The sequence below is a fragment of the Oncorhynchus nerka genome, linkage group LG24 (assembly GCF_034236695.1).
Source record: "Oncorhynchus nerka isolate Pitt River linkage group LG24, Oner_Uvic_2.0, whole genome shotgun sequence".
In the NCBI taxonomy this organism is placed as follows: Eukaryota; Metazoa; Chordata; class Actinopteri; order Salmoniformes; family Salmonidae; genus Oncorhynchus; species Oncorhynchus nerka.
Window position 1 is genome coordinate 80181460 of NC_088419.1, and position 57382 is coordinate 80238841.

The following is a 57382-nucleotide window of genomic DNA, read 5'->3' on the forward strand; positions in this document are numbered from 1 at the left end:
TCCTGAACAGCTTCTATCCCGAAGCCAGAAGACTGCTAAATAGCTAACAAAATGGCTACACAGACTATCTGCATTGACCCTTCTATTTTATGTTTGCTCTCTCTCTATGCACACTCACTCTGCACATTCTACACCCTCACTCATACTGACACTCCAACACAAACACACATTTCATTTGCTCTCACACACACACAACGAGCTGCTACTCTGTTTATCATATATCTTGATGCCTAGTCATCTTACCCCTATATATATCTAACCCTACCACTCCAGTATCCTACACATTGTAAAGATGGTGCTGGAACTGACCCTGGACCCCCCACTCCCCTTATATAGCTCACTTAATTTATTGTGTTCTTTTTTTCTATTTCTTGTGTGTCTGGTTGTAATTTACTTTTTAATTACATTTTTTTATAGTACTACTGCATTGTTGGGAAAGAGTAAGCAAAAAGGCATTTCACTTTTTTAGTGCACGTGACAATAAAACTTGAAACTTGTTGGACTGCTTTTCACTGCAAAGCAAGCCAGGATAGACCCGATTCACTTTGAAAATCAGCGCCTGCTGAAACTGAACAGCAAGTTCTGAGAAGTGAAGGCATTTGAACAGAACTCCTTTGTTTTTGCACAAGGAACACTACATAACCTAATGTACTCTGTACATGTTCATCAATCTAATGCATCATCTATAGCCCTTTTTCTATTTTAAGTGGGTTTGCACATTCATTTTGTGTTTCCATGATGTTCATAGTACTTCTACTTGAGTCAGATAGTAGTTTCCACCCCTGCCCATATGTATAGCACCTCAGAGCGTTGATACAGGATCATTTTCACCTTTCATAATGAATAATATTATCCTGAGACGTTTCTTGAACACGGATCCTGTTCTCAGATCAGAAAAGACAACACGCAGTAGAACATCTCTCTTAAATTTCTATGATTCACCATCCTCTTATCACAATTCTGCTCTTTGGTTTTCTCAAGGTCACATCATGTGTTCACTAGTATTCATAATAGGAATAGTAACCATTTCTGAGTGCTTGGGGAGACTAAAACTTACGCATGTGTTATTGTGTTGAGTTATTAGTGTGACTGGGGGAGTCCATATACCATGTTAGAGAGATTTTATGAGATACAGTGATAGCGAGGTGATTGGTACTGACCGAGGCATCTCGAGATAGCCAATAATGAATGAGGACACACCGTATAATAACCCCTGGTCTGTTTCACACTTACCACAACTTTAATATCACATCTTTAATGGAGTGCTTACTTGCGAAGCTCTCAGTCAGACAGAATGTGGGGGGAAAAACTTTGTGAACTTCATAACTCCTAATCAATTGGTTGCAAATCCTTCTTTCCTGGAAGGTCCTAAGTGAAATTGGATCCAGTCTTAAAAATGGCTTTTTAACCAAAACATCCCAGATTGGCTATCGCGCCTGGTTTACACCCACACTGAAGCTGAACGGGGAGAGGCTCCAAGTTCCACCGCCTGTGTGTGTGTCTGTGTGAAGACACTTTTCAGCTGTGCTGCTGTACTTCATCTTATTCCTCCATGTTAAACCAATCTCCCACACAGCTCCCAGCACAGATAGGATACAAGTACGAGCCTATTTAAAAGTACCAGCCTATTAAACTGTTTGGCAGGGAGAAACCTACATTGGCTATGGTAGTGAATGACATCACCTGGCAGGGTAAATGAAAGGGCTGGCAAATGCTTAGAAAGATTAACATTATAAAGACAAAGGCATTTTTATAAAGTTATAGGCAAAATAAGATAATATTCTGTGTGTTGTTTATGCACCTTCAATGAATGGTGCAGCGGTCTAAGGCACTGCATCTCAGTGCAAGAGGCGTCACTACAGACCCTGGTTTGATTCCAGGCTGTATCACAACCAGCAGTGATTGGGAGTCTCATAGGGCGGCGAACAATTGGCCCATCGTCGTCCGGGTTAGGGCGTCATTGTAAATAAGAATTTGTTCTTAACTAGCTTGCCTAGTTAAATAAAGGCTACATTTAAATCAAAAATAATGATATTAAGATGATAATTAGGGGCAATCTGATAACCCCCTACAACAAATCTTAAAGAAGGCAATTTGGCTCAAAAATGTACCATCCATCTTTATGTTAAAAGGTGATTTCTCCTTTTTACATTCTACAAGCATATGTAACCTTTATTTAACTAGGCAAGTCAGTTAAAAACAAACTCTTATTTACAATGACGGCCTACGCCGACTAGACATAGCTAGCCTCTTTATTTATTGGTACGTTACAGGGAGAATTTACAATAAAAAAACACTTGAAAAGTAAAGTATGTGATTCAAGAGTGAACAAAGAGGTTGGAGCACAAAAAGGCCAGTTCATTCTTGTTAGTCTGTTTACATTTCACTCTTTCAAAGTCTCTCTATTCAAGACCACTGAATAGGCAAACTAGATGACTGAGAAATTACACCCTGCTTATTAAACACGTTTTATACATCTGTTAAATAAACATAATATAGGCACAATATCCTTTCTAATCTCATGGATATGAAACATTACATAGAATGGGACTGGTAGTCACGACTACCATAAATCTGAATAATAACCTTATACCACACACTATAATTGCTATAGAGGTCACACTCTACATACTTAACATTTCCTAATATTCACCTGTCCACACAGATTTACATTTTGGTGTGGGCATGAGTACAATTTCTGTAATTACTACATTTAAACAGTAAACAATATTAAAGTAGCATTGTTTATGCAAATACGATAATAGAAATGTTTGAGTACTTAAAAGTTGACATTTTAAATATTTAATTGTTGTCCAACACCACTTCACAACTTTTCTAAAATGAAAGAGCAAAGTAAGCTGTTTTTCATTTCATATTTTCCTAATCACTCAAACAAAATATCAAAACAATTTCAAAAACAGGTGGGTTATAGTTAACCCTGAAAAATCAATGTTACAAAACATTTTACACACTCCCTGCCAAGCCAGAAAGCCCAAGAAGGAACAAAAATGAATTATTTAGGCTATAGTATTATTTCAAGGCTATAGCCTGCCATTTAGGAAAATCAATTGTGAAGCATTTGTGACACTACAGGCTGGCAGAAGCGCTCAGCATTTCAACAACACAACAGCCCCTCAACAACACACCTATAAATTTCACATTTGCCCACTATAATATTTATAGATTTTTTAAATAGTTACTTCGAATTAAATAATAATGAAACAAAAACTGCCTTACAGTCATTATATAGTGCCTTTGAATTCACTTTTAGAAACACGAGTTTGGCCAGTCTAGCTTGAGGATCATGCGGTGAGCTATGCATGCCTAGTTTGTTCCTTTAGTCTAGCAGATGCTCTTATATTCCCATGCCCTTATCACAGTCAACACAAATGTATTTTGTAACAACAATATCATGGAATAACATACATTTGAAAATGATAGTTTCCCAATTTCAAAAAAGTTACAAGTGTATGTAGCCCTACCTGATGATATGCGGCTGCGGTGTTAAAACAACAAATGTCTTTTTCTCAAATTCAATGATGATCAGATGATTCAGTTGTCACGGGTTCTGTTGGGCTACATTTTTACAGTTGATAGACAACTTCAGCACTGTTCCAAACTTTGACTATCCTCTTTTTTAACAATAGCCTGTAAAAAATCTAAACATCTCCAGTGTTAATCTGTTGTGGTATTAAAAAAGATTCTGTTGTCTACAGTCATGTGAAATTATGTAGAATTGCATGAAATGCATTCATAAAATGCTAGTTTTTCACAGACCGCAAATAAGATGATAGATTCATGCACTGCTTTTATTAAAATGGATATAATTTCACCCCTACCCTTGTCCGCAGTAGTCGGCGAATCCACAACTTTCTGGCTACTTTGCCATGTAATGCTTCCAAAATGAAGAACAGTTTTTAAAATTGCATATCTAAGGCTCTGGTCTGTCTTAGGAGTGAGGGTAAACATTAGGCATGTTCTCCGCTCTCCACTTTATGTTTCAATTATTATTTGGGGTATAGGGGAGGGTCACGTTTTTTTCAAGCGTTCATGGAGGGTCGGGTAAAAAATAGATTTCCCTGAAGGGAGGTCAGATTCTCTGCAGGTATTCCTCATTATACATAATGTAGTCCCTTTAAAGGCAAAATACTTTACAAAACATGAAACATTTGACAGCCCTAAAAACAGTCATTGATTTGGTATCTATACTAAGTGAGTTTCGCAACTCTTTAGTCCAACTAGAGAGCTGGACCCAGAAGAGACCGGTGAGAGAAAATCAGGCCAGAGCCAGGTCAGTTCTGCAGTATGTAGTGGAATATGGGTCAAAGCTCGTTAACAGATTTTTTTTGTAATCACACTCTCGCACGCTCTCTCTTATGCTCTGTTGCTCACATTTACAAAAGAAAAACTAAAGTGTGGCAGTGTATAGAACCAGGAACCAGGTCAATGGGGTTTGTTAGAGAGAGCAGAACCCTCAGAGCAGTAGGGCAGGATGACCCCAATGATCAAGAACTGCCTGCCTCCTGGCTAGGTGACATCAGACGAAATTAAAGGAAACTGAACAAATGGTGTGAAAGCTCCTTCATACAATGCCTTTGTACATTTGAGTTTCAACCCTGACTGGCACAGGAGTCTATCTAGAAAACAAACTCTCAATAACCGGTGTTAAGCAGAAAGTAGACAGATACTTTAAATTACAATAGACATGGAATTTAGCTGATTTTCAGTGTTCCTGTACGACAAATATCTACAAACGTTTTGACTTTGGAGTCTGGCATGACAAACCTCCAGCCTGCACATCCTGAGACCAACTTCTGTCTATTTCCTGCCAACACATTGCCGCTGTTCACAAATTAAACCCGAGAGGTCGCCTTAAAGGAAAAATTCCCCCAAAACCACATTCCTATGATTTACAGTGTTACATAACACTAATATTTGAGAATAATATTTCTGTGAACAAATATTGGTAGCAACATGTGAAAATTGTTGTGGAAATCAGTTGCAGCTCAAATCGACCACAAATCCACAAAGCAATGCTCTCTCTATGGGCTGGCTGGTTGGCTGGCTCGCTAGCTACGTAGCTAACTAGCAAACAAGGCTACACACAATAATACCAAAGTCAATATCAGCATGTGAAGTAGTTAGTTGTAAAATCGCCAATCTCACCATGTTCAACCTGCTGATCGATGTTCTTCACAGAGTGGAGACTGACATTCGCAACACCACCACGCAATGCACCCTGGACTGAAGAGTCAGACAAATAGTTATACGTTAGACCCTCTGTTAAATCACACATTTCTCCAGGTAGGAATATTGCAAAAATATAATCAATGGCTCTCATTTGAGAGAAGACAACCTGCCGCGTTATGACATTAGCCAGTATTTAAATCTGACATGTATGATAGATGTTTTGGCGATCTAAAAGGCGTATCCCTATTAACTTCCAGTGTAGTGAGAGCGGCTTAATCTTAATGCTACGCCAGACAAATTTCACCCTGCTTCAACGGCATGAAAACATGAAAGGACCCAGGGAATCGATAGAACATCGCCCAGAGATGCACAAAAATAACATAACATTCAAACATTCAATTGGTGAATCTTTACTTTAAGACATCTGATCAATGTTTCCCCTTCCTTAACCTCTACCGCGTGCGTCCCCAACAACCGGATATTCCAGTTCAGGGGAAATGTAAAGAGCCTATGGATGTTTTGGACATTAACAAGGCGACACTCCATCTTAACTCCTCCTCCACATTTACTGGATTGGTTGAACAGTGTGGAAGAGGTCCTCCCCTGACAGTTTTTTCCCTTCTCGTCAAGACCAGTATGTAGGGGATCTAGTTTCAGGCGTTTATTTTACTCCTGCTACGTTAGGTTACCCCTTCCTCAACATAAATCTACCATGACCATGGAACCGTAAAAGAGAAAGACTGCCTCCCTCGGCCCCTAGAAAACAGGGTCAGCAGTAGTCCAAAAAGAGTCTCCGGACTATGCATGGCCCCAGTTGGTTGGTATTATGAAACTTTGTAATCAGTAGCTCCCTCTATCTATCTATCCCCCTCCAACCCTTCATGCCTATCTAGGAGTAAACCAATTCTAAAGAGGGAGAATCAAACCTATTTCAGTGTTTATTAGTAAGAGAGTTTATTTAGTAGAAATCACTTTAGCATCATCAGTGGGTCAGATGGTCAGAGTCATAACAACATGGCTGAAAGTAACACAGTAACAGAGTAGGGAAATGTATGCACTCACTACTTACTGTACGTCGCTCTGGATAAGAGTGTCTGCTAAATGACTAAATGTAACATTCAGTGGTCCAGCCATTCAGTCCTGTTTTAGATATTATGAAGCTGATATTATGAGACAGTATCAATGTTTTTACACTTGTTCATGACACCAGGGAATATTCCACACCTGAGAGGCACTTCACTGTTTTATCCATTCAACTCTCAAAGGCTGAATAGGGAGAAATGACTGTGTTGCACAGCTCTGAGACCATACAAGACATGATTCATCCTGTCCCAATTGTCAAGAGCAATTGTATTTCCATTACCAATACACACATGAAACTTAAGAGGAAAAAGGTCAGAAATCGCAGGAGGGGCATGATTCAATTAATGACATCATACAAACATATTCTGTGAGTCATAATAAATCAGTTTGAATAAATATAAAATTACACAGTTGGAAAGAGTAGACTACACCCCTATGGTATATCTCTAGTCTAATGTGTTCTGGTCCTTAATATATTAGAAAAAGACAGAGGGGGTCAGAGAAAGAGAGGTAGATGTTGAAAACAGTATTTCTCTCCTTCCATCATTCCATCTCTACTACCATTGTTTCCTCCTACAGTGCGTCCCCCCCCTCCTCCTCACACTACAAGTTGGATGGTGGGGGCTGCTGTTGAGCTACAGAAAATGTAGAAGTTACCCCTTAGTGCAGGTCTTGGACCAGGTTTGTTGTTGTAACCCCTAGTGGTTAAAGTTAGGATAGTGATATGAAGCACTGATCCTAGACCAGCGCTAGGGCGGTAACCTCTGCCTCACCCCAGGTTCTACCTCACAGCTTGGCTTTGCCTGGCTGGAGCTGCAGACTCTGGAGCTTCATGGCCATTCCCATGTTCCCTGTGATCTTCAGCTTGCCCTGGAAGAACGCCTGAGGATCAGAAGAGAGAGTCAGTCATTAGAACCAGAACAGAGAGAGTGAGAAACTTGCCCTGACAGTAAATCTCTAAGACAAAAATAATGGTGTTCCAAAAAAGGTCGTTGTCAGGACCACAAATACAAATTCCATTTAGACACAGTTGCCCTCGAGCACAGAAAAAAACTATAAAGTGCATTCAGAAAGTATTCTGACCCCTTAACTTTTTCACATTTTGTAACGTTACATCCTTATTCTAAAACGGATCAAATAGTTTTTTCCCCTTCATCAATACACACACACACAATACCCCATAATGACAAAGCAAAAAAAGGTTGAGACATTTTTGCAAATGTATAAAAAAAAACTGAAATATGACATTTACATAAGGATTCAGACCCTTTACTCAGTAATTTGTTGAAGCACCAGTGTGATGGCGATTGCATCGTCTGTGGACCGGTTGGGGCGGTATGCAAACTGAAGTGGGTCTAGGGTGGCAGGTAAGGTCGGGGTGATATGATCCTTGACTAGCCTCTCAAAGCACTTCATGATGACAGAAGTGAGTGCTACGGGGCAGTAGTAATTTAGTTCAGTTATCTTTGCCTTCTTGGGTACAGGAACAATGGTAGCCATCTCGAAGCATGTGGGGACGACAGACTAGGATAGGGAGCGATTGAATATGTGCGTAAACACACCAGCCAGCTGGTCTACGCATACTCTTAGGACATGGCTAGGGAGGCCGCCTTTCGAGGGTTAACACGTTTAAATGTCTTACGTCAGCCACGGAGAAGGAGAGGCCACAGTCCTTGTTAGCGGACTGCGACGGTGGCACTATATTATCCTCAAAGCGGACAAAGAAGGTGTTTAGTTTGTCTGGAAGCGTGACGTCGGTGTCCGTGACGAGGCTGGTTATCTTTTTGCAGTCTGTGATTTCCTGGAGACCCTGTATCAGAAATACAGCGCAGACATTGTTAATGTTGCAAATGACTATTGTAGCTGGAAACTGCTGATTTTTACAGAGGCCCATTTTACAGAGGCCCATTATCGGCAACCATCACTCCTGTGTTCCAATGGCACGTTGTGTTAGCTAATCCAAGATTATAATTTTAAAAGGCTAATTGATCATTAGAAAACCCTTTGTTCTGATTTAAGAAGCAATAAAACTGGCCTTCTTTAGAGTAGTTGAGTATCTGGAGCATCAGCATTTGTGGGTTCGATTACAGGCTCAAAATGGCCAGAAACAAAGGACTTTCTTCTGGAACTCGTCAGTCTATTCTTGTTCTGAGAAACTGAAGATCTCGTAAATCGATCTCGTAAATACACCCTTCACAGAACAGCGCCAACTGGCTCTAACCAGAAAAGAAACAGGAGTGGGAGGACCCGGTGCTCAACTAGTCAAAAGAAGGGCAGTTTTATTGCTTCTTTAATCAGAACTACAGTTTTCAGCTATGTCGGCCTTCCGCATCGGCGGTGGAAGTTGACCGAGCTACAGCGGTGTTTGTCAGATCATGAGACATCCTGAAAAATCGGTCTTCTCACGGAAATGTCTGCAGAGTCCGAACGGTTTGGCTTACAAACTAATATGAACACAATGGAAAGATGACTCTCACAAACCCGATGGTGTTCACCCACAAGTGGCACAGGACTCATCTGATGGTAACCCATACAAATTAATGGAAATACGGAGGTAGTTTTGTGGCAACAAAAATAAGCGGTTACATGTGTCCAAAAAAACAAGGATATTTCCTGAGCTTTCTTATATCGCCTACAGATTATGATTTCTTTTAATACTGTCTTTTTTGCTATTTATGAATGTGGTATTCAATGTATTTCTATGGGAACTTAAATACTTAAAAAACAAATATATATACAGTACCAGTCAACATTTTAGACACACTTACTCATTCAAGGGTTTTCCTTTATTTGTACTATTTTCTACATAGTAGAATAATAGTGAGGACATATCTATCAAATAACATATGGAATCAAGTAGTAACCAAAAAAAAAAAAAAAAAATTTAAGTTAAACAAATCAAAATATATTTTATATTTGAGAGTCCTCAAAGTAGCCAACCTTTGCCTTGATGACAGCCTTTGCATTATCTCAACCAGCTTCATGAGGTAGTTACCTGGAATGCTTTTCCAACAGTCTTGAAGGAGTACCCACATATGCTGAGCACTTGTTGGCTGCTTTTCCTTCACTCGGCGGTCCAACTCATCCCAAACCATCTCAATTGGGTTGAGGTGATTGTGGGGGCCAGGTCATCTGATGCAGCACCATCACCCTCCTTCTTGGTCAAATAGCCCTTACACAGGCTGGAGGTGTGTTTCGGTTCATTGTCCTGCTGAAAAACAAATGATAGTCCTACTAAGCGCAAACCAGATGGGGTGGCGTATCGCTGCAGAATGCATGCTGATTAAGTGTGCCTTGAATTCTAAATAAATCACAGTGTCACCAGCAAAGTACCCCCACACCCTCACACCTCCTCCTCCTCCATGCTTCACGGTGGGAACCACACATGCGGAGATCATCCGTTCACCTACTCTGCGTCTCACAAAGACACAGCGGTTGGAACTAAAAATCTCAAATTTGGACTCATCAGACCAAAGGACATATTTTCATTGGTCTAATGTCCATTGCTTGTGTTTCTTGGCCCGTGCATGTCTCTTCTTATTATTGGTGTCCTTTAACAGTAGTTTCTTTGCAGCAATTCGACCATGAAGGCCTGATTCACGCAGTTGATGTTGAGACGTGTCTGTTACTTGAACGCTGCAGCCCAAATAAATGCTTCACAATCTAAGGTAAAGTAATGAACAATTCCTCTGCAGTATATGTAACTCTGGGTCTTCCTTTCCTGTGGCGGTCCTCATGAGAGCCAGTTTCATTATAGCGCTTGATGGTTTTTGCGACTGCACTTGAAGAAACTTTCAAAAGATATTGAAATTTTCCAGATTGACTGACCTTCATGTCTTAAAGTGATGGACTGTTGTTTCTCTTTGCTTATTTGAGCCGTTCTTGTGATAATATGGACTTGGTCAATTACCAAATAGGGCTATCTTCTGTATACCACCTCTACACAACTGACTGGCTTAAACACATTAAGAAGGAAAGAAATGCCACAAATTAACTTTTAACAAGGCACACCTGTTAATTGAAATATATTCCAAGTGACTACCGCTATATACAGTTGAAGTCGGAAGTTTACATACACCTTAGCCAAATACATTTTCACTCAGTTTTCACAATTCCTGACATTTAATCCCAATAAAAATGTCCTGCCTTAGGTCAGTTAGCGTCACCACTTTATTTTAAGAATGTGAAATGTCAGAATAATAGTAGAGAGAATTATTTCAGCTTTTATTTCTTTCATTACATTCTCAGTGGGTCAGAAGTTTAAATACACTCAATTAGTATTTGGTTGCATTGCCTTTAAATTGTTTCACTTGGATCAAACGTTTCAGGTAGGCTTCCACAAGCTTCCCACAATAAGTTGGGTGAATTTTGGCCCATTCCTCCTGACAGAGCGGGTGTAACTGAGTCAGATTTGTAGGCCTCCTTGCTCGCAGACGCTTTTTCAGTTCTGCCCACAAATGTTCTATGTGTTTGAGGTCAGGGCTTTGTGATGGCCACTCCAATACCTTGACTTTGCAAGTATGCTTGGGGTCATTGTCCATTTGGAAGACCCATTTACAACCAAGCTTTAACTTCCTGACTGATGTCTTGAGATGTTGCTTCAATATATCCACATAATTTTCCCTCATCATGATGTCATCTATTTTGTGAAGTGCACCAGTCCCTCCTGCAGCAAAGCACCCAAACAACATGATGCTGCCACCCCCATGCTTCACGGTTGGGATGGTGTTCTTTGGCTTGCAAGCCTTCCCCTTTTTCCTCCAAACATAATGATAGTCATTACGGCCAAACAGTTCTATTTTTGTTTCATCAGACCAGAGGACATTTCTCAAACAACTACGATCTTTGTCTCCATGTGCAGTTGCAAACCACCTTTTTTATGGCGGTTTTGGAGCAGTGGTTTCTTCCTTGCTGAGCGGCCTTTCAGGTTATGTCGATATGGGACTCGTTTTACTGTGGATATAGATACCTTTGCACATGTTTCCTCCAGCATCTTCACAAGGTCCTCTGCTGTTGTTCTGGAATTGATTTGCACTTTTCCCACCAAAGTACCTTCACCTCTAGTAGACAGAACGCGTCTCCTTCCTGAGCGGTATGACGGCTGCGTGGTCCCATGGTGTTTATACTTGCGTACTATTGTTTGTACAGAGCAACGTGGTACCTTCAGGCATTTGGAAATTGCTCCCAAGGATGAACCAGACTTGTGGAGGTCTACAATTATCTTTCTGAGATCTTGGCTGATTTCTTTTGATTTTCCCATGATGTCAAGCAAAGAGGCACTGAGTTTAAAGGTAGGCCTTGAAATACATCCACAGGTACACCTACAATTGACTCAAATGATGTCAATCAGATTCTTCTAAAGCCATTTAGAAGCCAATTTTCCAAGCTGTTTAAAGGCACAGTCAACTTAGTGTATGTAAACTTCTGACCCACTGGAATTGCGACACAGTGAGTTAAGTGAAATAATCTGTCTGTAAACAATTGATTGAAAAATTACTAGTGTCATGCACAAAGTAGATGCCCTAACCGACTTGCCAAAACTATAGTTTGTTAACAAGAAATTTGTAGAGTGGTTGAAAAACAAGTTTTAATGACTCCAACCTAAGTGTATGTAAACTTCCGACTTCAACTGTATCTTGCACACACAATTCATCTCTCCGAACTATTCTTTGTCAAAGTGCAGCCCCTTCGTCAAAGTGCAGGGGGACTCCATTTTGTGGAAAGTAAATCCCCCTGCAGTCAACAAAGCAGGGAAATAGTTTTCTTGAGCTGGTTGGAAAACAACACGAATGGAAATGATTCCTGATTCTGCGTTTCACTCCAGTAGTGTGTGCTCCTGCCTGGTTTAAAGAGTTAAAGTGGAGATTAATGTCAGAGTGGAAAGTGGGACAGCAGGAGGAGGAGCAGGAAGAGGAGGCTCTACAGACCAGATGGGCTTAAAGGAGGGCTGAGGACTGACTGTGTCATGTGTGGCAGCCAGCAGTGGCACAGTGACTCTGTCCCCCACATTCCACTTGTAGGATGGAAATCATGACTGAGTCTTTAGATTTGTATGAAAAGAAACTAAATGGAGTACAGAACTCAACGGACACATGGTAACAGAAGCCTTGAAGGTGTCCTTAGTTCCAAAGACACATATCCTCTGTTATAAAAGAGGCTTTGTATAAACCGAGCATAGAAGAAGAAATAGACTCATGGTCAAAACAACCTTCTGGAAAATAATAATAGAGAATAGTAACAAGTATGACATCATTGTACAATGAAGGTCACTATGAACTGACCATACATACAGCGCAAGGCAACACAAAATAGGAGCTGAGTTTGCATACTACAACATGGTAAAAGAAATTCCACTCAATAACACATACCTACACGCCGAGAAAATGAAAAGTAAAATAACATGGACATTAACCAGACGTTGACCGCAGCCGTACTCATATTGAACCCATTATTTTTTATTACAGAACATGTCCCAATTACCGAAACAATAAGGGTAATAGGCTCTTTTAAGTTGAGCACTTGTCAGGAGGCTAATGCCCTGTCTGTTCCTCTGGGAACCCAGTAGAACAGAGGGTCTTCTTTTGTGTCTGTATGCGATGACTCAACACTATTCATGTCAGCTACTACAGCGACTGATATTACTGCAACACTTAAAGAGTTGCAGTTAGTTTCAGAGTGGACTGCAAGGAATAAGTTAGTCCTAAATATTTCTTAAACTGAAAGTATTGTATTTGGGACAAAACATTCACTAAACCATAAACCTCAACTAAATCTTCTAATAAATCATGTGGAAATTGAGCATGTTGAGATGACTAAACTGCTTAGAGTAACCCTGGATTGTAAACTGTCATGGCCAAAACATATTAATTTAACAGTAGCTAAGAATGTGGAGAAGTATGTCCATAATAAAGCGATGCTCAGCCTTCTTAACAACACTATCAACAAGGCAGGTCCTACAGGCCATAGTCTTGTCACACCTGGACTACTGTTGAGTTATGTGGTCAGGTGCCACAAAAAGGGACTTAGGAAAATTGCAATTGGCTCAGAACATGGCAGCGTGGCTGGCCCTTGGATGTACACAGAGAGCTAATAATAATATGCATGTCAATCTCTCCTGGCTGAAAGTGGAGGAGAGATTGACTTCATCACTGCTTGTATTTATGAGAGGTATTGACATGTTGAATGTACCGAGCTGTCTGTTTGAACTACTGGCGCACAGCTCGGGACACCCATGCATACCCCACAAGAGGTCTCTTCACAGTGCCCAACTCGATGACAGACTATGGGAGTTCTATGCACAGTACTACATAGAGCCATGACTACATGGAACTCTATTCCACATCAAGTAATCGATGCAATCAGTAAAATTAGATTTTTTAAAAACAGATAAAAATACACCTTATGGAACAGCAGGGACTGTGAAGCAACACAAACATAGGCACAGACATATGCATACACACACGATAACATACGCACACATGGATACTGTGGATATGTGGTAGTGGTGGAGTAGGGGCCTGAGGGCACACAGGGTGTTGTGAAATCTGTGAATGTAATGATTAAAAGAATTGTATAAACTGCCTTAATTTTGCTGGACCCCAGGAAGAGTAGCTGCTGCCTTGGCAGGAACTAATGGGGATCCATAATAAATACAAATACCTTTGCCTTTTCCCCCCCAGGTCCCTTTAATGGATGGACAAACAGGTGTGCATGGGGGCCAAGGAAGAAGGAAGCCACTTCTAAAGGAGCCATGAAGACTTAACCTGTTCCCAGATCTGTTTCTGCTGTCCGGCCAAGTCCTATATATGGTGGTTGTCATGACAAACAGCACAAACGGGTCTGGGACCAGGATAATAAAGATCTGCTGGGCCCCATAGCAAGAGTCTATGAAGTCAGTGAAGCTTGTTACCTAGCATACCTTATTTCACAATTAACCATTGACTGACCTATGGTGGACTCAGAGTACACGAGAGAAGAAAAGCAACATTTCAGCACAATCATCCTAAATTGTCATAAGAAATGACATGGTGTTTTTGGTCTAACAGTAGCCTGACATTATCTATGCTATTATAGTTGGTTTGCTGTGTAGAATACAAATTAATCATTAAGTGATCTTAAGAGACACCACACCATTCTGAGAAGTGGCAGAACGTCCCTCCGCTGCTCACCGGCAGCACTACACCCTTGTTTATAATGGTTGAATAACTTCGGGAGTTTCACGTTACCACAGCTCTACAAACTAAATGTTGCATTCAGTTGACAACCATTTTTTTCTTTTTTTACACCATCGCAGCAGAGCAAAAGTTTCGGGGCTGACCCAAAATCATTTGGGCTAAAGCCCCAAAAGTCAGGTCCTGGTGAGGTCCATGTGCAAGGTTATAACCATGAGACTGACTGAAATACAGAGTATTAACTCCCTCAAATCAAGGCCAATACTTACTGTCTGTGGGTTCATTTTCCCCGTCATCAAGGCCAGCAGGTCTGCATCTGACATGGAAATGGTGCAGTCTGCTTTCTTTGCTAGAAAGGGGTCAAAGGAGAGGAAGGGTAGATGAAGGAAGAGAGAATTACAGCGAGAGAAAAAAAACACTAGTTTATTGATCATAAAATACTGTACATTGAAAACCACAAAAATCATGATACAGCCTGTGAAAATACAACTAGATATTTCCCCTCCACACGTTTCTTTGTGAATTCAGCTCATTTACATTCTCACTCTCAATGTGGACCAAACCACTAATTCTGACCTGTCGTTGTGGATGCGGCCCTTGCTGTTCTTACCTGTGTCATTGTGAACGCAACCCTTGCCATTCTTCACGTCCACTATCCAGGTGGCTTCCTGACCATCCGGACCATCCTTCACCTTAAAGGAAAACACCCCTCCAATCTTCTTCACAAATGACTCCCCATCCTACAGAGAAATACAAGGTAGTCATAACAATTAGGATAATAAGTACTGTGTTCATCAATAACAAAAGCTGTTTATATTGTCATGTCCAAAGACAAAGGACACAAAATATTTTTCTTATTCACCTAAACAAAACATTTCACATCCAGTTAAACAATCTTTTTTATCCATGTGCTTTATAAAATCAATAAAATAACAAATCATTCACTGAAACCACACTGAAAACACAGACATGCTACTCTTACATTAACGATCAATTAGACTACTGGACAACTATTTTCTGAACATGTCTAACAAGGAATTTTTTTTTTTCCTGTAATATTGTATTATTCTGTGGATAATCAGATACATAGCAGTGGAATAACATAATGCCAAAACACAGAGAAAGATCCTAATGGAAACCAGAGAGCACTGCACCACTGCTGCCAGACAGACTTACACAAGGATGGAAAATCTAAAAGTAGGACAACAGAGGAAAACCTCCTTGAGTGGAGATGATGTCACACATCCAGAGTCAAAAGAGTTTCAGACTAGTTTAGTTACATTTAATCCTGTCTATATACAGTACCAGTCAAAAGTTGACACCTACTCATTCAAGGGTTCTTTATTTTTACTATTTTCTACATTGTGGAATAATAGTAAAGACATCAAAACTATGAAATAACACATATGGAATCATGTAGTAACCAAAAAAAAGTGTTAAACAAATCTAAATATATTTTTCAAAGTAGCCACCATTTCCTTGATGACAGCTTTGCCCTCTCTTGGCATTCTCTCAACCAGCACATGGAATGCATTTCAATTAACAGGTGTGCCTTGTTAGAAGTTCATTTGTTTCAGTCAATCAGTAGTGTTGTGACATGGTAGGGGTGGTACACAGAAGATAGCCCTATTTGGTAAAAGACCAAGTCCATATTATGGCAAGAACAGCTCAAATAAGGAAACAAAAACAACAATCCATCATTACTTTAAGACATGAAGGTCATGAAGGTCAGTCAATACAGAACATTTCAAGAACTTTAAAAGTTTCTTCAAGTGCATTTGCAAAAACCAGCAAGCACTATGATGAAACTGGCTCTCATGAGGACCGCCACAGGAAAGGAAGACCCAGAGTTACCTCTGCTGCAGAGGAATTGTTCATTAGAGTTACCAGCCTCAGAAATCGCAAGCCAAATAAATGCTTCACAGAGTTCAATTAACAAACACATCTCAACATCAACTGTTCAGAGGAAACTGCGTGAATCAGGCCTTCACGGTTGAATTGCTACAAATAAACCACTGTTAAAGGACACCAATAGGAAGAAGAGACTGGCTTGGGCCAAGAAACACAAGCAATGGACATTAGACTGGTGAAAATCAGTCCTGTGGTCTGATGAGTCGAAATGTGAGATTTTTGGATACAACACCCGTGTCTTTGTGAGATTCAGAGCAGGTGAACGGATGATCTCCGCATGTATGGTTCCCACCGTGAAGCATGGAGGAGGAGGTGTGATGGTGCTGGTGACACTGTCTGTAATAAATTTAGAATTCAAGGCAATCTTATCCAGCATGGCTACCACAGCATTCTGCAGTGATATGCCATCTCATCTGGTTTGCGATTAGCGGGACAATCATTTGTTTTTCAACATGACAACGACCCAAGACACACCTCCAGGGACAATCATTTCAGTTTTTCAACATGACAGAGTGAAGGAAAAGCAGCCACCCAAGACACACCTCCAGGCTGTGTTATCAAGGGCTACTTTGACCAAATATATTTGGATTTTTTGGTTACGGGTGATGGAGTGCTGAATCAGATGACTTGGCCTCCACAATCACCTGACCCAATTGAGATAGTTTGGGATGAGTTGGACCGCAGAGTGAAGGAAAAGCAGCCAACAAGTGCTCAGCATATGTGGGTACTCCTTCAAGACTGTTGGAAAAGCATTCCAGATGCTTATTTTGTCATATGGCAGCCAAGCATCGAAGATCATGTCACCAGAATAAGACCCTCGATATTTATTGGAAAGGAGCATCAAGCTCATTGCCTTGCACTTTCACCACCCTGTGAAGTTCATCATAACTTATTTTATATGTAGCCTAATAAACTGCATGCTTTCCCGATGAGTGGTACTGGGAAGACCACACAACATGTCATCACGTGACTTCAAATTTACTTCGGTAGGGTTTTATATCAATATTTGCGCATGAATGCATTTCTCGCATAATTAATTGCACCGACAGAAAAATGTCCCACCGTGTCTAGCGTATTGTGTTTTGTCAACATCAGGCCTGTCATTACATTTTTTTTATCCGACATGGATGGAAACCTTGTTAATGTATGATGAGGGAAAACACTGTTTCCGGGAATGAATCCAAGTGTGCTACAGTCAAAGTCGAAAGAGTCTATAGGAACGGAAATGGTTCATCTTCTTCGTGTAGGATCAATAGGTCATTTTCAATGTAACGTCACAATAAGGTGTAGCGTGTTCGATTTGCCTGCTTGTGAGCACGGAGACCCACAGCTCTGCTTAAACCATTGACAACTGAGTGCCGTTTTCAAGGAACTTAAATAAATGTTAACTATTTGGGTGTAATATCATCACCTCTTAAAGAGCATGGCCAGGCTTAAACATTTCTGATTATTCTATGCAAATCAATGGCGCACATTTAGATCATCAGTTATACAGCAAGTAACTGCATGTCTTTCATGATCAGATATGTGAGGTTAGCCTTATGAGATCTCTCAATATTGGCCACCATTAATTGTATATATATATATATATATATATATAATTTTTTTTAAACTTTATTTAAACATTGAGTCACCATTGAGACCAGGGTCTCTTTCTGCTGCAATCTGGTAAATTGTGTCACCATATAATCAAGGACTGGCAGGAATGCTGGCTGTACAATCTGCTTCCTGCTATTTAGGGAGTCAAGATTAATTTCTAAAAAAGAAGCCCCCTTTAAATCTCATCTTGTTAACTAGCTCATCCATATGTTTTTAAACATTATCTTTGTCAATCCAAATGCCCAGATATTTTTAGGTGGGAACCTGATCAATTGGAGAACCATCCAATGAATAAATATGTAGTCCATCTGAAACCATTAGCGATAGAAAATAAAAGTGAACTACACCTGACAACTATGAGTGGTTTAGGTTCATTTCTCATCTTTTGTGGGCTCTGACTGTCTTACAGCAGAAGGGAGCATTTGCCGTGGTACTGTTAGCTGATAATCTTTTCCTTTGCAATCTTCTGTAATCTCTGATGAAGCAAGCTAAATTATGTTTGCTTAACTAGCTACATGTCAAATGGATAGGTACCTTCACATATGTGAAATGACATGATTATTGATGTTTACTGATCATGAAAAGCATGTATATTGAACAAAAACATAAACGCAACATCCAACAATTTCAAATACTTTACTAAGTTACGGTTCATAGAAGGAATTTATTTAATTGAAATTAATTAATTTGGCCCTAATATTTGGATTTCACGTGACTGGGATGGGGCACAGTCATGGGTGGGCCTGGGAAAGCATAGGCCAACCCACTTGGGACCAGGTACACTCACTGGGGAGCCAGGCCCAGCCAATCAGAATGATTTATTTTTTACAGACAGAAATACTCCTCAGCACTGCTTCTTCTCAGACGATCCCACAGGCGAAGAAGATGGATGTGGAGGTCCTGGGCTAGAGTGGTTACACGTGGTCTGCGGTTGTGAGGCCAGTTGAATGTACTGCCAAATTCTCTAAAATGACAGATAGCTGGGGGTCTACTTGCCCGCCAGCAGCCAAATCGAACGTATTGTAATGTTTTATTGAAAACAACCTAAAAAATTAACCCTCATTCTATGGCTGTACTGTGGAGGAAATGGTCAGAGGTCACAATATTTTTGTGACCTTTTCTGTGAAAAGGATCAAAAAGAGGTCTAAGCATTTTCATGTGAAAACAGGATGTGGGTTTGTAGCGTTAACTGCAATACATGACACCTGAAACAGATAGCACACAGTAATGAATGAAGATACCTCCTCCAGCTTCTTGGTGATCTCCTGGAAGACTGCATGGGCCTTGAAGCCCTCCAGGGTACGCTCTGCATTGGTGTTAACTGACTGGATCCTCTGAGAGCTGAGACACACATAGAGAAACCACACACAATTGACAGCATAACAGGAGGCATGCCATACATCGCCTGTGAGGCACAACTATAACAAAATCATTAGGATTATTCAGCAGGAGAAAAGAGAACTAGCATGGTAGTCTTAAACACGACGCTAGGCAACAGACTAATAGGATGGGGCTATATTACACAGGCGTACTAAGAGTCCTCATAAGGCTCTTGCCTCAGTCACAATATGATGGCGTTGTCTTTCAACTAGTCTAATTATCAGTGAGCGCAGTTCAAATGCAGAGCAGAAAACATGTCTGATTTCAATTGTAGAAAGGGGTTGGCTCTGATTTGAATACATAATTTGACTTATCTGAAGCTTTAGACATCTAAATGCAATTTGATGAACGTAATGCCAGTGCGTTAAAATTAATAACCTGCAAGCAAATGGATGAATTAAGATGTATTATATTCCTATTGAATCCACGTCAGGTTGGCAAGAGTTTTTTTTTTTTTTTATCTCGGGTGGTGTCATTTTCCGGTAAGTATTGCACAAGTCAGGTGTTAGCACAGCAGTAAGTTAGCTGCTAACAGTAATGTCATTGTTTTGAATAAGCTAGCTATCAAGCTAACTTTACACCTTGCATTTCACAAGGGTGACCCGAACCAGATGAATAATTCGAGGTAACGAGTGGCAATTAAAGGGCTGTGATAATTTTACTAACCCCAAGTATCTCACCTTACAACCTGCGATTCGCGCATTTTGTTATGTGAAACAACCATTGTTCAGAGGCCGATACAGCTGGTGTGCAACTCTGCCTGCTGTTGTGAACATAGAGATAGATAGAGGACTCCTTTTTGTATCTGACCTTATAGCGTCTGTGAAATCATTGCCTCAATGGCGCTGGCAATCTCCATTTTAAAGTAGTACATTTTCTTCTTCACGATTATTTGATCCCTCCTGATGACCCCACCAAGAGGGAATTAAGTTGAAAGTCTCACCCGGTTAACTACATTAAAATGGTGGAAGCCCTCAATGGCGCTGCCCGTACTCAAACGTCTTTTGGCCACTAGAGGCCTCTACAATTCTCTATGGTTGTGAAACCACTTTATAGCTAGCTACCCGAAATTCCTTCGCTATGCTACTCCGCAAGACCCTACATGACGATAGCAGAGAGGGTGATGATTTGATCTTTAGTGCAGCACTCTACAGTTCTTGGAGGCGAAGATTTTTTTATCCACAATTTCAAAAGTTGGGCTATTCAAATCACACATGTTCAATATTATTCTGGCGTAAACCCCTAATTTAACCAATGATAAGCCTTGCTATGTTTAAGATAGATGCATTATTTATTTCACTGTTGTGATGTGTCTGAACAACGAATGTATATTGTATCTGAATGGGTGCTTATTACAAAAGGCACCGATTTTTGTTTTATTTAACCTTTATTTAATCAAGGAGTCACATTGAGATTAAAACTCTATTTCACAAGAGAGCCCTGTACACATTACAAAAAAACAGACTATTAAAACATACACATGTGTATAAAACAATAATCCAGCACAATAAACAAAAATAAACATTTAATAAAAGCAATCACATTCAATTACATAGAGGTCCTCAATCAATCATTTTAACTGACTGAGTGGCACCAGCACATCCAACTGCAGTGAACTCTGCAGATTGTTCCACAAATTAGGGTCAAAAAACAAAACGCCGATTTTCCCAAATCTCTAGTGTTATCCATTCCTATGAACGGGTTTGGTAACTTCTGATTCTTATCTTAATTAATGATGTTACATATAGAGGGAGTTTCTGTAAGATTGCTTTGTAAATAAATAAAAGAGAATGCGGCTCTCTTTTTACAGACAGAGAGGTCCATCCCACATTTTTATACAGACTGCAATGATGAGTCCTAAAATTGTCCCCTGTGATAAAACGTATTGCTGGATGGTAGACTGTGTCCAAGGGTTTTAAAGCAGAGGTTGCCGCATGCATGTAAGCAATATCACCAAAATCCAATACAGGGAGAAGTTTTGTTTGAACAATCTTTCTCCTATTTGTAATACCAAGGCATGATTTATTTCTATATAAAAAACAATCTTGGATCTTAGCTTCTTAGTCAGATTTTGCATGTGTTACGAAGGATAACTTGTCATCAGTCCAGACACCCAGGTACTTATATTGAGAAACAAGCTCAATTTGGGCTCCATTTATAGCGCAAATATGCAGGTGCTCAGGGTCAACATTTTGTGACCTAGAGAACTGCATGAGCTTGGTTTTACTTGCATTTAACACTCATTTAAGATCTGTAAGTGATTTCTGAATTGAATCAAATTCATGCTGAAGTTCATGAATGGCCTGCTGCGTGGGGGTGGCACAGGAAAACAAAACTGTCATCTGTATAGACATGAATGTTACAAGTATTAACAGCGTTTCCTATGTCATGAATATACAAAGTGAACAATAATTTACCCAAAATCGAACCCTGAGGAATACCTTTTTGAATCTCAAGAAATTCAGATTAATCTTTCGAGATGGTCTGAGTTCTGTCGCTAAGATCATTCTGAAACCATAAACAGACTGTATATCCCAGGCCTATTCTTGATCATTTCTTCAGCAAAACAGAATGATCAACAGTGTCAAACGCCTTTGACAGGTCAATGAACAAGGCAGCACAGCTCTTTTTAGCATCCAAGGCATTGACAAGATCATTAACAACTAGTGTGGTTTCTGTGGTAGTACTATGCCCAGGCCTAAACTCTGATTGGTTTATATTAAGAATACAATTATCAGAAAAAAGGAACAAAGTTGTACATTATCCAAGGATTCAAGAATCTTACCAAAAGAAAATAGTCTTGAAATGGGGCGATAGTTGTCAAGATCATTTGTATCCCCCCAAGAAGTTCTGGAAAGCAGTTAAAGACCTGGAGAATAAACCATCCTCCTCACAGCTGCCCATGTCCCTTAATGTTGATGATGTGGTTATTACTGACAATAAGCACATGGCTGAGCTCTTTAATCACCACTTCATTAAGTCAGGACACCCCTTCTGATGTGACTATCCCCGATGCTTCTCCCTCTTTTTCCCCTGCCCCGCTACAAAGTTTCTCCCTGCAGGCAGTCACTGAGTCCGAGGTGCTAAAGGAGCTCCTGAAACTTGACCCCAAAAAAACATCTGGGTCAGATGGTTTAGACCCTTTCTTCTTGAAGGTTGCTGCCCCTATCATTGCCAAGCATGTCTCTCCTTTCTGGGGAGGTTCCCATTGCTTGGAAGGCAGCCACGGTTTGTCCTTTACTTAAAAAGGGGGAGATCAAGCTGATCCTAACTGTTATAGGCCTATTTCTATTTTGCCCTGTTTATAAAAAGTGTTGGAAAAACTTGTCAATAATTAACTGACTGGCTTTCTTGATGTCAATAGTATTCTCTGGTATGCAATCTGGTTTCCACTTAGGTTATGGATGTGTCACTGCAACCTTAAAGATCCTCAATGATGTCACCCTTGGTTCTATGCAATGTTGTGCTGCTATTTTTATTGACTTGGCCAAATCTTTTGATACGGTAGACCATTCCATTCTTGTGGGCCGGCTAAGGAGTATTTGTGTCTCTGAGGGGTCTTTGGCCTGGTTTGATAACTACATCTCTCAAAGAGTGCAGTGTATAAAGTCAGAAAATCTGCTGTCTCAGCCATTGCCTGTCACCAAGGGAGTACCCCAAGTCTCAATCCTAGGCCCCACTCTCTTCTCAATTTACATCAACAGCATAGCTCATGCAGTATATGCAGATCCATTTATATGCAGATGATACAGTCTTATACTCAGCTGGCACCTCCCCGGATGTTTTGTGAAATACTCAACAGCAAAGCTTTCTTAGTGTCCAACAAGCTTTCTCTACCCTTAACCTGGTTCGGAACACCTCCAAAACAAAGGTAATGTGGTTTGGTAAGAAGAATGCCCCTCTCCCCACAGGTGTGATTACTACCTCTGATGGTTTAAAGCTTGAGGTAGTCACCTCATACAAGTACTTGTGAGTATGGCTAGACAGTACACTGTCCTTCTCTCAGCACATATCAAAGCTGCAGGCTAAGGTCAAATCTATACTTGGTTTCCTCTATCGTAATCGCTCCTCTTTCACCCCAGCTGCCAAACTAACCCTGATTCAGATGACCATCCTACCCATGCTAGATTACGGAGACATCATTTATAGACTGGCAGGTAAGGGTGCTCTTGAGCGGCTAGATGTTCTTTACAATTCGGCCACCAATGCTCCTTATAGGACACACCACAGCACTCTATAATCTCTGCATACCTGTCGCAAGACCCACTGGTTTATGCTTATTTTTATTTTTTTTAACTCTTAGGCCTCACTCCGCACTCTGAGATATCTACTGCAGCCCTCATCCTCCAAATACAACACCCGTTCTGCCTGTCACATTCTGTTAAAAGTCCCCAAAGCACACACATCCCTGGATCACTCATATTTTCAGTTCGCTACAGCTAACGACTGGAACGAGCTGCAAAAAACATTCAAACTGAACAGTTTTATCTCAATCTCTTCATTCAAAAACTCAATCATGGACACTCTTACTGAGTTGGGGCTGCTTTGCGTGATGTATTGTTGTCTCTACCTTCTTTCCCTTGTGCTGTTGTCTGTGCCCAATAATGTTTGTACCATGTTTTGTGCTGCTACCATGTTGTGTTGCTACCATGTTGTTGTCATGTTGTGTTGCTACCATGCTGTGTTGCCATGTGTTGCTTCCTTGATATGTTGTTGTCTTAGGTCTCTCTTTATGTAGTGTTGTGTTGTCTCTCTAGTCGTGATGTGTATTGTCCTATATTTATATACACTACCGTTCAAAGGTTTGGGGTCACTTAGAAATGTCCTTGTTTTATCCATTAAAATAACATCAAATGTATCAGAAATACAGTGTAGACATTGTTAATGTTGTAAATGATTATAGTAGCTGGAAACGGCTGATTTTAAATGGAATATCTACATATGCGTACAGAGGCCCATTATCAGCAACCATCACTCCTGTGTTCCAATGGCACGTTGTGTTAGCTAATCCAAGTTTAACATTTTAAAAGGCTAATTGATCATTAGAAAAACCTTTTGCAATTATGTTAGCACAGCTGAAAACTGTTGTCCTGATTAAAGAAGCAATAAAACGGGCCTTCTTTAGACTAGTTGAGTATCTGGAGCATCCGCATTTGTGGGTTTGATTACAGGTTCAAAATGGCCAGAAACAAATATCTTTCTTCTAACACTCGTCAGTCTATTCATATTCTGAGAAATGAAGGCTATTCCATGTGAGAAATTGCCAAGAAACTGAAGATCTTGTACAAAGCTGTGTACTACTCCCTTCAGAGAACAGAGCAAACTGTCTCTAACCAGAATAAAAAGAGGAGTGGGAGGACCCGGTGCACAACTGAGCAAGAGGACAAGTACATTCGAGTGTCTAGTTTGAGAAACAGACAGCTCACAAGTCCTCAACTGGCAGCTTCATTAAATAGTACCCGCAAAACACCAGTCTCAACGTCAACAGTGAAGAGGCGACTGAGATGCTGGCCTTCTAGGCAGAGTTCCTCTCAGAGTCCAGTGTCTGTGTTCTTTTGCCCATCTTAATCTTTTCTTCTTATTGGCCAGTCTGAGATATGGCTTTTTCATTGCAACTCTGCCTAGAAGGCCAGCATCCCGGAGTCGCCAGATGGTTTTTGGGGGTCAAATTTAAAGAGATCCTTTAGCACTTCAGACTCAGTGACTGCCTGCAGGGAGAGATGTTGTAGCGGGGCAGGGGAAAAAGAGATCGGGGTTAGTCGCATTAGAAGGGGTGGGAGATTAGGAAATGTTGGAAGGGCAATGAGGCATGGCTGAATCAAATAGGAATCCTGTGGAATAAACTAAAGAACCCTATATATTTCTGCAGAGCACCTTTTTGGGATCGAGAGTTGGGATCGAGAGGCTATGTGAGAGGACGTGGGGGCAGGGGTGTTAGCAAATGACACTGCTGTTTATGCACAGGCCAGGTCGACCCGTTTGTAATCTGCAGAATGGAGGCAAACATAACAGCAGAAAATCGCATCAGTCTAATGGGGGCTATGAACAGTCACACTCTTAGGGCAGGGAGCTAGGTTGAGGGATGGATCCAGGGAGGGAAATTGATGGATGCAGTGGCTGCTGCTGGGGACAGGTGGGGGAGGATTTAAGGCAGAGCGTCAAACTCAAGCTGGCTTGATTACTCTCTCGCCCAACAGAAATGATAGGCTAACAGTTTTCCAAGCCGAGGTAAGCCAGACAATGTTTTGCTACTGCCGACTGCTTACTGGTGCGAGTGACAGTCTGTTGTTTTAGATCGGGGGAGCACAGCAGCACAGCATTGAGCGAACGCTTGCCGTGGCCAGACCAAACTAATCACCGATCAAGCATATGCTGCCCTCTGCTGGTATAGTATAAGTATTGTACTAAAACTGAACGTTGTCTATTTTCGTTTCAGAAAATAGTAACAAAAAACATTTGTTTGAACCCTTTCTATTTGTCACATTGTGGTCAGGCAGAGATCTACAATAACCCCGTATTTTAAAAATAAAAACATTATTATGAGGATAACATCACCTTGAATAGCAAACATGTACACTATTTATCATTATGTTGTGTGTGAGATTAATCATGTATACGAAACTTACTTTGTCAAAGTACAGTAAATGTAATCAAAGGTCTGCAGTGCGCCATAGGAAACAAACTATAGTGGGTAATGTTCCCCCGCTGACGTACCACAAGGTGTCAATATCCTGTAAAACACTTCCTCCTTCCGCTGTTACAAATCCTTGTCAATGTATTTCTGTCTGTCTCTATTGTCATCCTACCAGGCAGTAAGAGGGGAAGCTTTAGAAGAAGGACGTATCTACTGGGCAGTCGGGAGAGCTAACTCATTCATTGATTGATTACGCTCGTAATCAAGGAAATTATATAGCACTTAGCACTGCAAGTTCTCCCTATCCGAGCCTTCCCTTTCTGTGAGAATAGGAAATTATTTTACTAGTAGACATGGCGAATTTGCTCACCTTGCAGTTTTGTGCCACACTCAGAAAACCTGGGAATCTGAAGCCTCTGAGAAGCACTTCTACAGCACTGACAAACAAACGAAGCTACAGCAGCGAAGATAGAGAGTACCTGCATAAAAGCATCGTGCCTACAATGCACTACCAGAAGAGTTTACCCAGGTATGTAAACAAATGTGAATTTCATTTATAGCATGTTTTGGTTATTTAGTTACTTCATAACTCCCTCTAATGCCTTGTCAATCGTTGTTAGTATCACACCTTAGACAATAATATATTTTCCCTGAAATATATCAAGTTTGCTAAAAAACAGTTATAATTCTGTAAGTAGGTGACTGTTCATGGCACGAAAGGGAATGTAGGTGAAAGTGCACATAGATCTGAATGAGATCCAGGATAGCCACTGGAGGGAGCTGTTTGTAAATATGTACCATGCACTGCCGTAGTTACGCATTTATTTCAGATACAATAACAATGCAAAATTCTACAGGCTACCAGTTCCAAAACTGGAGGATACAATCAAAAGGTATCTGGCTGCTCAGCGGCCTCTTCTAGATGACGACCAGTTCAGGTAAGCACCAGTCACCTTCCAGTTACTCACACTTAACACTTGAGGTGGTGCCTTGTAAATGATTTGTCACCCACACATTCAATATGTTTTCAGTACCACAGAGAAACTGGCCCGTGACTTTGAGAATGGAGTGGGGAAACAAATGCATGAGGAGCTGGTAGCGCAAGACAAGCAGAACAAGCACACCAGTTACATATCGGGTAGGATTTTCCCATTTTAACAGAAACCTCACAATATTAACCTATGTAACTTTGAAATAACCATTGTTCGTACATAGAACCCTGTATTTTCTAATCAAATTGTATTTGTCACATGCGCCAAAATACCAGTTGTGTAAACTACTTCAGTAAAAATACTTTCAAGTACTACTTAAGTCGTTTTTGGAGGGTATCTGCTATTTACATTTTTGATAACTTTTACTTCACACCATTCCTAAAGAAAATAATGTACTTTTTACTCCATGTATTTTCCCTGACACCCTAAAGTACTCTACGGGAAAATGGTCCAATTCACGCCCTTATCAAGAGAACATCCCTGGTCTACCCTACTGCCTCTGATCTGGCAGACTCACTAAACAGAAATGCTTTATTTGTCAATTGTGTGTTTGTGTGCCCCTGGATATCCATTTTTTTTAAATAATTAAATGGTGCTGTCTGGTTTGCTTAATATAAGTAATTTGAAATTATTTATACTTTTACTTTTGATACTTAAGTATATTTTTGCAATTACATTTACATTCGAGACTTAAGTATATTTAGACTTACTCAAGTAGTATTTTACTGGGTGACTTTTACTTGAGTCATTTTCTATTAAGATATCTTTACTTTTACTCAAGTATGACAATTTGGTACTTTTTTTCACCGCTGCCGAACACAACAGTTGTAGACCTTATCTTGAATTGCTTACGTACAAGCCCTTAACCAACAATGCAGTTAAGAAAAATATGTACTAAATAACGTTGGGGAAGAAATGACGCTAAATAACAATAACAAGGCTATATTAACAGAGGTTACCGGTACCGAGTCAATGTGCGGGGGTACAGGTTAGTCCAGGTAATATGATCATGTAGGTAGGGGTAACGTGACTTATGGCTTGGGGGTAGATGCTGTTAAGGAGCCTTTTGGACCTAGACTTGGTGCTCCAGTACCACTTGCTGTGCAGTATGACTAGGGTGGCTGGAGTCTTTGGCAATTTTTAGGGCCTTCCTATTTTAACTAGTCATCGCATCCTCCTCCTAGCCCCATGGTTTGACATGTACCTGTCAGCGCGGGACTCCGTAGTGCTGAACTTCAACCCCTTTATGTCCTTCAACCCGGACCCCAAGACTGAGTACAACAACCAGCTAGTGCGAGCAACCAACATGGTGGCTTCCGCTGTGCGCTTCATGAAGACTCTCCGCGCTGGACTCCTGGAACCCGAGGTGTTCCACCTGAACCCAGCTAAGAGCGACACGGACAGCTTCAAGAAACTCATCCGCTGGGTCCCCTCCTCCCTGTCCTGGTAATGAAATGTACAGATAAAATTAAAACCTTGTTCACATTGAATCATCAACAGCAAGATTCACCATCATGCTTTAGCTTACACTATTATACAGCATCAGTTCCTAGATGGGCTTTACAATAAATTTAAAAGGAGACCAAGAAAATACAGTACATAACTAATCCAAACATACATTACAAAATGGTTCACAAATGGTTACATTCTTGATGTTATTTGATTTACAGGTATGGAGCCTTCATGGTGAATGCCTACCCTCTGGACATGTCTCAGTACTTCCGCCTCTTCAATGCGACCCGCATCCCCAAGCAAGGGAAAGATGAGCTCTTCACCGACCCAAAAGGACGCCACCTACTAGTTATGAGGGGAGGCAACATGTACGTGTTTGACGTGATGGACCGCGATGGGAACCTGGTTAAGCCAGCAGAGATCCAGGCCCACCTGAAGCACATCCTGTCGGACCCGACCCCGGCTGCGGCCCACCCCCTGGGGCTGCTGACCAGCGAGAACAGGGACACATGGGCCCGGCTGAGGGAGAAGCTCCTGGCCACTGGCAACGGAGAGGTGAATATTTTGATATCCTTCAAATGCTTGTCTTTTACCATTAAGGACCACTTTGGAAATATTTTTTTTTTCAAATTGTCTTCTGGGATCAAATGCTTACTGTTAATGTAATATTTAAAAAAATATATATATATATTCAATTCAGGTGCTTGGTCTGGTGGACAGTGCCCTCTTCTGTCTGTGCCTGGACGACGAGAGCATGAACGACCACATCCACATCTCCCACAACATGCTGCACGGGGACGGCACCAACCGCTGGTATGACAAGTCCTTCAGTATCATCATGGCTAAATGCGGAAACGCCGCCATCAACTTCGAGCACTCGTGGGGCGACGGCGTGGCTGTTCTCCGCTTCCAGAACGAGGTGTTCAAGGATTCTACTGAGAACCCACTAGTGAACCCTGGCTCTCAGCCTGCAGCTGTGGACTCAGCCTCAGCCGTGAGGAGACTCCAGTTCAACCTAGACGCAGAGCTGGAGAACGGGGTCATCAAGGCCAAAGAGAACTTCCACACAGCTGTATCCAAGCTCACCATAGACGCCATGCAGTTCATGAAGGTGAATGGATGGTTTGCACTGAACCTGAACATTGTTGCAACCATTTTGCACTTCGATGTTTATTGTTGCTGTCACCCCCTGTCCTTTGTATGTTTTGGATATATTGCTGCTGCTGACAAATACATTTTCCCTTGGATTAAAAGTTATCATCCATCTATCTAAGGGCGGGAAGGAGCAGTTGAAGAAGAAGAAGCTGAGTCCGGATGCCATTGCTCAGCTAGCGTTCCAGATGGGATTCCTGAGGCAGTATGGGCAGACGGTGGCCACATACGAGTCCTGCAGCACCGCAGCATTCAGACATGGTCGTACAGAGACCATCCGGCCTGCTACAATACACACACAGCGCTGTGCTCAGGCCTTCGTGCAACAGCCAGGAAAACACAGCGTTGAGCAACTGATAGGCATGCTCAGCGAATGCTCCAAATATCACGGGCAGCTCACCAAAGAGGCAGCTATGGGTCAGTCCACTTTATTTCTAGATTATATGATATTTGATCATTGAGTTGAATAGACTGTAGTTGAGTGAAATGTTTTTATGGTCTCAAATTTGATCAGTCATTTCAAATATTACATTCTTGTGTTTTTCTGAATGTTTCCCCCACAAGCCCAAGGCTTTGACCGGCATCTGTTTGCCATGAAGTACTTGGCCAACTCAAAGGGCCAAGCCCTACACAGCCTGTACCAGGACCCAGCCTACGCCGCCATCAACCACAACATCCTCTCCACCAGCACCCTCACCAGCCCTGCTGTTAACCTGGGAGGCTTTGCCCCTGTGGTGCCCGATGGATTTGGGGTGGGCTACGGTGTCCATGATGAGTGGATCGGCTGCAATGTGTCTAGTTACCCAGAGCGTAATGTTCATGAGTTCCTGCAGTGTGTTCATAAGTCTCTGGAGGACATTTTCTCTGTTCTGGAAGGAAAGCCTCTCAGCTAAAGAAAAGTTTTACAACAAATCCTAACTTCCACTTCAGCTGAATTTTCACCGTCAGGCATTGACATCGAGTGAAAATTCTAAATTTGTTGTAGTTTGGATGATTTAGACTGCAGTTGTATAGTACAGTGAGATGAATGTCAGATTTAAAAGGCACATTTCCTGAGGCGTAGTGTGGGTTGGAAGTACTGGTATAGGTTAATAAAGAGGGAATATCAAACAAGCTCTGCATGGTTCAGTAGAGGTCATATTCCTATACTGTCAAATAGCTAACTGACTACACAGATTCATAATGCCCAAGGAAATATCAAATACACTCGTGTCATGAAGGCAAAAACAATGAAAGCTTCAGGTGTTTGTTTGATCCAATATTTCTTCCTTTTCTAACTAGCATTGCAATCTCTTGGGAAGGATTGCATTGCATTGCATTGCATTGCAACCCTTCCCAAGAGCACTAAACCACCTTTACTGATAAAGGCCAGTGCTTTTGAATGAATGTCCTCATGTAAAGGCCAGTTTGATAGGGAAATTAAATCCTGTAATATTGATATTCAGAGTAGCACTTCATTTTTCGTTGCTGGAGCAAGCCTTGTCAAAGGATTGTATGACAATTTACAGATATCCATGTTGCTTTGTGATGTAAAATGTTTTAAAGCAATACCTAAGATCTTTGCTATTAAAGGTCCAACGCAGCTGTTATATCAAATCCTTTCTAGGTAACAAGTACCTGTGATCGTTTTAATAAACAAATTGTCAAAAATAACAGCTTCTTAAGAATTTTACTAGGACTGTCTTCAAGGGGTGGGGATAATGGAAAATGTGCGGTCCATTAATCAAATTACCGCATTGGGGATGTTACCATGGAAGGTCAAAACTCCATCTCACCAACAGGCTGAAATCCAGTCTTTTCAAACAGCGCTTGCATTATTTTCACAGTATTATTCCAACTTCGATGTGGAAATATAAAACGCAGGAAAATCCTTTCCTTTTGTGCCTTATGGAATGTTCACTGGATGTTTCTCACACAGCTTTACTGAAGTAGTGTAAAGAACTCAAACTAAATGTGACCTGAAATGACAAATTAATATATTTTGCTCGACTGTATTTAACGGCAGGGTAACCTAGTGGTTAGAGCGTTGGACTAGTAACCGGAAGGTTGCAAGTTCAACTCCCCGAGCTGACAAGGTACAAATCTGTCATTCTGCCCCTGAACAGGCAGTTAGCACACTGTTCTTAGGCTGTTATTGAAAATAAGAATGTGTTAACTGGCTTGCCTAGTTAAATAAAATGTAGAAAATAAACACTTTGTTGATCTGTGTTGAGTTTGGTGCTGGAATAAAATAGACTGACCTCTGTACGGAGACTCCTATTTCTTTGTCTCAGGACTGAGTGGTAGTGTAGTGTGCAATTCTCCATTATTTTTCATACTATCAAAATGGACTAAACCACAGCTATGGCTTCCAGTAAGTAACACTTAAATGTATAGAAAAGCAAGGCTATTAAAACATTTGGAATTTTCCCAATCATTTATTTAAAATAAAAAAGACTGATCGATCAAAAGCAAATGTACAAATGTAATCATACATGAATCAAAAAATGAAATTAAAACATTTCCCCAAAGAAAAAAAACATCCCCTCTTAGATGGGCTTGATCTTGAAGTGTAGTCCAATGAGACTGAAGACGAGACATTTCAAATCCTGAACCAGGTAGTAGAACACGCGGAGGCCTTCTGGGTCCCTGGAAAACACAATGGCATTTACTTTAGAAGCTGGCACCTAATTCCACATCAACCCCACTAAGCACTTGTGGAGATCTGGGTTCCATTGGGAACTTTGAGGGATATATAATTTGAGTATTATTTACTTACTTTGACTGGTTGACATCAATCAAGGAACCGATCTTGGAAGTTGTGAAGGAAATGTGCTCGTCGCCAATGACGATCTCCAGCTCCTAAAAGAGTTAAGAAGTTAAGACACTATTAGTAATTCAAGCCATAAAAATAAAATAAACATTGTTCACTAAATCATAACTTTGAGGTTGTGCCTGGAGTTCCGTCTTGTGCTGAAAGGGTCAGACTTGAACACTAGTTCAAATTCTTTCATTGGACGTATGTCTGATATGGAGAGCAGAGCTCACAACCCCTAGAAGACTACCATCACTAAGTAAACAACGACGAACTTAACTTTCATGGCTAACCCTGCCTCAGTCAACCTCATGCGTTGTAAGTTTCCCTATTTAGAAGTGGTGGGCACCAATATTTATAATTGGATAGGATATCATTTGATATTGATATGAGCAAGACATATCTTGATATCAGTTTATTTTTTCTGTTAACCTTAGTCCTGACAATTAACTGAATTAGTTTATTTTCATTTTTTAAATAACTAATTGACCGACGTCGGTTCAATTATTTGAATTCCACTTTGTTTTGTTTTTCTCTTCTGTCGCTCAACACAGAAGCTCTTTAGAGAGAGATCTCTCTCCCGGACATGTTGTCCAACTCATCACAGAAAAAGTGCAAAACATAACTACAATGACCAGAATCCATTGCACCCACAGCTTGCCTGTGCTTATTGGTTCCTTCCATCAGACAAACACAGAGGAAGAGCAGTTGCTACGGTCTCTACATCTAATTGATTGCTAGTTATTATTTAGCAATGTTAAAAGTATGCCTTATCTACCTTGAAGAACTACTGAAATAGTGATTGTCAGGCAGCTAGGCTAACCTGAAAGATGACTCTTTGGGGAGAACAGAAAGACAGCTGGCTGCTAATGCCTGAGTAAAGATGAGAAGACTTGGAATGAAATAAGTAATCAAATAAAATAAGTAATACACAATTGAAATATGTTAAAATAAAGTAAATAAAGGATGGTTTATTAATAAGTGATGCGCAGTAATAGGCAGTCACCAGCGTTGTCACAAATCAGGATTTTGACTTCGATACCACAAAGAAAAAGGCATATTATCCGGTCACAATGGCACTTGATCCTAACAAATTCAGCTACTGCTCCGTTCAATATTTGGGCATCTTTTAAGTTCAAATTCATTACATTTGATACAGTCATGTATGCATTAATTAAACAACCAATTTGACTTTGGTAAAAACTACAAAACATTATGGTAATAATTTATTTGAATGATAAATCTACTGAAACTGGGTAAATCAAGATGTAGTCTAGGTCTATTCACAATACAGGTACAATACAATACAATTGATATTGTTTTAGCTGATTTCATGGGGCTACAGATGACAAACAATCCCTTCCATTCAATAATTATTTTTTATTGGCAACTGCTAGGAGAACATTTTATTTTAATGGATCAACATTTGTATAGAAGCAATCTCTTTTATAAAAGTGTTCACTGCCTCTAAGAATCTAATGACATTCACAAAGCAGAACGTAGCTGTGGAACCTGACTTTGTGGCTATGCAATCTAGAAACCAGACAGGAGGCAAGGGAGACGAAGAACAGAATACATTTTTGGTGGCGAGGGAGACAAAGTTAATTAATAATGTTGTTGGTCACAAACAGTTTTGAAATCAGCATTTATTGAGTTACGGTTTGCTTATTATGACAATGCACTAAGGTAGTGAATTATGCTGTAAGCTAGCTGGAAAGTTAACCTACAATTAAAGCTGAAAACTTCTGTGGGGCATGAGTGGGGAGCTAACAATGAACCCCAAACAGCTCTAGCAATGAATGAGTATGTGACACTTTGCTGTTCGCGCTATCAAGGGGCTGCGCTGATACAGACTAGATCCTCTCATTCACGTGACACACATTTGACAGAAGTACCTAATATAACAAAAATTGTAGTAACAGTTTTTTTTAATCAGCAAACAAGTACACAAGTTTCAGTAATCAGTATACCGTGCAGCACTAGCAGTCACCACCATCATTGGGGTTTAATTAAATAATAGTTTAGTCATCATCATACTAAAAACAAATGTAATATATACAAACAAAATATTGTATTTATGGGATGTGAAAAATGGTTAAAGCCTAATAAGTGAGTGGACTGTCCACCATCTGTTTTATTATGTGTTACCGTATTGAACACATAATTATTGTTAAAACATATAAAAACTTAAATTGAAAAACCACAATTAGTTTATTTTTTTATGAACCAGACCTCAAAAAGCAATAGTCGAGCAGCACTAGTTAACCTACAATATTATGGAGGAGACTAAATGAAAAAGCATACATGGCTGTTCCTGCATGCACAAAGCTTGAGTTAGCCTACTTAAATGCCTCCTGATGGACCATCAACTGGATGAGCTTCCCATTGTATTCGAACTGGTTAGGTAGCTTGATGCTACCAGAACATTCAAACCTTGCCCAATGGGCAGGCTGCTCAATCTGCACCACTAGTCAGCTACCTACAAACCAATATGATATCAAATAGATTTTCCATATCGGTGTCCATCACTAGTATTTAGGTATGAGTGAGTGAACCGACCTGTCTGCCCACTCTGTCTGGGGGTGGCCACAATGCATCATCTTCCTTGGTGATCTCACTGTCATCTATGATCCTCTTCAGTTCCTCCATCACACTCTTGTGTACATAGGCCTGTATTGGAGAACAATCACAATAAGGTTTCTATGGTAAATTCAATTGCTGCTGCAGCATCTCACACATAAATTGGATTGATGGGCAGTACACAGATTGATGTAACACAGTAGTCCTTTGTAAATTTGATAAGTTACCTCTTTTCTGATCATGACGTCATTCTTGTAGTTGCTGTTGTTCGCGTACCTCAGTTTACCTGAAAATACAATGAATGTATTGATTGTGTTATCTTCACGTTCGTTATGAATGTTGTTACATTGTTGACACACTGCACTGTTACACAGTAGTCTTTTCTATTAGCTAGTTCACATTTAACCGTTTTTAAACCTGCTGTAAAACCTAGGCTATTTGTCCAAATCTGTTGGCTAACTAGCTAAAGAAATAGCTCCATAGCCAAGTTAGCTAGTTGTATAGCTAGCTAGCGCCTAACTAAGTTAGTACTGCAATTAGCTCAAGTTAAGTTAGTTAGCTGGCCAGAATATATGAATGAGGTTATGGTACAGAAATAAGCACTGACTAAGACGTAACGACGCAATTATAGTATTTCTGAAGCCATGATTTTAGAACAGAAAACAAGACTAGCTATAAAAGCTAATTCCGCTAAAAGCAACGAGGAAATGCTGCTAGCAAGCTGTCGTTTGCGTACTTTGCTAGCTAGCTAATGCTAATTGGCAGGCTAAAATTTCCGCCTAACTTACCGTCCGGTCTAAACTCAAATTCCAAGAACTCGTGTCCAAACTTGCCCTTGTGCCCGACATAATATCTCAAATAAAAGTCAGTTGTTGACATTATAAACCGCAAATGCAGAGTCTGTGAGAATCGGAATCAACGAAAGCACACCTCCAACTAAATGGTCTTTCGCAAAACACAACACGCATGCGTGCTGTGGCGATTTTTTTTGTTACAACATATGAATGGTCGCATTGCAATGATGTCAGAACAAACCGGCTGTTCTTTAGCGTGTATTTTAACCGGCAGATGTCAATAAAACACCATATTACTGGAAATCCATTTATATGGTTTTCTCCATCTGTGAATCTTGTAAAGGAAACATTCACACAGCATACATAATACAAAAACTTTATTTCCTTGTTTGATTGTTTGCATTATATTTACATTATAATACAATTATGAAGGCTCTTGTAGTCATATCCTGGTGTGTGACAACCAGAAAATGAATCCCTACATGAAAGAATCATATTACTATTTTATAATTCCAACTTTGAGGCAAAACAGTTTGGTCATGGTTATCACAATTTGATGGGTAACTTGGTTTTCTGTTTTACTTGTGGTCTGGTAAAAGTTTTGGTCAATCATACTATTTATTTCTCTCTTATTACAGTCTTGTGTGCTAAAGTCATGTACAACAATGCCTGAGCTGCGCCAAATGACTCATACTTCACACATACTGTATAGAACATTACTACTTTCAAAGTGAGTGTTCACACTGAGGCCGTTGACATTACTTACTCATGGGTCCACTGTTACAACCTGATCATGGAACAAATGTAGTTCAGTAGCTAGCTAGCTCTTGCAAGTAAGTAACTCATATCATGTCATTGAGTTGAATTGCCAGACAAAATGTGTTTTATGTACAGCAGCTTTCATCACCAACATTGAAGCTAAATTTATACAATTATACACAAAGCAACATTTTAATGACTGAAATACAGATAATCCACATCAACAGCCTTTGGACCATAATACATTTTTTGCAAAGGAATGCATTTGTTACTGAATGTTTGCTAGATGGCTGCCTGTGATAAGCATTGCTTGACTGACCTTTTAAAGGCCTTTGAAATGAAATGTCATGTACATTGAATTCAAGTTAGGGCATTTCCTCTACATTTTAGACAGGCATGGTATTGCTAGTGTTCATGGTTATATTCATATTCAAAATCTCTCAAGTTCCTGAGCTGACATTCTAATGATCCATTCACTTTCTCTAGTTCTACATCTCACAAAGTAGATATCCTAATCATGGAGTCAACATTCATGCCTTTATGTACGGCAATTGCAGAAGTCCGATTGTATGCTCATACATTACTTTAGAAACCATTTCTCATTTCAATAATCGATCAATCCGAAGCCAATAAACAAAGGGTATGATGATGCACGGATGGACTGCGGACGAAACTCAGGTGGCTGGCTATCTCAACATTGTGACATGCCCATCATTGGCCCTCGAAATGTAAACAAAACTACAGTATACACTTGCATACAGGTACCATAAAGAGGTAGGAAACATAGCACAGCAGTCAGGAGTTTAGTACCCATATATTTCTTAAAGCAAAACAATCTATTGTGATTTTAGGCTACCCTATGCAATGCAGTACAACCTTGAGTATAACACTAATAGCATGTCATTCAGTGAGTGAGTGTTACTAAGACCCTAATCTCACCCTTCTAATCAGTCTGGAAATATTGCAGTATATTTTTTATTTGTGTGAATAAACAAACACATGATGGAGCAATTGAATGAGAATAAAACTGAATTAATTAACGGAGAGCTTAATACCAAAGGAAAATGTTCTGGGTACATGTTAAATTCATGCAAAATTGTAGAAAATAAGAATAGAAAGTTTTACATTGAGTTTTACATTGATGAACTACACTGTTTAATAGCAGCAGTAAAGAGCAATGAAAGGTACTAATGCTTGAAGGGTGAATTGTTACTAACGTAGAAAATAAGATGGAGATCATGTCCTATTTAAGTGAAATGTATTTCAAATTAACCTGCAATTCAGAACAACCTACAGTATATATAGCCTTGGCCTAAACATTGCTATCAAATGTTAGCTGTTCAAAAAGAGGCAGTTGCAGCGATCTCATCCTTCAAGAGCATTAGCTTTTATTAATGAAAAAAAGTTGAGTTGGAACCACAAAGAATTCAATAGACATGGGGGCTTTACAAACTCCCCTGTCTAGGGCTTTAAAAGAGGGGCCATGGGCACAAGTACAGAACACTTCATTTTTTGGGTGGGGTCCCCATACACAAAACTGGCCGAGGTAAAGATTGATTAAACGAAAAAGACAGTCTCAGTTTTGATGTTCTCAAATTCAGGTTGTTTGTTCAAGATGAATACTGTGAAATACTGTGAAACTCAAATGATTGAAAAAGAGCAACATCAATAGAGTAAATAATAAGAAATACATTATGTATAAACTAAGAACAACATTTTGATTTGTAAAGTCAAGTAGTTCAGTATTCTTTTTAGATTGAGACAACGAAGTTGCATTGACCCACTGGATTGGTCAGCAAAGGCAGATAATCTGTGTAGGGCCTGAGAAAATGTTCCCTTTAACTCAATAAGAGCATGCTTGTAGCAAATAGCAGTTACTAACACTTCACCTCTTACGGAGTCTCTCTATGGTGCGTCAGAATGTGTAACGAGGGACTACAGTACCTTGACAAGTGAAAAGATCTCCATCTATACATAGAGCAGGCTCAGTACTATGTATGGCAGGCACATGTCCTGTATTTAGTTTTGCATCTTGGTTCTTGGATAGTTTCCAAAGTAATAGTGTGTGTGTGTGAGATAGTTCCCTCTAACATATCAAATCTGTCACGCGTCCTCCCTTCCATTCCAATACAACAACAGTAAAGACAGACATGACCAATCAAAAATGCACTGACCACTGAACGCACACCAACGTCTCAAGCTCAACCCAGATGAACCATCTTCCTCCTTATTTATTCACATCTGTAAACTCAAATTTAATCCAGAAGAAATCATAAAAATAGATAAATAAATAAAAGAACTGCTGCACCTTTGACCTGAAACAGTTCCAAAACAAACAGCTAATCCTCTTCCTCCCTTTTCAAAAATGTCATCCTCCAGTACAAAAAAAACTATATCAAATGAAGGTCTTGCAGCTTCTTGCTATAGAAATAAATCATTCTGGTTTTTAAATACAGTGTTGCGGACAGGCAGTAGGTAGGTATGTACAGGTGAGCCCTCTCCTCTACCATCGATCCCTTGCGCTGAGAGAGGGACGGTGCAGTCAGTGGGGCCGACTGCTAGACTCAGACACCTGCCGTTTACGGGGAGTACCGTAACCATTAAGGCTGCTATTCAGGCGTTTGGTCAGACCACCGTTCAGAATGTCCTGGATGTGCTGAACTATAAGGTTTATGGCAACTGTAAGGAGAGGGAAGAAAGCATTCAGAGGGCATTGAAGGATAATCTCACAAGGTTTTCCATTCCTCTCTTATCCAGATAAAATGAAAGCAGAACAAGTTCCAGAATTTAAAAGCATCACAATTTCACTAATAAGGCCTGCAAATAAGTGAGAAATCTACAATTGACCTTGCCATTCCAAAACAGAGACAGTCAAACATTCCCAGGACAAAACAGTCAATCTAGTCTGATTTCCATAGCATTTCACACCATCTATCTCAGAACAGAAGAGCCATCACTTACAGTCACATCAGCCTTTAGTAAGTTTACTATCGCAGGGTAAGAGACTGCACTGATTACCAACGTAAATAACAGACTATGGGGAGCAGTGTGCCAATAATGAGTCCGTTTGTCACATACCAGCATACTTGCTTGCTCACATAAGGCAGCCATCTTAAGAAACAAGTCAAAAACTCACCAAGATTATCTGCTCCTCTGGGAATGATCACATCAGCGCACTTCTTGGTCTACAGATGGTGAAGAAATAAATATGATTAGCAATACGATCTGAACCAGGGCAAGGGGGTTCAATACCTTTCAAGAGGAGGTCCATCCGTGCAACAACTAACAATGTGGCAATATCATAGCTAGGTACTCACTGGCAGACAGAACTCCTCAAAGGCAGGCTTAACAAAGGTGATGTATTGCGTTAGCACCTGCTCCAGATCCCTACCTCGCTCGCCGATGTCTCTGAGCACTGGGGAGGGAACACAGAACAGGAATGGAGCTGTCAGTATGATTTTTACGGGATTCTTAAGAAGCTAGTAGGCGTCTACATCTTTTGTCTGTAATGTCTTTTCAATATATGTCGGACCCCAGTAAGACTAGCTGTCGCCATTGGCGTCAGCTAATGAATATTGTAATAAATCAAAATCATTCATGTCCTCCAGGCCCGATATTGGAAGCCCACTGCTGTCTTTTAACAATTCACAAGTGTGAATTCACATGTTTGATGCATTTCACCCAATGAAATGGGAAATATATGTCTACATATATATATATATATATATATATATATGTCTATCGTTTTACCTCTGCGTGAGAGCCGTGTGTCTGCGTCTGTGTCCACAAACAGCTTCATCTGGAACAGGTCCCTGATCTCCTGAGAGTAGAACATCAAGATGCCCTCGAACAGCACCACGTCTGCTGGGTACACCATCACCACCTCCTCCTTCCTGATACACACCCACCGGGGAGAGGACAATGTGTATGAGGTGTGTGTGTGTGTGTGTGTGTGTGTGTGTGTGTGTGTGTGTGTGTGTGTGTGTGTGTGTGTGTGTGTGTGTGTGGACCACTAACCTGGAATGGGTGACAAAGTCATACACTGGGATTTGCACAGTTTTGCCCTCCAAGATGTCCCACAATGTTTTCACGATGAGCTCGTTGTCAAATGCATCTGAGAAGAGGAAGAGAGAGGACAAAGGAACTCAGAACCATGGTGTGTCTGTGTCTCCATGTCTGCTGGTGCCACCGTGCCAGACCATAGGATCTAGATATAATCCCCACAAAGAGATGACATGTGGGATAGAATACATGCTGATATGGCTGGCAGATGCATGCTGGCCAGCCAACAATATATGCCAGAATCAGAGCTAGCCAGCCAGCCAAGACTGGCTAAGATATATCACACACAGCCAGTCAGTCAGTCAGTCAACCAGTCAGTCAGCCAAGACTGACTAAGATATGACAGCCAGCCAAACACAAAGCCAGACTGCAATGACTAAGACATAGGTTGTGTCCGAAAAAGCAAACTATTCCCTATTTAGTGCACTACTTTTGACCAGGGCCAGGGCCCATACAGTATCTACCACACTGTCTGAGACAGACGGCTGAGTATCTACTCTGAGACAGACTTTCAACACAGCAGTCTATCGCTGGCCATCAGGGGACGCAAGGCAGGACATTCAGAAACCTTTGGTTCTCCCCTGGAATTCTGATCATTCTACTTCTAAGAACTGGAGGGGAAAGCCAAACAGAAGTATTCCACATTATGAAACTCATTTGAGTAGAAACAAAATCATGCAACCATTTGTTTTCAATGAGAGAAGAGCAAGGGGAAGTGAGAGTAGAGTCATCTTTTACACTGGAAACCAAGAGATACAGTACCAGTCAAAAGTTTGGACACATTCAAGGGTTTTGCACTTAGCTTTCATCAAGGCAAAGGGTGGCTACTTTGAAGAATCTCAAATATATTTGGATTTGTTTAACACTTTCTTGGTTACTACATGATTCAATATGTGTTATTTCATAGTTTTGATGTCTTTACTATTATTCTACAGCATAGAAAAGAGTAAAAATAAAGAAAAACCCTGGAATGAGCAGGTGTGTCTAAACGTTTTACTGATGCTGTAGCTACATTTGGTCGTTGGTCAAATATTCCATACACAAATAAAAATAAAAAAGGGTAACTATTTAGCAACTGACTATTTAGTAACTATTTAGCAATGTATCCAGATGTATAGATAAATAAATAGATGAGCTAAATACCTGGGTGGTCGAAGTTGAACTGTCCCTTCAGTGCCTTGGCCTTCTGGTCCGGAGTAAGGACCCTATAGAAGCTGTCTTGGCTGAGAATGGCCACCTGGCGCTGGTGATGGTCAATCTTGTTCTGGCCAAGCAGCTCCATGATCTTACCGCAGACAGAACTCTGGCCGGGGGAAGAGGAGGATGAGGGGGAGGAGAAGAAATAGAGAGGATATCAAGTTATTAACAGTCTGTCTGGTTGTGATCTGAAGTAAGTTGTCATGTGTTCATTGAGATTTGGAGATAAAAGCATGTCAAAAATATGAATGTGTCATAAAACATACGTTGATATACCAGACTATGACAGAGATGGATGCAGTATATTAGAAGACACATTTGCAACTATGCACAAAAGCTCAACGTGTGGTCACCTTGCCTGACTACAATATGCACGGTTAAGACCGTAACATAAATTAACACATGAAGTCCAAACCAGACATTAACATGTGTTTGCTTTGTAGTAAAACCAGACATTAGCATGCGTTTGCTTTGTAGTAATTTCCTATAGATAAATGTAGAAAATTTGTGCAGATAAGAAATGCAGATAAGAAATTATTTAACCGTTTCACATGTAGAGCCTCTAGCCCTGCTCAATATGCCTTAACCAACCATTCAGTTTCACATCCCACATATGCGGTGACATCACCTGGTTTAAACGTCTCTAGAGACAATATCTCGCTAATCATTACTCAATGCCTAGGTTTACTTCCAATGTACTCACATCCTACCATAACTTTGTCTGTACATTATGCCTTGAACCTATTCTATCGTGCCTAGAAACCTGCTCCTTTTACTCTCTGTTCCGAATGTAATAGACGACCAGTTCTGTTAGCCTTTAGCCGTACCCTTATCCTACTCCTCCTCTGTTCCTCTGGTTATGTAGAGGTTAATATAGGCCCTGCAGTGCCTAGCTCCACTCCTACTCCCCAGGTGCTCTCATTTGCTGACTTCTGTAACTGTAAAAGCCTTGGTTTCATGAATGTTAACATTAGAAGCCTCCTCCCTAAGTTTGTTTTATTCACTGCTTTAGCATACACTGCCAACCCGGATGTCCTAGCCGTGTCTGAATCCTGGCTTAGGAAGACCACCAAAAACCCTGAAATTTAAATCCCTAACTACAACATCTTCTGACAAGATAGAACTGTCAAAGGGGTCGGTGTTGAAATCTACTGCAGAGATAGATCTGGATAGTAAGACCGAACTCTACAGGCTGTACCCAAACAATTTGTGCTTCTACTTTTAAAAGTCCACCTTTCCAGAAACAAGTCTCTCACCGTTGCCACTTGCTATAGACCACCCTCTGCCCCCAGCTGTGCCCTGGACACCATATGTGAATTGATTGCCCCCCATCTATCTTCAGAGCTCATGCTGCTAGGTGACCTAAACTGGGACATGCTTACCACCCCGGCCATCCTACAATCTAAGATAGTTTGTGTGAGATTGAGGGCATCTATCAATGAACCCACCAGGCACAACCCCAAATCCGTAAACACGGGCACCCTCATAGATAACATCCTAACCAACTTGACCTCCAAATACACCTCTGCTGTCTTCAACCAAGATCTCAGTGATCACTGCCTCATTGCCTGCCTCCGTAATGGGTCTGCGATCAAACGACCACCCCTAATCACTGTCAAACTCTCCCTAAAACACTTCAGCGAGCAGGCCTTTCTAATCAACCTGGCCCGGGTATCCTGGAAGGATATTGACCTCATCCAGTCAGTAGAGGATGCCTGATTATTCTTTAAAAAAGTGCCTTCCTCACCATCTTAAATAAGCATGCCCCATTCAAAAAAATGTAGAACCAGGAACAGATATAGCCCTTGGTTCTCTCCAGACCTGTCTGCCCTTGACCAGCACAAAAACATCCTGTGGCGTTCTGCATTAACATCGTGCATTAACATTGCCCCCGTGATATGCAACTTTTCAGGGAAGTTAGGAACCAATATGCACAGGCAGTTAGGAAAGCTAATTGTTGCCACCCCTATTACTAGCCTGTTTAACCTCTCTTTCGTATCGTCTGAAATTCCCAAAGATTGAAAGCTGCCGCAGTCATCAACCTCTTCAAAGGGGGAGACACTCTAGACCCAAACTGCTACAGACCGATATCTATTTTACCCTGCTTTCCTAAGGTCTTCGAAAGCCAAGTTAACAAACAGATTACCGACCATTTCGAATTCCACGATACCTTCTCCACTATGCAATCTGGTTTCAGAGCTAGTCATGTGTGCACCTCAGCCACGCTCAAGGTTCTAAACGATATCATAACCGTCATCGATAAGAGACATTACTATGCAGCAGTCTTCATCGACCTGGCCAAGGCTTTCAACTCTGTCAATCACCACATTCTTATTGGCAGACAAAAGCCTTGGTTTCTCAAATGATTGCCTCGCCTGGTTCACTAACTACTTCTCAGATAGAGTTCAGTGTGTCAAATCGGAGGGCCTGTTGTCCGGACCTCTGGCAGTCTCTATGGGGTGCCACAGGGTTCAATTCTCAGGCCAACTCTCTTGTCTGGATACATCAATGATGTCGCTCTTGCTGCGGGTGACTCTCTGATCCACCTCTACGCAGACAACACTATTCGGTATACTTCTGGCCCTTCTTTGGACACTGTGTCAACTAACCTCCAGACGAGCTTCAATGCCATACAACTCTCCTTCCGTGGCCTCCAACTGTTCTTAAATGCAAGTAAAACTAAATGCATGCCATTCAACTGAACGCTGCCTGCACCTGCCCGCCCGCCCAGCATCACTACTCTGGACGGTTCTGACTTAGGTATTTGTTGTTGTCCACATATTCTAGGTGTCTGGTTAGACTGTAAACTCTCCTTACAGACTCACACTAAGCAACTCCAATCCAAAATTACATCTATAATCGGCTTCCTATTTCGCCTCAAAGCATCTCTCACTCATGCTGCCAAACATACCCTCGTAAAACTGACCATCCTACCAATCCTCGACTTTGGCGATGTCATTTAAAAAATGACCTCCAACACTCCACTCAACAAATTGGATGCAGTCTATCACAGTGACATCCGTTTTGTCACCAAAGCCCCATATACTACACACCACTGCGACCTGTACGCTCTCGTTGGCTGGCCCTCGCTTCATACTCCAGCAGGTATATCTCACTGGTCACCCCCAAAGCCAATTCCTCCTTTGGCTACCAGTTTCCTTCCAGTTCTCTGCTGCCAATGATTGGAACAAACTGCAAAAATCACTGAAGCTGGAGACTCATATCTCCCTCACTAGCATTAAGCACCAGTTGTCACAGCAGCTCACAGATCACTGCACCTGTACATAGCCCAACTGTAAATAGCCCATCTACCTACCTCATCCCCATTCTGTATTTAATTATTTATCTTGCTCCTTTGCACCCCATTATCTCTACTTGCACATCTATCACTCCGGTGTTTAATTGCTATATTGTAATTACTTCGCCACCGTGGCCTATTTATTGCCTTACCTCCCTTATCCTACCTCATTTGCACACACTGTTTATAGACTTTTTCTACTGTCTGTTTCTTTATTCCATGTGTAACCCTGTGTTGTATGTGTCGAACTACTTTGCTTTATCTTGACCAGGTCGCAGTTGTAAATGAGATCTTGTTCTCAACTAGCCTACCTGGTTAAATAAAGGTGAAATAAAATAAACATCCTCTATGAAATGCTGTTCTGGAACATGAATTGTGGTCCACCTGACATTCCTTTGCATGTAATATTTCTTGGTATCATACCCCACAACAAACGGAAGAGACTAAACTATCAGTAGAGCCACCTGTTCATCAGACAGTGTTTTTTCTTATTCTGACAAACTTTACAGTTGCAGTTTAGGAATTGTGTATGTGTGTATGGCTGTCTGCGTGCCAGTGTGTGTGTGTGTGTGTCCATGAAGTCTGTAGGGCCCAGGCTGCGAATTATTAGTTAAATGGATGAGAGTGTGACCAGGACTGGTGACAAGCATTTCAGCTGGCAGCCAGGGAGTAGAGCTCAGAGATGAGAGGAATGCTCAGTGTGGATTAAACACACAAAGAAGGCCAATTATAGTCCCATCAAAGAAGGTATTGTTGCACAGCCATCTTGTGATACCCCTTCTTCTTTTACATCCTTGAACTATTCCCTCTGAATGTAGAATCATTTATAAACTTGTATTGACTCTACAGACACATGTATTCTGCTTTATCTTCTTGAAAATATCTTTACCCTGTCAGAGCTCTTTCCAAGGAGGCACTTTTGTATTCTTCACTGATGGCTAGCATGCATTTTCCCCTTCGCTGCAATACATGCATTTTCCCTTATGCAGGTTCACCTAGGCCTATTGTCTGTTTCCAGTTATCTCTGTTTTTTTTATCTCTGGTAGGCCTGAAGTAAGCAGTTAGATTATCATAACAGTTGCCTGGTGGCACGTGTAGGTTCAGTGGTCTACGAATAGTGCCTTGCTATTGACTGACTGACATCCTGTTGTCTTCTCTGGTGTGTCTCAAGACTCAATTAGGGTCAGGGCCACCTTTGGGGCGGCAGGGTAGCCTAGTGGTTAGAGCGTTGGACTAGTAACCGAAAGGTTGCAAGTTCGAATCCCCGAGCTGACAGGGTACAAATCTGTCGTTCTGCCCCTGAACAGGCAGTTAACCCACTGTTCCTAGGCCGTCATTGAAAATAAGAATTTGTTCTTAACTGACTTGCCTAGTTAAATAAAGGTAAAATAAATTAAAGGGACATTTCAAAAATGTTCTACTTCATATTAATCATCTCCAGCAACACATCAACATATGTGAAAATGGCACATTTCTGTTTAGTAGTAAAAATATGGAGGAAGATAAGTGTTTCCAGTGACATCAACCAATTAGTAAATGGGACAATGTGTGCATGACCCCCTTACAAACAGGCCCATTTTAAACACATTCTTGCCTGATATGCCTTTTATACCTCCCGTGGACATGCCAGCATGCTGGTGACGAGTGGTAGTAGTGGTGTGCAGATGTGGTTGGGCGTTTATTTTAATAAATCCATTGAATATACACCATCAAAATGAATCCATTATTAATTTGTTTAAGCAGATCCTAAGAAACATTCCAAGACTAATAAAATATTTCAAAAGAACAGAAATGTATATTTTGAGTTTAATTAGGCATTACGGGTCTGTGCAGCCATGGCTGCCCCATCCAAATAAATATCATTTGTTTGTTATTTTGTTCATTAAAACAGACAAGAAACACCTATTCAATCACAGTCAACACACATATTTTATGTTAAGAATATTATGGAATATAATATTATGGAAGATATTTTCCTGACAACTTGTGTCACGTGAACATGTGGAACCGCTTTCATATAAAAAAGTGATATTTTGCTTTTTTAAATCCACGTTTCATTGCCTTCCTACCCCCACTCCACTTTGTTAGGGAGCAGGCACAGGGTTTTATCTTCTCTCAGGGAGACAGTGGAAAAACAGAACACAAGACATAACATTAACTTCCTTCAGAGGGGCCGGGGGGTTAACAACATTTCTGAACACCTGCCAAATGCCACCTGTCAAATGACTCTGCTGTTTCAGTCAAAATAAGGTTACCTAAAAAAGATGTCCTAAAAATTGGTTAATGTAAACAAGCCTCGATGCATCTGAAAGGTCATAACAGTTTACCTAACCAGACAGACAATTGTGAATATTTTCTAGACTAAGACAAAACACAGTGGGCTAGATAATACAGATATCACTTTATCACTTTATAAATCATAGTATGACTTTGGCATGGTTGAATTCGGCCTACTGTGTCTTGGGGAGAAAAAAAAACATTTATTTATTGAACCATGACTAACAGTAGCCTACATTGGAAAAGAAGCAGCTGGCTGATGTAGGCCGAGCCTTTATTATATATAGAATATACTAGATGACTGACAGGGGGCGCTGTTTTGAAGTCACTGCATCCCCATTTTACTATTCCCCCACCATTGTAAAAAAGATTTTGAAAGCTATAAAATGCATTTAATGTCTACATTAGTTTTGCCACATTTATTCAATTGCAGTCACTTTAATGCATATACCTTAAATTATGTCAGCTAAACATAGGACTAAAAAATAAGAATACAGAAAATACATTTTCCTTAAAGTAGTTTTTTTTAAGAGAGTAGGCCTGCTAATGTAACTGTCCCCACAATAACAAAACCATTTCCCTTTTTCAACTTTAGGTTTTATGGGTATTGTGACACCTCCGCTATGGGGCTCTATAGGAATTGATGGTATTCTACAATATTTCAATTAGAGGTCAAACAGGGAAATGGTTCTAATTGTTTTTCCACCGTTCATTTTTCCCCATAGGGGATTTTAGAAACACTTAATATAAGGGATGTGTTCTTTGTAGGCTTGTTTTTCCACCCTTCATTGGGATTTTAGAAACACTTAATATAAGGGATGTGTTCTTTGTAGGCTTGTTTTTCCACCCTTCATTGGGATTTTAGAAACACTTAATATAAGGGATGTGTTCTTTGTAGGCTTGTTTTTCCACCCTTCATTGGGATTTTAGAAACACTTAATATAAGGGATGTGTTTTTTCCACCCCTTTGTTTTAGGCTTGTTTTTTTTCCACCCTTCATTGGGATTTTAGAAACACTTAATATAAGGGATGTGTTCTTTGTAGGCTTGTTTTTCCACCCCTCATTGGGATTTTAGAAACACTTAATATAAGGGATGTGTTCTTTGTAGGCTTGTTTTTCCACCCTTCATTGGGATTTTAGAAACACTTAATATAAGGGATGTGTTCTTTGTAGGCTTACTCTGGAGTGACATTTTGATAACCATGTAAATCTCTTTCGGGACAAGGTGACTTTTATCAATATATTCGGCTCTATTTACTCTGATTTGAAAATGCTAAATAGCATCAAAGACTACAAATCCCTGCACCTCACCTCTAGCTGACATCTTTGCTAACTATTGTGTCAGTTTAAAACTTTCACAAGACAGTTCACAGAATTTACAATTTAAATGTAGCCAATTTATTCATTACTACATTTAGCTAACATTAGATAGTTAATCCAGAGATTCTTACATTTGCCTCTATTGGGCAGGCTCGTTCAGATCATCATGACATATGTAGTTCTTTATGATAGCCACATTAGCAGCTAATTAGCATTTCATTTGTTGGGGATTTATTATTTATTTACCCCGGACGACGCCAGGCCAATAGTGCTCCGCCCTATGGGACTCCCAATCACAGCCGGTTGTAATACAGCTTGGATTCGATCCAGGGTGTCTGTCGTGACACATCTAGCACTGAGATGCATTGCATTAGACTGCTGCGCCACTCGGGAGCCGATTGATAATATATTGATAAAATTCATCACCTTGTTCGTAAGATATTTACATGTTTATCAAAACGTCACGCCAGGGTAAGTCTACATGAAACATAGCCCTTATTTTAAGTGTTTCTAAAATCCCCTAAGAAAAATGAATGGTGGAAAAACAATTGGAAAACCATTTCCCTGTTTGACCACTATGTTATGATTATTATGACTATTATTATGACTAATCTATGGAGGACTGAGTCTTCAGAGGAATACCAATATGGCAGACCGGAGGCTTCAAAACCTCTCATTGGCCAATACATAGCAACTGAAATCTAGTGTTCATATACATTATTTGCTGTTACACTAGAATGGGGTCAGTGGCACAGTAATGTGTATTAATGGCGAATATGCAGTGTTTTTACTGATCGCCAGGCACAATCAGTTGGTCTTGTTGACGCAGTCAATAAACAATAACACTTAGTTGGATAACTGTATGGCTCTTATGAATAACAAACAATTAGTTCGTAACGGATTGTATGTGAATGTCACCGCCAAGATATTTGTCGGGAGAAGACACCGGCTTTGTCCTTCGATCGCTCACGTAAACTGTTAAGATTTCCGTTAGATTTCCCAACCCCCACGATGGTCACTGTCTCCGAGCGAGCGAAGAGTTCTTAGAAACAGCAGATAAATTGTTGCTACTTGGATTTCTTTCTTTCTACATTATAGAGTGAGAATGACAGCCATCCAAGATTCCATCGGATGGAATGACCAGCAGCATTAGCCAGACAGCTGTGACATGCCTCCCAACAAAAGGTGCTGTAAGGCTGGGCTATATTTTAGATAGGCCGATTAGCTATAGAATATTGTACAGCCTACATTGACATGATATGTAAAAATAATATATCCGAAAATACAGGATAAAAAGGGGCCATCTTTGTTATGGATTTTCTGTCTGGGTTGTCATTAATACCCTTTCTGAATTTAAATAATAATTTAAATATTTCTAGTCATAATAGATTAATCGTGAAATCCACGTATCGAGGAGGTTTGTGGAAATGTTGAATTATTTGTACACTATTTGATAGGGCTATTAGGACAGTGGGCTAAATTCTTGCCAAACAGTGGCCTATACCTATCATCTTAACCAACTAATGTGTTTCCTGAAATTATTAGAGAACAAACTAGCTTTGAAGGAACAAATGTGACATTCATTCATTGGTCTATCATGAACCACGCGGTCAGTGCGTTCTCATATTTCAACCACGTTGACAATTCCATGTCACTGTTTACAGGCTAGAAAAACGGGACATTTGTAATTCATAGACAATCTTAATGCCAACCTTGCCGCTGGCAGTCCCTCCTGCTACCCCGATGAGGAAAGGTTGCCGTGTAACGTTTTCGACTTGACTGTCCAGTCTTGTCTCGCTGTCGCCTGCCATGCTTGCTATAAACGCATACTGACGCACGGAGGTGGTTTTGCCTCTCGACTGCGCTCCTCCCTTTTTTCAGTTGTGCATTTGCTTTGATGCTCTGAGTGTGCGTGGATTTCAATCCAGTTTTTTTGTAGCCTGCTTGAAATGCAGATCGTTTACATAAGGTTTTACATGTTTTTGAAATGATCAGAACTCTATGTATCAGACAGGCCTATCGCTACATTTGATTGTCAGCTCAGACACATTTACAATAGTTGTAGTGTGTGTGTGAGAGAGAGAATCCCTCCCCCTAGAGACAACTGCGACAACATAACGGTAGGCTTCGAGGGGACTCCTACCATAGGTACACCTATAGGTCATCCCTTGGCATTAGTACTACTTCATCACTGACCTCAACCAAGAGTCTCTCTGAGCGTTCAGTCAGTCCACTGTCACCCCCATCAGATCACAGCAAAATCACAGTCTACTTGAAAAAGCAATACACATCTTAAAGGCATCAAAGCCAAATGAACTGAATAATATTTAGAAATGCTATAGTTGGAAGGAAAGTAGTGTGGAAACCTACAAAAACAAACAATTGGGCAACAACAAATTCAATCCCTTTTAGACAACTTTCTGGACAAAACATTTCACTGTAACAGTGAAGGTGTAAACTTGGCAGTAGAAAACCTAAACAGTATATTTGACCTCTCAGCTTCCCTATCAAATCTAAACAATTCAAGCAGACAACCTAAGAAAATTAACAACATTGACAAATGGTTTAATGAAGAATGCAAAAACCTAAGAAATAAATTGAGAAACGTATCCAACCAAAAACAAAGAGCCCAGAAAACCAGGGCCTACGCCTTCACTATGGTGAATCACTAAAACAATACAGAAATACACCACGGGGAAATAAAGCGACAGCATGTCAGAAATCAGCTCAATGTAATAGAAGAATCCATATAATCTAACCACTTGGAACACACTAAAACAAACAACAACAGGAAGTGTTATCTCTCCAAAACAGAGATGTATAGATAATTATTTTATTTAACTAGGCAAGTCAGTTAAGAACTAATTCTGATTTACAATGACGGCCTACCGGGTTAACTGACTTGTTCAGAACAACAGATTTTTGCTTTGTCAGCTCGGGGATTCAATCCAGAAACCTTTCGGTTACTGGACCAATGCTCTAACCACTAGGCTAACTGCTGCCCCAAAGCACTTCTCCAATTTGTTTGTCTCTATAACAAAGAACAAACAGCAAAAACATATACATGATCAAATACAAATCTTAAAATCAACTTTTAAAGATTACCAGAACCCACTCGATTCTCCAATTACATTGAATGAACTACAGGACAAAATAAAAACCCTCCAACCCAAAAAGGCCTGTGGCGTTGATGGTATCCTAAATGAAATTATAAAATATACAGACCACAAATTCCAATTGACTATACTTAAACTCTTTAACATCATCCTCAGCTCTGGCATTTTCCCCAATATTTGGAACCAAGGACTGATCACCCCAATACACAAAAGTGGAGACACATTTGTCCCCAATGACTACCATGGGATATGCATCAACAGCAACCTTGGGGAAATACTATGCATTATCATTAACAGCAGACTTGTACATTTCCTCAGTGAAAACAATGTACTGAGCAAATGTCAAATTGGCTTTTTACCAAATTAACATACAACAGACCACGAATTCACCCTGCATACCCTAACTGACAAACAAACAAACCAAATCAAAGGCAATGTCTTCTCATGCTTTGTTTATTTCAAAAAAGCTTTTTATTCAATTTGTCATGAGGGTCAGCTATACAAATTGATGGAAAGCGGTGTTGGGGGAAAAACATACATTATAAAATCCATGTACACAAACAACAAGTGTGCTGTTAAAATCGGCAAAAAACACATTTCTTTCCACAGGGCCGTGGGGTGAGAGAGGGATGCAGTTTGAGCCCTACCCTCTTCAACATATACAGTGCATTCGGAAGGTATTCAGACCGCTTGACTTTTTTCCACATTTTGTTACGTTACAGCCTTATTCTAAAATGGATTAAATAAAAACAATTCCTCATCAATCTACACACAGTAGCCCATAATAACAAAGCAAAAACCGTTTTTTTTTTTTTTTTTTTGTGCAAATATATTAAACATACAAATAAAATAAAATACCTTATTTACATAAGTATTCAGGCCCTTTGCTATGAGACTCGAAATTGAGCTAAGGTGCATCCTGTTTCCATTGATCAACCTTGAGACATTTCTACAACTTAATTCCACCTATGATAAATTCAATTGATTGGACATGATTTAGAAAAACACACATCTGTCTATATCAGGTCCCACAGTTGACAATGAATGTCAGAGCAAAAATCAAGACATGAGGTTGAAGGAATTGTCTGTAGAGCTTTGAGACAAGATTGTGTTGAGGCACAGATTTGAGGAAGGGTACGAAAACATTTCTGCAGCATTGAAGGTCCCCAAGAACACAGTGGCCTCCATCCTTCTTAAATTGAAACAGTTTGGATCCACCAAGACTCTTCCTAGAGCTGGACGCTTAGGCCAAACTGAGCAATCGATGGAGAAGGACCTTGGTCAGGGAGGTGACCAAGAACCCGATGGTCACTCTGACAGAGCTCCAGAGTTCCTGGGAGAAGGGATAACCTTCCAGAAGGACAAGCATCTCTGCAGCACTCCACCAATCAGGCCTTTATGGTAGAGTGGCTAGACGGAAGCCATTCTTCAGTAAAAGGCACATAACAGCCCGCTTGGAGTTTGCCAAAAAGCACATAAAGGACTCCCAGACCATGAAAAACAAGATTGATTATTTGGCCTGAATGCCAAGCGTCATGTGTGGAGGAAACTTGGCACCATCCCTATGGGACTGAGAGACTAGTCAAGATTGAGGGAAAGATGAACGGAGCAAGTAATGAGATCCTTGATGAAAACCTGCTCCAGAGCGCTCAGGACCTCAGACTGGGGGCGAAGGTTCACCTTCCAACAAGACAACAACCCTAAGCAAAACAGCCAAGACAACACAGGAGTGGCTTCGGGACAAGTCTCAATGTCCTTGAGTGGGCCAGCCAGAGCCAGGACTTGATCCCAATCTAACATCTCTGGAGAGACCTGAAAATAACTGTGCAGCGACACTACCCATCCAACCTGACAGAGCTTGAGAGGATCTGTAGAGAAGAATTGGAGGAACTATGTTAATAAAGGTGTTCAAGCTTGTATCATCATACCCAAGAAAACTCGAGGCTGTAATCACTGCCAAAGGTGCTTCTCAAAAGTACTGAGTAAAGGGTCAGAATACTTATGTAAATATAATATTTCAGTTTTTTTAAATTATACATTTGCAAACATTTCTAAAACCTGTTTTTGCTTTGTCATTATCGGGTGTTGTGTGTAGATTGATGATGGGATAAAATAAAATAAATCTATTTCAGGTTAAGGCTGTAACCTACCAAAATTTGAAAAAAGTCAAGGGGTATGAATACTTTCCGAATGCACTGTATATCAAATAATTGGCGAGAGCACTAGAACAGTCTGCAGCCTCCCCTACTAGAAGTTTGAAGTCAAATGTCTGCTGTTTGCTGATGATATGGTGCTTCTGTCCCCAACCAAGGAGGGCCTACAGCAGCACGTAGATCTTCTGCACAATTTCTGTCAGACCTGAGAAAAACTGGCCCTGACAGTAAATCTCAGTAAGACAAAAATAATGGTGCTCCAAAAAAGGTCCAGTTGCCAGGACTGCAAATACAAATTCCATCTAGACACCGTTGCCGTAAAGCACACAAAAAACAATACATACCTCAGCGCCACAGGTAACTTCCACAAAGCTCTAAACGATCTGAGAGACAAGGCAAGAAGTGTATTTTCATTTTTTGACCTCTTTCCCCCCAATTTCATGATATCCAATTGGTAGTTACAGTCTTGTCCCATCACTGTAACTCCTGTACAGACTTGGGAGAGGTGAAGGTCAAGAGCCATGCATTCTCCGCAACACAACCCTGCCACAGGAGTCAATAGAATGTGATGGGACATCCTGGCCGGCCAAACCCTCCCCTAACCTGGATGACACTGTGCCAATTGAATTAGGCCGATAACCACTAATTATCCAAATCCAGAAAAGAGCAATTACAGTTGAAGTCGGAAGTTTACATACACCTTAACCAAATATATTTAAACTCAGTTTTTCACAATTCCTGACATTTAATCAGAGTAAAAATTCCCTGTCTTAGGTCAGTTAGGATCACCACTTTATTTTAAGAATGTGAAATGTCAGAATAATAGTAGAGAGAATTATTTATTTCAGCTTTTATTTCTTTCATCACATTCCCAGTGGGTCAGAAGTTTACATACACTCTATTAGTATTTGGTAGCATTGCGTTAAAAATGATTAACTTGGGTCTGTCACACTCATCGTAATGATTAGACCAAGCGTGAGTAGAGTTCCACATGTTTTTTAATAAAAACCGAAACTCAGCAAAACAAAACAAACAAGCACAAACGAACCGTGAAGCTACTGGACTGTGCACTCAGGCAACTAAATGTAGACAAGATCCCACGAACACAAAGGGGAAATGGCTGCCTAAATATGATCCCCAATCAGAGACAACGATAAACAGCTGTCCCTGATTGGGAACCATATCAGGCCAACATAGAAATACAAATTCACCTAGATGATCCACCCAAGTCACCATCATGCCCCAACCAACACAGAGAAAAAAACAACTTACTATGGTCAGGGCGTGACAGGGTCAAACGTTTCAGGTATCCTTCCACAAGCTTCGTACAATACGTTGGGTGAATTTTGGCCCATTCCTCCTGACAGAGCTGTTGTAACTGAGTCAGGTTTGCAGGCCTCCTTGCTCGCACACACTTTTTCAGTTCTGCCCGCAAATTTTCGATAGGATTGAGGCCAGGGCTTTGTGATGGTCACTCCAAAACCTTGACTTTGCTTTCCTTCATCTATTTTGCCACAACTTTGGAAGTATGCTTGGGGTCATTGTCCATTTGGAAAACCCATTTGCGATGAATCTTTAACTTCCTGACTGATATCTTGAGATGTTGCTTCAATATATCCACATAATTTTCCATCCTCATGATGCTATCTATTTTGTGAAGTGCACCAGTCCCTCCTGCAGCAAAGCACCCACACAACATGATGCTGCCAGCCCCGTGCTTCAAGGTTGGGATGGTGTACTTCGGCCTCCCCCTTTTTCCTCCAAACATAACGATGGTCTTTATGGCCAAACAGTTCTATTTTTGTTTCATCAGACCAGAGGACATTTATCCAAAAAGTAAAATAATTGTCCCCATATGCAGTTGCAAACCATAGTCTGGCTTTTTTACGGCGGTTTTGGAGCAGTGGCTTCTTCCTTTCAGGTTATGTTGATATAGGACTCGTTTTACTGTGGATATAGATACTTTTGTATCTGTTTCGTCCAGCATCTTCACATGGTCCTTTGCTGTTGTTCTGGGATTGATTTGCACTTTTCGCACCAAAGTACGTTCATCTCTAGGAGAATGTGTCTCCTTCCTGAGCGGTATGATGGCTGCGTCGTCCCATGGTGTTTATACTTGCATACTATTGTTTGTAGAGATGAAGTGGTACCTTCAGGCATTTGGAAATTGCTCCCAAGGATGAACCAGACTTGTGGAGGTCTACAATGATTTTTCTGGGGTCTCGGCTGATTTCTTCTCATTTTCCCATTATGTCAAGCAGAGGCACTGAGTTTGAAGGGAGGCCTTGAAATACATCCACAGGTACATCTCCTATTGACTCAAATTATGTCAATTAGCCTATCAGAAGCGTCTAAAGCCATGACATAATTTTCTGGAATTTTCCAAGCTGTTTAAAGGCACAGTCAACTAATATGTATGTAAACTTGTATGTAAACTTCTGACCCACTGGAATTGTGATACAGTAAATGATAAGTGAAATAATCTGTCTGTAAACAAATCAAATCAAATGTATTTATATAGCCCTTCGTACATCTGCTGATATCTCAAAGTGCTCTACAGAAACCCAGCCTAAAACCCCAAACAGCAAGCAATGCAGGTGTGGAAGCACGGTGGCTAGGAAAAACTCCCTAGAAAGGCCAGAACCTAGGAAGAAACCTAGAGACAAACCAGGCTATGAGGGGTGACCAGTCCTCTTCTGGCTGTGCCGGGTGGAGATTATAACAGAACATGGCCAAGATGTTCAAATGTTCATAAATGACCAGCACGGTCAAATAATAATAATCACAGCACCAGCACCTCAGGGGTAAATGTCAGTTGGCTTTTCATAGCCGATCATTAAGAGTATCTCTACCACTCCTGCTGTCTGGGACAGGTAGGATGTCCGGTGAACAGGTCAGGATTCCATAGCCGCAGGCAGAACAGATGAAACTGGAGCAGCAGCACGGCCAGGTAAACTGGGGACAAGCAAGGAGTCATCATGCCAGGTAGTCCTGAGGCATGGTCCTAGGGCTCAGGTCCTCCAAGAGAAATAGAGAAAGAGAGAATTAGAGAGAGCATACTTAAATTCACACAGGACACCGGATAAGACAGGAGAAGTACTCCAGATATAACAAACTGACCCTAGCCCCCCGACACAAACTACTGCAGCATAAATACTGGAGGCTGAGACAGGAGGGGTCAGGATACACTGTGGCCTCATCCGATGATACACGCGGACAGGGACAAACAGGAAGGATATAACCCCACCCACTTTGCCAAAGCAAAGCCCCCACACCACTAGAGGGATATCTTCAACTACCAACTTACCATCCTGAGACCAGGCCGAGTATAGCCCTATAGGAGAAAGCCCTGCCTCCAGCTGTTTGCTTAGAAATTCTAGGGACAATTAGGAGGCCTGCGTCTTGTAACCGTAGCGTACTTGTAGGTATGTACGGCAGGACCAAATCGGAAAGATAGGTAGGAGCAA

The 57382-nt window shown here is 40.7% G+C and overlaps 4 protein-coding genes across 5 annotated transcripts; 1 reads left to right on the forward strand and 3 right to left on the reverse strand.

Annotated features, from left to right (window-relative positions):
- Positions 1-6119: 6119 nt before the first annotated feature.
- scp2b (sterol carrier protein 2b) lies at positions 6120-20122 on the reverse strand. Of its 2 annotated transcripts, XM_065009192.1 has the most exons (6): positions 20015-20122; positions 19196-19295; positions 15055-15184; positions 14714-14793; positions 7916-8083; positions 6120-7155 (listed from the first exon to the last, which is right to left on the reverse strand). In XM_065009192.1, the coding sequence occupies exons 1-6, from the start codon at positions 20056-20058 to the stop codon at positions 7060-7062; spliced, it is 618 nt and encodes a 205-aa protein (XP_064865264.1). In that variant the 5' UTR covers positions 20059-20122; the 3' UTR covers positions 6120-7059. The 2 variants fall into 2 exon arrangements, with proteins under 2 accessions (XP_064865264.1, XP_029489039.1); XM_029633179.2 differs by lacking the exon at positions 7916-8083.
- A 5962-nt stretch (positions 20123-26084) lies between these two features.
- cpt2 (carnitine palmitoyltransferase 2) lies at positions 26085-31811 on the forward strand. The gene is made up of 8 exons (XM_029633178.2): positions 26085-26497; positions 26826-26906; positions 27000-27106; positions 28145-28406; positions 28631-28967; positions 29113-29523; positions 29687-29981; positions 30129-31811. Exons 1-8 carry the CDS (start codon positions 26322-26324, stop codon positions 30455-30457), a joined length of 1998 nt encoding a protein of 665 aa, XP_029489038.2. The 5' UTR covers positions 26085-26321; the 3' UTR covers positions 30458-31811.
- Positions 31812-31961: 150 nt separating this feature from the next.
- On the reverse strand, positions 31962-35909 carry magoh (mago homolog, exon junction complex subunit). The gene is made up of 5 exons (XM_029633180.2): positions 35727-35909; positions 35166-35224; positions 34918-35028; positions 32323-32405; positions 31962-32192 (listed from the first exon to the last, which is right to left on the reverse strand). Exons 1-5 carry the CDS (start codon positions 35815-35817, stop codon positions 32093-32095), a joined length of 444 nt encoding a protein of 147 aa, XP_029489040.1. The 5' UTR covers positions 35818-35909; the 3' UTR covers positions 31962-32092.
- Positions 35910-37856: 1947 nt separating this feature from the next.
- On the reverse strand, positions 37857-50518 carry LOC115108627 (uridine-cytidine kinase 2-A-like). The gene is made up of 7 exons (XM_029633182.2): positions 50359-50518; positions 41697-41856; positions 40509-40605; positions 40242-40384; positions 39809-39906; positions 39628-39676; positions 37857-39170 (listed from the first exon to the last, which is right to left on the reverse strand). Exons 1-7 carry the CDS (start codon positions 50455-50457, stop codon positions 39034-39036), a joined length of 783 nt encoding a protein of 260 aa, XP_029489042.1. The 5' UTR covers positions 50458-50518; the 3' UTR covers positions 37857-39033.
- Between the last annotated feature and the right edge of the window lie 6864 nt (positions 50519-57382).

Excerpts from the sequence above, each read along its gene's own strand:
- LOC115108627 (XM_029633182.2), bottom strand. The coding sequence starts at position 50,457 with ATGGCAGGCGACAGCGAGACAAGACTGGACAGTCAAGTCGAAAACGTT. Across the intron at positions 40,385-40,508 it reads GACTTTGTCACCCATTCCAG|GAAGGAGGAGGTGGTGATGG; the intron begins GTTAGTGGTCCA and ends GGTGTGTATCAG. Across the intron at positions 39,171-39,627 it reads CAGAGGAGCAGATAATCTTG|TTGCCATAAACCTTATAGTT; the intron begins GTGAGTTTTTGA and ends CTCTCCTTACAG.
- magoh (XM_029633180.2), bottom strand. The coding sequence starts at position 35,817 with ATGTCAACAACTGACTTTTATTTGAGATATTATGTCGGGCACAAGGGC. Across the intron at positions 35,029-35,165 it reads ACGTCATGATCAGAAAAGAG|GCCTATGTACACAAGAGTGT; the intron begins GTAACTTATCAA and ends TCTCCAATACAG. Across the intron at positions 32,406-34,917 it reads CAGACAGAGTGGGCAGACAG|GAGCTGGAGATCGTCATTGG; the intron begins GTCGGTTCACTC and ends TAACTCTTTTAG.
- cpt2 (XM_029633178.2), top strand. The coding sequence starts at position 26,322 with ATGGCGAATTTGCTCACCTTGCAGTTTTGTGCCACACTCAGAAAACCT. Across the intron at positions 26,498-26,825 it reads TACCAGAAGAGTTTACCCAG|GCTACCAGTTCCAAAACTGG; the intron begins GTATGTAAACAA and ends AAAATTCTACAG. Across the intron at positions 28,407-28,630 it reads GTCCCCTCCTCCCTGTCCTG|GTATGGAGCCTTCATGGTGA; the intron begins GTAATGAAATGT and ends TTTGATTTACAG.
- scp2b (XM_065009192.1), bottom strand. The coding sequence starts at position 20,058 with ATGGTTGTTTCACATAACAAAATGCGCGAATCGCAGGTTGTAAG. Across the intron at positions 14,794-15,054 it reads TTGCGTTCACAATGACACAG|CAAAGAAAGCAGACTGCACC; the intron begins GTAAGAACAGCA and ends ACCCCTTTCTAG. Across the intron at positions 8,084-14,713 it reads GGAAAATGAACCCACAGACA|GGTCTCCAGGAAATCACAGA; the intron begins GTAAGTATTGGC and ends TTTCTGATACAG.